Genomic DNA, 65,046 nt, shown 5'->3' on the forward strand with positions numbered 1-65,046 from the left:
AGCTTAACACCACTGACCTGCTTCTGGGCAGAAGAACCCACTTCAATCCAGCTTCTACTGATCCGCCGTCTTCATCCGACGAGATCACAAACCCACCGCCCTTCAGTCACACTTTCTATTGGACGTCTATTCTAAATGTTTCATGGACTGGAGCTTCCCAAACAGGTGGTGATGGGAACTGGGCAGGATATGAAAGGGTCTATTACAGCCAAAGAGCAGCTGGAGAGACAATTACCTACGCTAGCCTCTCCAGCGCTCAGGAGAGAGACCAGAGAGGCCAATCTGAAAGGCACTTACTTTGTGTGGGGATTTTTCTCTCCCATTCCTCAGAAAATGTTTGTGACTGAACCTCGATGAAGCCCCCAGCAGTGAGGGGACAGGGATGGTGGCGCACATGTTGGGACATAAAAGCCCCGTCCCCTCTAAAACCGTCAAAGGACCCGAGGTGGCCCGTGCGCCCCTTCAAGCTGACCACACATCTTCCGCCATCTGCTCTCTTGTGAACCACAGAGACGTTGAACAACCAATAATTCAACCAACTTCACTTTCAATGGGTGTGATGTCTGGCCTGAGAACAGAGAACAGAGGCACCCTCTTTGATATGCAACAATAATGGTCCTCTCTCTCTCTCTCTCTCTCTCTCTTTCACACACGCTCACCCCCTCTCTCTCTCTCTCTCTCTCTCACACACACGCTCACCCCCTCTCTCTCTCTCTCTTCCTCCCTTCTCTTTCTCCCTTTACCCTTCTCTCACCCCGTCTCTATCTTTCTCTCCGCCTCTGCCTCTCTCCCCCCTTCCCCCCTCTCTCTCCCCCCCTCTCTCTCCCCCATCTCTTTCTCTCTCTCTCCCTCTCCCCCCATCTCTCTCTCCCCCTCTCTCTCTCTCTCTCTCTTTCTGCCCCACAGAGACCATGAATGGACGGCTCACACTGAAAGGAAGGGGGTGGGTTGTTTTTCACTCTGAAAGATGAAGGACTCCCAATTAACTTTGTTCTCACAAAAGCGTTCTCCTACTCGCCCTGCCAAGGAGAGAGCCCCCCCCCCCCCCCCGGTCTACGTTCAGAACCACCAGCCTGGTACTGACCCGTGTTGGTCAATGTCCACTTCTTCTTCCAAGTACACAGTGCATTAAGCAAAAGTCCATCACTTAATCTGACTCTGCCTCCAGTGTATCAGTTAATCTGACTCTGCCTCCAGTGTATCAGTTAATCTGACTCTACCTCCAGTGTATCATCAGTTAATCTGACTCTGCCTCCAGTGTATCAATTAATCTGATTCTGCCTCCAGTGTATCATCAGTTAATCTGACTCTGCCTCCAGTGTATCATCAGTTAGTCTGACTCTGCCTCTTGTGTATCAGTTAATCTGACTCTGCCTCCAGTGTATCATCAGTTAGTCTGACTCTGCCTCCAGGGTATCATCAGTTAGTCTGACTCTGCCTCCAGTGTATCATCAGTTAATCTGACTCTGCCTCCAGGGTATCATCAATTAATCTGACTCTGCCTCTTGTGTATCAGTTAATCTGACTCTGCCTCCAGTGTATCAGTTAATCTGACTCTGCCTCCAGGGTATCAGTTAATCTGACTCTGCCTCCTGTGTATCATCAGTTAGTCTGACTCTGCCTCCAGGGTATCGGGTGTGCAGGTACAAGCCTCTCCCTGGCTTCTCGTGAGGTATGGATGTTGTTCTCATCAGAATGCATGATATTCAGAGGGGCCCTTTGATAGCAGCTGTGAAGTTAATTATTGAGAGAGCCTTGGAAAGCCGTTGGACAACACCCCAGTCCCCCTGCGAGCCAGAACTCTAGAGAATTCCCTTTGACCATAATGATTGTGTATGTGTTTACATGAGAAATGAACCTCTGCTCGTGTACCACTTAATCAGGCAGAAAATTCACAGTCCAGAATCCAAGATAGAAAGTTTAACAGTCACCTGATAGCCGGCCCCGAACCATTTCAAATTCTCATTTCTCTTTGAACATAATACAAATATTTGTCTTACTCACAGTAAAATATACGGTCAGCCCCGAATTTAAGATTCTTTACATAGAGGAGGTAGGAAACAGGAGAAAAAGTGAATGATATATTTATAACCTTTGATACGAGGACACAGCACTTGTTCCCGTGAAAAGTGCCTGAGCTTTCGTGTGGTGTTGCTAACATGTGGCTCTTCAGGGCAGGCGAGATCAGGCCTTTCATCTTCACACGCCCGTGTGTGAGAATGAGAAGAGACGAAGGGAAAACGAGAAAGTGTGTATGTGAGAGAGAGAGAGAGAGAGAGAGAGAGAGAGAGAGAGAAAGAGAGAGAGAGAGAGAGAGAGAGAGAGAAAGAGAGAGAGAGAGAGATGAGGTTTGTATTTGCCTGTCTATTGCTTTTTCTGTAATTCCCATACACCCATCTTCATGTGTTGACCTCTAGACCCGCCACTGTGATGAGGGGGAAGGCTATCATGGGTCTTGCTCAAGAAGACGCTTCGCTCACTCAAGTGCAGATTGATACCGAGGCCGGAAATCTCCTCGACACCACTCAGCGACGACAACAGCCCTCAGAGCTGTGTGAGCCTGGGCCCCGGGGTGATAGAGGGGTTCTTTAGCAGCCGCTGGCAGCCAACTGGTGCATCAGTCTCCGGTAAAGGGCTTCCCAAGTCATTTAGGACTCGCCAGCCTAGACGGCACCTCCCTGACTGCGCCTGTGCTCTTCACACCTCGTCTCAAAGCCAGTCCCTTTGTCCTCACTTCCCTCTGTCCTCACTTCCTTCCCTCTGTCCTCACGTCCCTCTGTCCTCACTTCCCTCTGTCCTCACTTCCTTCCCTCTGTCCTCACTTCCCTCTGTCCTCACTTCCTTCCCTTTGTCCTCACTTCCCTCTGTCCTCACTTCCTTCCCTCTGTCCTCACGTCCCTCTGTCCTCACTTCCCTCTGTCCTCACTTCCTTCCCTCTGTCCTCACTTCCCTCTGTCCTCACTTCCCTCTGTCCTCACTTCCTTCCCTCTGTCCTCACTTCCCTCTGTCCTCACTTCCCTCTGTCCTCACTTCCTTCCCTCTGTCCTCACTTCCCTTTGTCCTCACTTCCCTCTGTCCTCACTTCCTTCCCTCTGTCCTCACTTCCTTCCCTCTGTCCTCACTTCCTTCCCTCTGTCCTCACTTCCTTCCCTCTGTCCTCACTTCTGCCTGTCCTCACTTCCCTCTGTCCTCACTTCCTTCCCTCTGTCCTCACTTCCCTCTGTCCTCACGTCCCTCTGTCCTCACGTCTCTCTGTCCTCACACCCAGCACTCAACCCTCTCTCCATCCTCCCTGGCAGCCTCTCCAGTGAGGCTGCCACATCTGCCCAGTGTCACATCAACACTTAACTCCGCTGGGCTCGGCTCTGCTCACACACACACACATGCACGCACACACACACATATACGCACGCACACACACTCACGCACACACACACACACACACACACACACACACAGACACACACATCCTTCTCCAGGCAGCAGCAAGTGAAGGACTGATTAAGAGAGAACAGGACCATCTCCTGAGAGCAGATATCAGATCACAAGGACAGAGGTCTGTGCTAAAGTATTTCATCTTATTTCCTATTTGTCATAGGTGGTAGTAGTAGTACTTTTTTAGACAAACTTTACTTTCTGGCTCCATGATCCTACTTGTGTTTTATCTGAGGGATGAACTTTGAAAGCATTAAGGGCCTCGCAGGATACGGTGTGCGCTGAACAGCTGAAGTAGAGACGCAACGCCCACGACGGCCGGCTGAGTGGGTCTCAACGACCCGGCCTCCTTCTGTTCCCCACTGACACCACTCAGTTACATTACAATGCTCATTAAACCAGCACCTACATCCACAGCACTGCCCACACCCAACACCCCCAGCCTCACGCACACAGGCCTACACTGCCCCCTATAGGTGTAGAACATACCTCCTGTGAGGGGTCCACACACACACACACACACACACACACACTTCACAGGTAAGGAGACGCGCTTACCCGAGGAGACTCCAACAGAGAAATAAAGAGCAGGCTAATATAACCCAGAATAGGTGGTAGACGTGTGTTTGAGAGGGTTTATCAGCGGGTGCTGGGGAGCGTTAGCGGGGATGAAGGAAGGGGAGCTCCTTATCTCTGATAGAGGTCAAGCCTCAACAGGAACATGGCAGAAGGAAGGATTAGGCTGTCTTGCAATTATGGCTCTCGGGGAAAAAAAAAAAAGCAACACGCCCGCCAATCAATGCGCGAGGTCACGCCAATCGCTGGGCAGGGCGTGGCGGGACACGGAATGGAAATCAGACAATCAGCACCTCCCCCGGCGCCCATGGCGACAGCCACTATCAGGCGAGGCTACGTTCGCAGGATTGGGAAACGGGATTGATGGTTGCTCAGTTACTCCCCTCTGCTACTCACGGACCGACTCTAACCAAGCGCTTGGCCCCAGTGTGATCTAATGATGCAGACTGTTGTGTGTTTAAACAGTAATGATGATAGTAGTAGAGGAATATGCTGTGTTTATGACTCACTAGTCTGGAGTCAAGCGCCACCAAACATGTGCAGAGGGGAGGAGACAGCTTAGGTCGTTTCAAATGCAGCTGCATTTGCAAACGTTATTTCATCGGGACCGTATTGTCGGGACTAAATGAAAAACTCATTTAGGTAATACACTTTGCTGTTTGTGTAATAAAAACCGAGTTACCGTGGAAGAAAGTCCAAGTAAATCGCACCTTGTGCACCAGATATGCTAGTGGAAATCTGCAGCCATTGACAAATCAGAGGCCAAATCAGCCTATCAGCACAGCCCACTATCTGCACAGGCCAATCGGCATCCTTTTGAAAACCCGATGGGATTCTCATTGGTGTCCATGAATATCATGGCTTGTTCCCAGAAGTTCTGGGTACTCAGAGCGATGACTCACTAACTTGAGTGACGGGCGGAGGTGGAGGAGGTGGAGAGTGAAGAACAAGGTGAGTTGAGATGAGGTGCGGGCGCCCTAGCAGAGCTCTGCTAGCAGCTGCCAAACGGCTCAGACGTCTGATTAATGGTGTGAATAGAATCACCTCCCTCATCCCCAGAGCACTCACTTTAAAACGGCAAGAGTACAGAGGATTAGAACACTCTGTCATCATCGCTTATATTTCCACCACCAAATCTTTTCAGCCCAAGCCCTTGTGGGTAAAATAACTTGAAATATCAGGCTGGGGTTGTCACGAATCAGGGTGACGTGAGAGCAGAATGATTTTTTTCTTTCTTTCTTTTTTAATGATTTATATTTTTTAATGACGCGATAAACCTCCCTTTTCGTGCAAGGGGGAGTAGAGAGAGATACCGGACCTCCTCCCCGCTCTCCACGTCTGGGCCAGTCAGCCTGCGTGTGGCTGAGAGGATCCGCTAATCATCCCTGTTCATCACCGTCACTGGACAGCGGCCTTATCGGTCGTTCACATACGACGTACAGTCGTCGGCGAAGTGAGATGCATCTCATATACATCAGCGCGCCACTTCGCCAACGGCTGCGCGCCGTATCCGAAGACCGACGGGTCTTTCATACGGACTGCACACGACGACCGTAGCTCAGGGTAGCCGGAGTGAGAGTTAGCGTTGGATAGAAAAGGAGTATTGACGATACCTCACAGTGTAGCTCTGCCCTGTGGGCCGGGTCCTTCCTAGCCCGGAGCACAGCAGGGAGCCAGCGGGGGAGATGGAAACACTATGTTTTATTTATGCGGCCTTCACAACGGGTGTGAGCTGCCCAGATTGAAAATGCAGCTTGTCTGCTCCTCGGTCCGCATGTAGGAATCAATGGGAGAACGCTGCTAGCCTGCCACGAGCCACATGACTGATTGAATTCAGAGAGGAGGCAAGGCTTAACACACTTCTGGAGGGAGAAACTGCAGTCCATTGGAACTCAGTTGAATGAGTGTGTGTGTGTGTGTGTGTGTGTGTGTGTGTGTGTGTGTGTGTGTGTGCGTGCGTGTGTGCATGTGTGTGTGTGTGGCCATGGGTCAGCCCTTTAATAAACTATTACTAAGGATCTACAAATAAAAGCTTATGTTAGGCAAACCAGGTCTGTGGCCTCTCTCTCTCTCCTTCTCAAGCTGTTCAGTCGCGGGGTGTAAAAGGTCCACTTGGGCACAGTGGCCGACTGCCAACTCAGCTCAGCTGTGCCAAATCAGGTCGGGGACGGTCACCCAGCTCCGAACCCGCAGCCCAAGGGGTCCTGGGAGCTGTAGTTCAACGAGTGTGTACAGTATGTGTGTGTGTGTGTGTGTGTGTGGTGATCCCTTTCACTCTTCCACCTTTCACAGTTTATTAATGTCCCTGTTGTAGCGCTGCTCTTTTCTCCAATACATAGTCATCTATATTGTAGAACATGTGTCTCACAGACCAGACCAGGCTGCCTCCCTGAAACCAAGCTCCACTTCTTCGAAGCCACTGGGGAGGCCGTTCTCCTGTATGGCTGTGAGTGCTGGACGCTGAGCCACTTCCTGCAGAAGTCGCTGGACGGATGCTACACCAGAATGCCTCGTGCAGCACTGGACATAAGCTATAACGCAAACGTCAGTATTGAAGATCTGTATGGACATAGCCGCGGGAACGTATTTTGAACAGGGGGTGCTGAAAAAACTCTACATGGTGGCTGTGTGCAGTGCACCTATAGGCTCGTCAAAACGTCATCTGACGTCACGCATTAGTGATTCAGACCAGCACCGTTGTGTAAAATGTTAGGGAGCGATCACACCTGGAAGAGACGCTAGAAACGTGGACGCTTCAAAGACACTTGAACGCTTGAAACGCCTGGGCCAAATATGACGATGACGAAATGGCGCTTCTCGCGTCTGACGCTCAAAAGTTGAAAATAGTTAAACTTTTTTTTTTTATTCAGCGTCTACAAACGCGTGTCAAAACTGACGCGCCTGCAAGAACGCGCGTACAAAAAGACCCTTGAAAGACGCCCGTCGAAAAAGACGCCGGAACGCCAGTCAGATGCGGCGTTTCATAGGAAATCAATGGTTTTACTAGCGTCTCGTTTCTAGCGTCTTTCCCAGGTGTGATCGCTCCCTACGAAAACTAAGGTCAATCAACATGTCACAATCACATACAACATACCCCTCTGTCTCCCTCTAACAAACAGGGAACACAGACACGCATATATAGGGGGAAGGCCGCCTGCTGATTGGGCAGGAGATGATTGGGGGGGTTGATTGCTGATGGCAGCCAGGTGGTAGCAGTGGCAGCCAGGAGGATGGCAGGAGACAATGATTGACAGGACGAATGACAAGGGAGGGACACACAGCATGGACAGACCCCTGGGGGAGACAAACATGAACAGTAACAAAGCACAAGACGGACACAATCCGTAACAAGCACCTATGAGATGGCCAGGTGCATGCAGGACCGGGGTAAGTGGAGACTATGGGAGGCCCGTCTGTGGACGACCCGATGATGATGAGGCTGAGCTCCCACTGAGGTGTCTCCGGGGCCGGGGATGTTTCTCTCAGACTCCGCGTGACAGAGCCATCATCAGATGTGTTGCTAGGCCTATTTTACAGGGACTGAAGCCACCCTAAAATGTTATTCAACCCCCACCAGCACATCATTTGACATTACTGGCTTAAAATGGTCTTTCTTTAAATTGTATTTTCTTCTGCAGACCAGTGACAAACCCCCACCACTGCCAAGGACATTTCATGTAGGCTACAATGGATTCCATATCATTTTTGCTGGATTGGAAACATCATTGGTAAATCGTTTCATATTCATGATCTGTGATGACATTGGCTGTCCGGCGCTGTTCACACTGCAGGCCAAAGTGGTTCCAAACCCCATTTTATTTGCCCTTGTGACTCAGCTTTGTTTTTGTTCCTCATGACAGTGTGAACAGCACAGATCACATGGTATCTGACCTTTTTCTCTTTTTTATCAGATTGGTGACACTTCCAGTAGATGCTGGCTATCTGGCCTTTTTGGCCAGATCATACAGACTCCATTACCTATTCCATTTTTTAGAAAATGGATCGGCAGTGCCCCTGGTTATAGGCGACAGAAGACCTCAGCAGGAGCGGCGGTTCTGGCTTCAGGAAATCTCCCCCCCCTGCAGCGTTGATGCGTCTTAAAAGCCTCCATTACAGCAACTAGTTCAACAGAGGAGACATGAAAGAAGAGAATATGGCTGTGGCTTTTTGCTTGTTATCTTGGCTTCATCGCTGGTTGTTGACTTATGTTTAGTTATAATACTTATACTATATTTAAAAGAATTAGCGCGACAAACCTCCACTCCGCTCGGGGCTAAGCGCCCCTGTCTGTGAATCCTAGTGATGCCCCTGGCAACCAGGCAGGTGCTAATTAATTAACATCAAACAAGTAGAAAGTTACATCTGAAAACACCATTAACATCTACTGGCATGGCTTTACCATTACGTTAGACTCTCTCTCTCTCTCCCTTACTCTCTCTCCCTCACTCTCTATCTCTCTTTCTCTCTCTCACTATCTCTCACTCTCTCTCTCTCTCCCTCACTCGTTCTCTCTTACACTATCTCTCTCTCCCTCACTCTCTATCTCTCTTTCTCTCTCTCACTATCTCTCACTCTTTCTCTCTCCCTCACTCTTTCCCTCTTTCTTTCTCACACTCTCCCTCTCTTTCTCTCACACGTACTCTCTCCCTCTCTCACACACTCTCCCTCTCTTTCTCTCACACGTACTCTCTCACTCTCTCCCTCCCTCACTCTCTCCCTCTCTCTCTCTCCCTCTCTGAACTTAACCATGAATTTCCCTCTCATGAAGATCAAAGCCGGGCCTTGACTCACAGTACATCCGTCTTAATAGATGTCCACTGATGTAAATCTGAGTGGAAAATTATCATAAAAGGGTTTCCATTTAAAGCCTGCTGATAAGGGAGATGAAAATACAGGAACATGATGCTCAGAGTGGTTTTACAGTAACTAAAACGTTTTTCCAATGTTTTTTGTATATCTCTTTATAAAAAAATCTTTTGAATATAAAGTACCTGTATTTAAATTAAGGACATAAAGTTCCCTATTCCAAACCCCAGGAAGTGATGTAATGGTGCTATTCCAGACACGGAGCTGCGGTTTGCAGCAGAATTATGGGTATTTGTACTGTACATCTCCCAGAGAGAAAGTCCCCTAAGGAAGACCCTCCATAAAGTGAAACCTACCATGACCAGAGCTCACAAGGTGTGAGCCAAGAACACCTCTCTCCCCTTCACACCCTGACTCCCCACAAATCAGCCTGCCTTGCGATTTCCCCCCAAACAAAACTTTTCTTTTCCCTATATTCTCCCAAAATGGAAGTCTCTGTCTGTGTGGTGTTTGCGGAAAGCTTGTTGTACACAGGTAATGTAGTTCAAGATTTTGTAGTAATTTACAGTAAGCTATTACTTAATATCACTTAATAAACATAACTATATTTACGTAGAGTAACCTATCTGTTGATCGTCACCATAGTAAACAGAAGCATTAGCATGGCTCAGTGATGCCCATCAATCCAGTGAATGATCTCTCAAACCCAGTTCCCATTTGGATAAATGTTCTCCACTTAGAAAGCATGACATGAATAGTAATTTCCTGAATGCATATTTGATAGTCCTCAGAACTATGCCACATTGATCATAAACAGCGCTCAGGGTGACCTCTGCTGCAGTAGTCAGTGGTGGGAATCTGCCTGCTGGCATGTCTGTCTGCCTGTCTCCCTCTCTGCTTGCCTGTCTCTCTCTCTGCTTGCCTGTCTCTCTCTCTGCTTGCCTGTCTCTCTCTCTGCTTGCCTGTCTCCCTCTCTGCTTGCCTGTCTCTCTCTCTGCTTGCCTGTCTCCCTCTCTGCTTGCCTGTCTCCCTCTCTGCTTGCCTGTCTCCCTCTCTGCTTGCCTGTCTCCCTTTCTGCTTGCCTGTCTCCCTCTCTGCTTGCCTGTCTCTCTCTCTGCTTGCCTGTCTCCCTCTCTGCTTGCCTGTCTCTCTCTCTGCTTGCCTGTCTCCCTCTCTGCTTGCCTGTCTCCCTCTCTGCTTGCCTGTCTCTCTCTCTGCTTGCCTGTCTCCCTCTCTGCTTGCCTGTCTCCCTCTCTGCTTGCCTGTCTCTCTCTCTGCTTGCCTGTCTCCCTCTCTGCTTGCCTGTCTCTCTCTCTGCTTGCCTGTCTCCCTCTCTGCTTGCCTGTCTCCCTCTCTGCTTGCCTGTCTCTCTCTCTGCTTGCCTGTCTCTCTCTCTGCTTGCCTGTCTCCCTCTCTGCTTGCCTGTCTCCCTCTCTGCTTGCCTGTCTCCATGTCTCCCTGCTGGCCTGTCTCCATGTCTCTCTGCTGGCCTGTCTCCATGTCTTTCTGCTGGCCTGTCTCCATGTCTCCCTGCCGGCCTGTCTCCATGTCTCTCTCCTGGCCTGTCTCCATGTCTTTCTGCTGGCCTGTCTCCATGTCTTTCTGCTGGCCTGTCTCCATGTCTCCCTGCTGACCTGTCTCCATGTCTCCCTGCCGGCCTGTCTGTTTGTCCATCTTCCTCTCCCACCTGCCTGTCTGTCTCTCTGCCTGTCTTTATCTCCAAATTTATCCCTGCCTGTCTGTCCCCCCTCCTGTCTCTCCATCCTCCCTCCTGTCTCTCTATCTTCCTTCCTGTCTCTCCATCCTCCCTCTCCTGTCTCTCCATCCTCCCTTCTGTCTCTCCATCCTCCCTCCTGTCTCTCCATCCTCTTGTCTGTCTGTCTGCCTGAAACTGCCTCACGGCCCTCTGACACCACTCAGCTGTCTAACCCCCCCCCCCCCCGAGACGCAGCCCCCCTGCTTAATATTCACCAAACGTCAGGCCTAAATAGCAGCTGCAGTCCCACAATGCTCTGCATGTGTCAGACGTTAATAAATCTCTCATACCGTGTGTGCTAAATGTTATTGCTTGTACTCGGATGTATTACTGCTGCCGGGCTACCGAGGGACAATGGTGGCGGCGATAGTAATGACGAGTCCTGATTGGTGGATCTGCGCTTCATTGCGCCCTCGATGGCCATGGTGCTCGCAATCTTTAGGTCTCATTTTTTTACCTGTCAGCACTCTGGGGAGTGACGGGAACGAGCATGTTGAGACACTCTCACTTCTCCGAACAACACGGGACCTTCGCCGAGGTCCAAGATGTCAGAAAGCGAGTGTATTCATCGCACATAAAAGATAGACTTGCTAGAGCTTAGTGGAGGAAGAGATTTGTATTCCTCCCTCAATCATTTGACATGGACACCTATTGATTATAGAGCTGCCAAAATTGTAACACTCCCCTCAATCTTCAGAGCAAAGACAGAAAGTAGATAAAGATCCTGAGAAATAGTAGCCCCCTCAGACATAAATATTAGCGATAGCATCCATCAGGGTTCTAAAGACCAACAGCTAATTGATCAAAGCGTCACAGTGAAGTAGACAGTGCAAACAGAAAGTATTCATATCCCTTCAATGTTTCCACATTTTGTTGCGTTATAGCCTTATTACAAAATTGATTAAATTCTTTTTTTTTTCTCAAAATACCCCATAATGACAAAGTGAAAAAGGTTTATTTTAGAAATAATTGCAAATGTATTAAAATGATGGGGAATGGTACAAAAAAAACTGCAACATCGAAGGTCCTGAAGAGCACAGTGGCCTCCATCATTCATAAATGGAAGAAGTTTGGAACCAGCAGGACTAGGCTAGGGGAAGAGCTCTTCTTAAGGCTGGCCACCCGGCCAAACTTAGAGTTATTGGGGGAGAACGGCCTTGGTCAGGCCTTGGTCAGGGAGGTGAGCAGGTACCCGAGGGTCACTCTGACAGAGCTCCAGCGCTCCCCTGTGGAGATGGGAGAACCTTCCAGGACAACCTTCTCTGTAACACTCCACCAATCAGGCCTTTATGGTAGAGTGGCCAGACAGAGGAAACTCCTCAGTAAAAGGCACGACAGCCCGCTTGGCACCTAAAGGACTCTCAGACCTTGAGAAAAAAAATGTATCTGGTCTGATGAAACCCTGATTGAACTCTTTGGCCTGAATACCAAGCATCATGTCTGGAGGAAACCAGGCACCGTTCATCACCTGGCCAATACCATCCCTACAGTGACCTGGCTAATACCATCCCTACAGTCACCTGGTTAATACCATCCCTACAGTCACCTGACTAATACCATCCCTACAGTCACCTGACTAATACCATCCCTACAGTCACCTGACTAATACCATCCCTACAGTCACCTGACTAATACCATCCCTACAGTCACCTGACTAATACCATCCCTACAGTCACCTGGTTAATACCATCCCTACAGTCACCTGGCTAATACCATCCCTACAGTGAAGCATGGTGGTGGCAGCTGTGGATGTTTTTCAGCGGCAGGAACTGGGACACTAGTCAGGATCGAGGGAAGATGAATGTAGCAATGTACAGAAAGATCCTTGATGAAAACCTTATCTAGAGCGCTATGGAACTCAGACTGGGGCGAAGATTCATGTTCTAACAGAACAACGACCCTAAGCACACAGCCAAGATAACAAAGGACTGCCTTCGAGACAAGTCTGAAAATGTCCTCGAGTGGCCCAGCCAGAGCCCAGACTTGAACCCGATTGAACACCTCTGGAGAGATCTGAAAATGGCTTCCCATCCAACCTGATGGAGCTTGAGAGGATCTGCAAAGAAGAATGGGAGAAACTGCCCAAATACAGGTGTGCCAAGCTTGTATCATCATACTCAAGAAGACTTGAGGCTGTAATTACTGCTAAAGGTGCTTCAACAAAGTATTGAGTAAAGGGTGTGAATATAAATGCACATGTGATATGAGTGTATTATTTTTAATACATTTGCAAAAATGGATTACTTTTTTCACTTTGTCATTATGGGGTATTGTGTAGTTTTGAGAAAAAAATGAATTTAATCCATTTTTAAATAAGGCTTTAACAAAACAAAATGTGGAAACAAGTGAAGGAATATTAGTTTATTCATTTATTCGTACATCGATGTGTGTCCACAAAGATACCACAAAACAAATTTGACAGTTCAACATTCAGTTACACACCACCATGCCGGAAAATATGAATACTTTCCAGATGCACTACATGTATATATACTGCATAGTCTTTTTGGACAAGATACAGAGGTAACAACATTCAGAGAAGGCAAAACAGTAAAATTGATACATCATATTATAAGGAAAGATCCATAAACATTTGAAATCCTGCTCGAAGAATGTGGGAGAAGCAATATACACGGAACAGCAGGTTGTAATTCCTGTATTGATCACATTCCATTCCAGCAAGCTTAGGAATATAAAGTTTTCCTAGGTATCATATAAGAAGCCTAAGTGCTTGTCATGCAGGGTATAAATTTAATTTCAGTACGGATGCTGTCAGATGTTGTTTATGCACTCACTGAAACATGCAAGCAGTCAATTGTGCCACACTTAAAGCTATCTTTTTTGTACCTTAAGTGTTAGTTCCCACAAAGAAAGCAGCCCCAATCGATTGTCCAATTCTCTCCCTTCTCTAGCTCAGATCTCTCTCTGGTAAGCGTTCCAATATTGAACATCCAATTTGTTTATATTCATCCCCCAGAATGCATTGGCGTATGTTTCTCTCTGTGTGACAGTGCGTGAGAATCCTCTTAACAGCCTGGCTCTGCACGCTGCCAGCGTGTTGACATGACAAACTGACACGGCGGCGTCATGACAGACCGTGGATCATTTCAACCCAGAAACCTTGTGACAAGAGCCATCTCACTCTGTCAGCAGGGAACAGACGGGCTCCCTAAACGTCACGTGGTCAGGAATAAAGGTTAGAGCAGCGGCTTCTGGGACGTGTTTGGAATCCTTTCGGAGCAACGATGCGTAGTGTACATCCAGCAAGCATTCAGGACTATACAAGGAACTCATTTACAACACGAATACCATGAGTACACACGTAAACAAACATTTGGAATTAGCCTGCGTCTGAAAAATAAGTCTTAACTCCCATCCTCTGTGGAAACGTGGAGCCGAGGCAGGATATCTGGCAGACAGCTGACGCATTCCCACAGTATATTATTCTTGCACAAGTGCTTTCCCTAACAAACGTCTGTTAGAGACTGTGGCGTCGTCAGGAAGCCCATTATCGTCAGGCTCCTCTAGGACTGCTGGGTAAAGACCCCCCCCAGACCACATCAGATGGGATTACACTCTGGAGAGCACCGTCCTATCAGATTACAAAATGTTGGGGAATTAAAAACACACCTTTAAAGTGATGGCGCGATCGAGCTTGGAGTCACTGTAATGAAGTGTTAGTCGTGGTTGGGGAGCGTTGCTTTAAAGGGGTCCATGTTTGCAAAACGAACTTTTTCATTGTTTTTGCATGTATTTAAGTCTCTTAACACACAAAGTATGAAGTGAAACAACACAGTCATTTTGTTGTGGTCAGCCGAAATGAAAACATTGGAAAAAAGTCAGTCCCAGAAAGGCATTCAAATCTCCCGTGTCACTCTACGTCCCGTTCGGGACCCCGCTAGCTAGCATAATGTCTTTGCACGGAACATGCTCTGTTCTTGAATGTACTAAGCAGCGTAGATCGTCTCCCAAGCTCAAAGGAAAGCAGAGCCAAGTGGATTCATTATTTTTTTTTATGGCAACGTTCCCGCTGAAATTGGCAAAGCACTGGCAGTGTGTGCTAGCCATTTTTTGTCCCGATTGCTTTTCCAACCTGGGTCAGTACAATGCAGGATTTTCAGATAAACTCTTTCTGAATGATCAAGCAATACCAACTGTCCGTGGAAATTATTCAGGAACTGTAAGTAATTATGCTGTGTGTTTGTTTGCATATTACTAACGCTAGCTAGCTAACATAAACAAACTCTCCTTTTGCCTCAACCCAGATGCTCGTCTCATCATATGTAAGTGTAACATTAGGGGAATGAAATTGGTAGACTTCTAGTTCATAGAGCGGTCATTAAAAATGATAAAATGTTAAGAAGTGGACATCATTGGATTCCCCTCGGCCTACAGAATCTAGCTTTTATTGTTTGTAGTGGAATGGTGTCATATAGCCTGGTGGTGTCTAGCTAGCAAATGTAGCTAGAGGTAACAGCACCATAACCCTGGAGATAATAACATGGGCACTATTTAGTCAGGGAGAGAGGACAATGAAACTTGTCACAGTGGCATTGACTGTGGATGGTCCAGGCTAGCCAGCTATATTTGAGGTAGCATAGCGCCGTCAACAGCCCTCGTTCTCTAGCCTGCCCACTTGCTCTTAGCTGAGCTCATTTGCATATGAAAAAGTGCTCAATCCACTCAATCTGATCTCGTGGTCAACAGCAGGGCATAGAGGCATGCTAGAACGCTTATTCTGAGTGGTATTGTCAGCAAAAATACTCAACGACATGTTTTGGGGACCCCAACGACATATTAAATTATAGAAAATTTGCATAATAGGACACATTTAAACTTGCAAGCGCACACCATTTTACTGAATAAACAACCGATGCCCTTTCTTTTCACCCTTTTTCGTTTGACACTTGTCCACGGAGCGCAGGCAATTTGGCTGAGTCTGAGTTTCTATCTTACAGATGGCCTCCATTTTGCCCGTAACAGTAGCTCTGGAGTCAAGCAAACTACCGTCCTCAAGACCTTGTTATGTCTAAAAGGAGGAATATGGTCGTCTCGGAAGTTCACTCTGACGCAGACCTCTCTCTGTACCACTCTCCTCTCCTCACCCCTAAAACACGTCTCTCTCTCTCTCTCCTCACCCCTAAAACACGTCTCTCTCCCTCTCTCCTCACCCCTAAAACACATCTCTCTCTCTCCTCACCCCTAAAACACGTCTCTCTCCCTCTCTCCTCACACCTCAAACCTCTCCTCACCCCTCAAATCTCTCTCCTCACCCCTCAAACCTCTCTCCTCACCCCTCAAATCCCCCCTCAAACCTCTCCTCACGCCTCAAACCTCTTCTCACCCCTCAAACCTCTCCTCACCCCTCAAACCTCTCTCCTCACCCCTCAAACCTCTCCTCACCCCTCAAACCTCTCCTCACCCCTCAAATCTCTCTCCTCACCCCTCAAACCTCTCTCCTCACCCCTCAAATCCCCCCTCAAACCTCTCCTCACGCCTCAAACCTCTTCTCACCCCTCAAACCTCTCCTCACCCCTCAAACCTCTCTCCTCACCCCTCAAACCTCTCTCCTCACCCCTCAAACCTCTCTCCTCACCCCTCAAATCTCTCTTCACCCCTCAAACCTCTCTCCTCACCCCTCAAACCTCTCTCCTCACCCCTCAAACCTCTCCTCACCCCTCAAACCTCTCCTCACCCCTCAAACCTCTCTCCTCACCCCTCAAACCTCTCCTCACCCCTCAAACCTCTCTCCTCGCCCCCCAAACCTCTCTTCTCACCCCTCAAACCTCTCTCCTCACCCCTCAAACCTCTCTCCTCGCCCCCCAAACCTCTCTTCTCACCCCTCAAACCTCTCCTCACCCCTCAAACCTCTCTCCTCACCCCTCAAACCTCTCCTCACCCCTCAGATCTTTCTCTCCTCTTCCACTCTTCACAAACGTCTCTCCCTGTGTCCTCACCCCTCATACAGAGCTTTCTCCCTCTCTTCTCCAACAGACACCCTCTGACAAACTCCCCTCCCTCTCTCCTCCCCCCTCTGAGAGCAGACAAAATGCCAGCCAGAAAAGACAAGACGGAGAAAGCCAGGCTGTATTTTAGTCCCAGTAATGAGAGCATCTGCGGTGGTGTCCTGGAAGGTGTTGGTGTTGTGGGGTCGGGATGCGCGCAGCTGTTGTTGTAAAAGCATTGTTTACACAATGGCACAAGAGGGCACGCTGGCGGCGCAGAAATATCTCCGCGCGGTGACAAGGAACAGAACACTCACCCCTGCCAACTCCAAGAATATCACCTCAGACTCTCACACTAACTAGGCTCTGAAGTTGTCTTATTCGACAGAGTCTTTTATTCGTGATGAATGCCATCTCTTCCAGGAGAGGGGCACTGAGTGAGTTGTATGACAGGGTTGACGTAGCACCACATTGTAAATGGCCGTCTATAAGCCACCCAGCTCCAACTATGCTAGGTCTTACTGGACTGTTAGGGGATTGCGCCAGCACGCCACCCTTGAGGAAAGTCTTACCGGCTCCTGCTAATGTCAGCTTGTCCTAGATAAAGGCATCTACAGCATGGAGATACCAGAGGAAATCGACATGGAACACTACTGCCCCCTGCTGGACTGTCTCACAATCTTACACACCCGGAATGATTTGACAGAATTGGTTTTGTTGGGAGCATAGGCAGGGGCTTATGATTGGGCAATGTGACAACGAATGACGAGGTTTATCCACAAAACCTACATCTGTTGAGTCAGACTATAATCTCACCTGTAACCCTGATGCATCTCCTGTCTCTCCTGATCCTGCCTTTCTGCTGCTTTGACCGAAAAAATATCTAATGTCCACTTTTTTCTGGTGGCATTTTGCCCTCCACTCACCACCTATCATAAAAGGGAAATGATTGACAATATCAAACTACTTGCAGACATGCCTCTTTTCCGTGTAGCCTACAGCCTATTCTGTGTAGCATATGAAATATGAACATAATTACGCTGGACTTGGACTTTTGAACTGAATTGCATAAACAAACCCGACGTCTACGGTTTGTTTAGCCTACTATCCAATTCAGTGGGCGAGTGAACCTAGCTAGTCATTGCTCAAACCTAGGAGTTTGCAACGGTTATACCAAAACTGATTTATTACTAGCTAAAGACAACTGTTATGACAACATTACAACACCTTATCTCTGCCTCAGAAAACGTTACGAGACCTAACGTTATAGCTAATAGCTACAGTAGCTAGCTCTGACTAGCTGCACCACCAGATAGCACTAACATTACAGTTTACATAGGCATTTAGTAGGACGCAAACGAAACTATTATCATTAATACAACTCTGTACAGAAAAATAATTGTCGGTCAACATATTTTATTCCCTATTGTTCAATAACTTCAATCTTACCTGCTGCCAAATCAAAATTCCCGCCGTTGACGACAGTTGATGCTCGATGTGCTGTGAGCTGCTGAGCTCGCGAGGCAGGCACGCGCTGGGTCACAGAGGCGAGGGAGGCGGGAACGCGAGGCAGGCACGCGCTGGGTCACTGAGGCGAGGGAGGCGGGAACGCGAGGCAGGCACGCGCTGGGTCACTGAGGCGAGGGAGGCGGGAACGTGAGGCAGGCACGCGCTGGGTCACAGAGGCGAGGGAGGCGGGAAAAGTAGGCTACTGTAGGCGACGTTGTTGATTGGATAGCTTGCTGAACGCCGCTGTCAACCAGGCCTTAATTCCCAACCGTTTTACTTAAGCAAGTTGTTCATGGTAGACTAATTAAAAACTAGTTTTCACTCTGTATTATTTTTGGTAGGGACAGCGTGTTTCCGTGGCTTTCCGTGGCTAAAACTACGCCTATGAGCATAGCCTGCATTAACAATAAAGTAACAACAACCACGTCTTCCCTCATCGGTCATGACATCATTACGCTTGCCTCAGTTATTTTCTTTATATATGCCCATACAATATACAAGAACGCAGAGGCAGCATGGGAAATAGATTTTAATAGACAAAATGTGAGGTCAAGTACAAAGGTGTGGAATTCTCTTCGTGATCTTAGTTACATGGTGTTACAGTCTCTCTCCACGGTTACTGTGTTACTATGACAAAGAGACAGAGGGAGGAACATCTCTAAGAATGAGATGATCAGTCTCAGGTCTCTCTCTGTCACACAGACCCCCTCAACTGCCCTCACAGTCTCACAAAACCTCTCAACTGCCCTCACAGTCTCACGCACCCTCTCAACTGCCCTCACAGTCTCACAAAACCTCTCAACTGCCCTCACAGTCTCACAAAACCTCTCAACTGCCCTCACAGTCTCACAAAACCTCTCAACTGCCCTCACAGTCTCACACACCCTCTCAACTGCCCTCACAGTCTCACACACCCTCTCAACTGCCCTCACAGTCTCACAAAACCTCTCAACTGCCCTCACAGTCTCACATCCTCTCAACTGCCCTCACAGTCTCACAAAACCTCTCAACTGCCCTCACAGTCTCACACCCTCTCAACTGCCCTCACAGTCTCACAAAACCTCTCAACTGCCCTCACAGTCTCACAAAACCTCTCAACTGCCCTCACAGTCTCACGCACCCTCTCAACTGCCCTCACAGTCTCACAAAACCTCTCAACTGCCCTCAGTCTCACACACCCTCTCAACTGCCCTCACAGTCTCACACTCTCTCAACTGCCCTCACAGTCTCACAAAACCTCTCAACTGCCCTCACAGTCTCACAAAACCTCTCAACTGCCCTCACATTCCTTCCTGGTAGAGGTGCTTCCTGTTCAGCGTCCCCAGAGCAGACGTGGAGTTCACAGGGTTTGAGATGAGCTCCTCCACACAGAGACGCGTGATCCATGGCGTCAGAGCAGTGACCACACAAAGACAAGCAGGAAGCCGCGCGCGTCTGAGGAGAGTTCAAAGTTCAAACAGGGATTGAACCCCCCCCCTCCTCCGGCCAGGCCACGGAGATGTGATACGGCCTCAGCTCCTCCTCCGATACCAGGGCCGGCGCGCCGCTCATGAGGTCGCGACCCCGGAAGGACTTGGGGAAGGCGATGACGTCCCTGATGCTGGGAGCCCCGACCATGATGGACACCAGACGGTCCAGCCCTGGAGGGAAACAGGAAGTTGGAGTTCAGTTCCCATCCATTCTGTCCATTCTGCTTTGGGAATTCAAAGTTGTTGTTTTCGGTCGATTAACACAAAGAGTTTGGAAGTCAGGGAATGGATTACAGACCGTGCTACATACTGTACTTACTCTGGCTAGTATAGCATGCTACATACCGTACTTACTCTGGCTAGTATAGCATGCTACATACTGTACGAACTCTGGCTAGTATAGCATGCTTCATACCGTACTTACACTGGCTAGTATAGCATGCTACATACCGTACTTACTCTGGCTAGTATAGCATGCTACATACTGTACTTACTCTGGCTAGTATAGCATGCTACATACTGTACTTACTCTGGCTAGTATAGCATGCTACATACCGTACTTACACTGGCTAGATAGCATGCTACATACCGTACTTACTCTGGCTAGTATAGCATGCTACATACCGTACTTACACTGGCTAGTATAGCATGCTACATACCGTACTTACTCTGGCTAGTATAGCAACAATAGCAATAATAATAACAATAGCAATAGTTAAGCACTGTGCCTTCCTTGAATATATCACATGTAGAGATGTAATGGTATGAAAATTTAATATCCCGATTATAGTGACCAAAATTATCACGGTTATCAGTATTATCGCGGTATTATAAAATGCGCTGAAAATGTATAAAACTACCGATACACACACTCCAATCATTTCACCAAGTTTTATATTAAACCACAAATACAATTAGCAGCTCTACGCACTTTTTGTTTGCATAAACATTAAATGAATGTTGGAGACTAACTTTGGTTGATGCTGGACAGTATTTACGGTGAGTTTTTCAATGCGCGGAAATCAAACACGGTTTTAGTGATAATTTTATTGCGATAAATTTATTAACATTTTATCTTGGCTTATCATTATACCAGTTATCGTTACATCCCTAATTACATGAAAGCAATAGCATGTATATTTTGAGACATGTTATTTTTCCAGCGTGGTTAAGTCAGTTGTGATGGTTTCTTACCCAGCGCAATCCCTCCATGGGGGGGCGCCCCCGAGTCCAGCGCCTCCAGCAGGTGAGAGAGGAGAGACGGATCCTCCTGACGAAGGAAACCAAACCGTCAGACAGGAAACACACGGGCGAACTCTGACCTCACACTGTGGTGAAAAACCAAACTGCACCAGTGTGAGGTCTGGTTCTACCAGACAGGAAGTCTTATCTGGAGGACGTTCTACCAGACAGGAAGTCTCACCTGGAGGATGTTCTACCAGACAGGAAGTCTTATCTGGAGGATGTTCTACCAGACAGGAAGTCTTATCTGGAGGATGTTCTACCAGACAGGAAGTCTTATCTGGAGGACGTTCTACCAGACAGGAAGTCTCACCTGGAGGATGTTCTGGAGGACGTAGCGCTGCAGAGAGGCCTGGTGGATCCGGATGGAGCCTCCCCCCACCTCCGAACCGTTCAGAACCAGGTCGTAGTGCTGCCCTCGGACCTGGCAGACACAAGGACAGGTGAACGGAGGTTACATGACATTAGTCATTTAGCAGACACTTTTATCCAAAGCGACTTACAATAAGTGCATTCAACACAGGTAGTTGGCATACTACTGTACTACTCACCAGAACTCATAAGTGCATCTCCTTTCTAAACAAGCATCTAAGAGCCTAACCTAGTGCAAGTAAAAAGTGAAAGAACAGCCAAGTACAAATACAATACTGCCAGGAGGTTCTCCATCTAGATAGACCTTCACAGGACGACCTGTGGTTTCAACAGCCTTACACTGATAAGACTTCATGCTGATAACATCTTAGACCACATGTTCTGAGTTTCGACCGCAGACTAGTTTCAAATAGTAACAAAAACAACAGAGTGAATGCTGCACGTATTACACCATTTCGCTAGCGAGGTTTTCATCTGTGTAAATCCAGAGCTTTGCTGTGTTCTTCCGAGCGGGGAGCTGCTCACCTTGTGAGGGGCGGAATAGAGGAGGTGGGCGTCCTCGGGGACCGGCGCAGTGAAGGGGTGGTGGGCGGCCTCTAGCTGCCCGGGCTGCCCACCCTCCTTGGGTAGAAACAGCGGGAAGTCCACCACCCACAGGAAGTGGAGGGCGGAGGGGTCGCGGAGCACCCGGCCGTGCGCCTCCAGGAGCTCAGCGCACTGCACCCTCAGCCTCCCCAGCAGCGCCCTCTGGAGGAGGGAGGAGGGATATCAGACAGACAGGGCAGGGCTGGCAAGCTGAATTCACTGCAAAGGGTTACACTGTAAAACTAGAGTTCTCGAAAATGAGATGACATGTTTCTTTGTGAGAAACAAACATAAAATAAATAACTAACAGGTAATAAATGTGTCATAAACATTTACAATGAACGACCACTTCCTGGTAATTTTTGAACCGTAGAATAAAGAGTAACCTAAAGAGTCTGTACTGAGAGTAAGATCATTAAGATAATGACATGAGCTAGGAAGAGGTAGAGGTTGTCACTATACCTGGGTCAAAATGTACTAAAAATATACTCAAAAGAATTAAGGGAACACTTAGTCATCACATCCATCCAATGAGAATTTGGTTTCCATTAAAAACCTTTATTGATTACATTGTGTAATTTGTCAAGAACAAAATGACCAAAGAACGGTCAATGGAAAACAAAATGATTAACCCACTGAGGGCTGGATGTGATGATTAGGTGTTCCCTTAATTTTTTGGAGCAGTACTATCTGGAATAATTTACTTAAATTTACTGGAAATTAACTTTTCGGTGCTTGATTTTTCTTGTCTGACAAAATGGAACCATGTTCCCAGCCTGTTACCAGAAAATGTGTACCCTGCCCACCAGCAACTCAGACCCCGCCCACCAGCAACTCAGACCCCGCCCACCAGCAACTCAAACCCCGCCCACCAGCAACTCAAACCCCGCCCACCAGCAACTCAAACCCCGCCCACCAGCAACTCAAACCCCGCCCACCAGCATCTCAAACCACTCAGGCAAACCCAGAAGTAATTGCAAGCAGGTTTTTTGAAGCAGTATTTAGCGGTTCAGAGCGAGTGTCCCACCACGCTGTCCCTGGGCCCGGCAGAGAGGAGCAGCAGGTCTCCGGCGCCGGCGCCGCTCGTCTGCAGGAGCTGCTGCATAACCGGGTCGTCCAGCAGTCTGCTGAGAGGAGACTTCAACGAGCCGTCTGCCTTCACCACCACCACACTCACGTCCTGGGACAGCAGGGGACACACACACACACACACACGCACATGCGCACGCACACACACACGCAGACACACACACGCAGACACATACACACACATATTGTATTCTATAGCTGTTTTATTGCTTTTACTGATTATGCGAGAAGTATTTAATAGTACATGTAAGCACTTAATAGTACATGGTACCTGTATCATCACACAACAAATAAACCAAATTGAACTTGTACACACAGTCATAGGAATGTACACACAAACCCAACACACCAGAAGCACAGATGACTGTATTCATGAGCAGCAGTGGGCCTGAGGCTGAGTAACCCTGAATGCATATGAAGCCTCTGGTGCTCATAGCTCTCTGGGGCAACACCCAAACATATTTGTCTAGCGATTCTTTTTTCACTTAATCTAACAACTCACTTAACTTAATATATCGATTAATATAACTTATTAACCCCAAATAAATATCAAAACCAAATATTTTCAATATTTCAATATTTGATTAAATCGTCTTCTCTTAAAAACAAACAAATGTAACAAGAAACAAAGTATGAGATTATAAAAGTTGCAACATCTTTCAAATTGGTAGTCAAACAACTTGGCTGGCGACCTAAATGACCTATGACCTAAACGGTGGTAGAGCAATTATCAGACTTTCTCAAAAGTGCTAGTTTTGTCAACGTTTTGATCTGAACCATTGTATATGATCATAAGTAACCTTAAAACAGGGCTAAACATGCATTTTCCCTTTACTACTCCTTTAACCCAAGTTTGTATAATATCAGCTAACTCTGTGGGTAGGGTGACCAGATTTTCAAATGTTATTTGACACTGAAACAAAAGTTTTAACCACCCAAAAATAGGTCCGATTAAGCTCTGTGTTGAACGTGCCTTCTCGGTATGCTGCATGAGCACTCAGAGACTGAATGACAGAAATTACATGAACTCACAACAACGCACAGCGGCTCACAACAGCTGCTACGACGACGGATTGATTAACGCATTTAAGTCAAATCAATGTTTAATCCCCATGCAAACCGTAGTTTATATTGTTGATTTTCTGACTGGATTTGTTGTTTAATTAAATAATTATGAATATATATATATAATATAATATAATATATAATATTAATAAAACATTATGGGATAGAACGTCATTAACAGCTGATTGCGAGCATTCATACCTGAGGTGGCAGAGGGCAAAGGAGAGATGACTAGTGGTTCGGCAGGGAAAACAGTGCATTTGTCTGTGTGTGTGTGCGTGATGCACTTTGGCTAAATGTTTCAGAAGATTGCTCTTTCCTTCCACATGCAAAAGACCGTTGGTGATCTGACCTCAAATTCATTGTATATGATCACAAGTAACCTTAACACAGGGCTAAACATAATTTTTCCCTTTACTACTCCTTTAAGCGTTTCATTCTCTACACTCAGACCGCGGTCTCCTCTGTGTGTGTGTGTCTGTGTGTGTGTGTCTGTGTGTGTGTGTGCCGCGGGTGTGTGTGTGTGGCAGGCAGAGGGAGTCGTTATGGAGACGTTAACACAATCACTACTGTTATTTCTATCAATAAACAATATAATATTTGACAAATGATTTATATTATATTGTGAGATTTTTCATTTTGAATATTGTCAACAACGGGTCAGTCCTGTGATTTCAGACTGCTATCCCTGAATGTGTCCATCATTCTGTTACCCCGTTGTCAAAATATAAACAGAACTCAACGTGGACAGGGAGCTTGGCCCCGCCCCTCGTGCATAATCTCCAATGGAGGAGAGAGATCTCTCTTCTGATTATAAGGAATAACTAAAATGCTTCTTCAACAAATATCTAAGGTTATTAGTAGGTTGGAAACTGGGTAAGAGAGATAGAAGGCACAAAATAACGTTTATATAATCTAAATAAATAGAAAATAAATTTTAGAAACGGTCCAATACTGTTAGCAGCCATCTTACTTCGTTTTGCCGACCGACGTATTTCTGTCATCGATGACGTTGATGAGAGTCACCCCAGCTCTTAATCTCACTCACCATGAGTTAATAAACACAATAAATCTTTAGTTATAACAGAGTCACAAATCAGCACTGTCCGGATCCTGCCCTGGATACAGCATAGCGGGTGAGGGGGGCTCTACTTTCCCTGCCTCAGGGCAACTATGGTATCTATAGTGCATTTGTATATTCATTTACCTTGACTTGTCAATCACATTGAGGATGAAAGTGTACCTGGCAGAACTGGGTCTGGGCCGTGTGTTTGAGGATGAAAGTGTACCTGGCAGAACTGGGTCTGGGCCGTGTGTTTGAGGATGAAGGTGTACCTGGCAGAACTGGGTCTGGGCCGTGTGTTTGAGGGATTCCAGGTCCTTGCCCTTCAACAGTTTCTGTGAGGACACAACCAAAACACAAACATGTCGTTTAAATCTCATATGACAACGTCAGATAGTATCCAGAGCTGTATACGGTTCACTGCTCTTATTCTCACTACTCTCTCTATATAGTCAGTGACCATCACAGTGTATTGTGCCAACATCAATGTACAAAGCCTTTATGTTCACTTGAATGTATGATCTCACAGTCAAGAGGTTCTAGATGTATGATCTCACAGTAAAGAGGTTCTAGAATGTATGACCTCACAGTCAAGAGGTTCTAGAATGTATGATCTCACAGTCAAGAGGTTCTAGAATGTATGATCTCACAGTCAAGAGGTTCTAGAATGTATGATCTCACAGTCAAGAGGTTCTAGAATGTATGATCTCACAGTCAAGAGGTTCTAGAATGTATGATCTCACAGTCAAGAGGTTCTAGAATGTATGATCTCACAGTCAAGAGGTTCTAGAATGTATGATCTCACAGTCAAGAGGTTCTAGAAGGGCAGAGGCGAGAGGACGGGACTCACAGCTCCGTCTGGGACACAGATGGCCTGGACACGCCCGTCTGGCTGGTCCAGCGCGGCTCTGAGGAACTGGACCTCTGTGTTGTGGAACACGTCACTGATGTCCACCAGCTGTACAGGGACAACACACGCTTTTCAAATACTAGTAAAAAAAAACAGCCTATGAAACGCGCGCACACATGCGCACGCACACACACACACACACACACACACACACACACACACACACACACACACACACACACACACACACACACACACACACACACACACACACACACACACACACACACACACACACATTATAATGAGCAAGACCTTGAAGTGGAAGCGCGTGTCTGGCTTGTCCACGCCGTAGTCCCTCATGGCCTCCTCGTAAGTGATGCAGGGGAAGGGGGTTTTGACGGAGCCGTTCTCCACCGGCCAGCAGAACTGAAGCAGCCCCTCGACGAGGGCCTGGACCCCCGCCTGCTCCACGAAGGACATTTCTATGTCCACCTGCGAGAAGAGGACAGGAGAGCAGAGAGAAATTACTGAGGCTGCTACAGGCATGAGAGCAGAGATGAATATAAATTGTGTGTGTGTGTGATCTGGCAGCAGGCAGCTTTAACAGAGTGAGGTGTGTGTGTGTGTGTGTGTGTGTGTGCGTGTGTGTGTGTGTGTGTGTGTGTGCGTGTGTGCGTGTGTGTGTGTGTGTCAGACAAAAAACCCCATTAAAGTGAAGCAGCCAGACGCTCATCTGCGCCATCTTGCATTTCTCCTCAGAAGTGTAGTTCAGTGTCTGGCTCCTCTCCCGGTTAATCAGCACCTTACCTGTGTGAATTCTGGCTGTCTGTCCGGCTTGGAGCCTTCGTCTCGGTAGCAGCGAGCTAGCTGAAAGTACCTACAAGATAATAACCCACATGAGAGAGATGTGGAAATGCCAATTCTCTCGTTAAAAACATCCCCCCAAAAAGCTCTCCGAGCTGAGCACGTCATGCAGAGGTTTGAACACTGATGCACTCTGGTGTTGAGGTTCCAAGATCCCTGTCAGTCATACTGGTACCGTACATTTCACAGAGCAAACCAGGTTCTATAGATCTATAAGCAGAGCACCAGAAGCATCAACAATGCCTCATAGCTACTTTATTAAGGGTCAACTAACTATTAAAAATCATTCAACCGACCGTCCACTGAACCTAAAGCCCAGTTCACAGCAGCCCGTCTGTCTCAACGGGACAAACCTGGTTAAACAATGGTTATTGGTAAATTAAATAAATACAAAATTTGCACAAGAAACAGAATGTGAGCTGGTACAATCAGGATGGCCTAGCGAAGCTAACTATAACCCAGCGTCTGGCTTGGTGGTCAGCTGATTATTTGAACATCTGTAGATCATCTATGAAGGAAAACTTTGGTCTTTAGAGGCGTGATGGAGGGAACGTGCTCACCGGTCGATTCCAGCCACCATGAGGAGCTGTTTAAACTGCTGGGGGCTCTGAGGGAGAGAGTAGAACCGACCGGGTTCTCTGGACGGAACCACAAACTCCTTAGCACCCTGGGGAACACAGGAGATAAAGCGTACTCTTCAGACACTATTGAACCGTGTATATAAAGAACCTTTTAATTCTGGACCTTTACTGATTACGTCACATGACTACTAGTTCCCAAGGAAGGCGCCTACCCCTGGGGTCCTTTTGAACAGAGTAGGAGTCTCCACGTCCACAAACCCTGAAAATGACAAAAGATAAGACTTTATTTATAAAACAAAAAATCATTAGCACCAACACTACTAGTAAACTGTCTTCACGCTGTCTAATGTCGTCTCCATCAGTGTATACGCCAGCGACCTCACCCAGCTCCGAGTACTATGTGTAAACTACCCTGACTGACCCTAACCCAGCTCCGAGTACGATGTGTAAACTACCCTGACTGGGGAGGAAGGCCTGTGTGAGGAGCATACCCTGCATATTACACAGGAACTCCCTCATCTTCATCACCAGCTGGGACCTCATCCTCAGGTTCTTCTGCATCTGGGAGGAGCGCAGATCCAGGTAGCGGTACTGCATCCGCAGGCCCTCCGACTTCTGCCACACGGGAAGGAACCACACCTGGTGACTCTACCGTACCACCGTACCACCTACCGTACGTCTTCCTGGACCAGCAATAACTGAGTAGGCCGTGCATGAGGTTCATCTTAATACTGACACTGACTTTCACAAAATCTTTGATTTCAAAAGGCAGCTTCCGGCAGATGTTTAGAATCTCCACACACTCAGCACACACCTCGACCTCTCCTGTAGACATCTCCTAGGAGAGACAAAACACACACACACACACACACACACACACACAGAACAAAAGTACACACAGTCTCAGTACAGAAGGTTAGCAGCTCACTGGTCTTGTAGTTGTATGGAGTATCTGCCCTAAGATTGGGAGGTCGAGAGTTCGATCCCCGGCCGAGTCATAATAAAGACTATAAAAATGGTACCCAGTGCCTCCCTGCTTGGGGGGTTAGATCACCAAATGAATCCCGAGCGCAGCACCGCTGCTGCTCACCGCTCCCCCAGGGGATGGGTCAAACGCAGAGAACTAATTTCACACACTCAGGTGTGTGACAATCATTGGGAGTTTAACCTTTAACCTTTAAGGTTAGGGCACAGCCTGCCAGGCCTCTTGTCTGAGTCCTCACACCGACCTTGTTCTGCTGCCCGTCTGGCCGGAGGCCGACTCTGCCGGTCACCTTGATGACCGACTCAGCGGTCAGCTCACACAGGGCCTCCTTCACATGACTTCTGGACTGAACTCAACAGGTGAAAGACAGAGAAAGGTGTAGTTGCAGATAAGAGTCCAAACATTGCAGCATATACACATCAATCAATCAATCAATCAATCAAAGCTTTATTTGTATAGCGCATTTCATACCCAGAGGCAACACAATGCGCTTTACAGAGAACAAGGGAGGAGGGCATACGACCCACTCTCTACATATTCCAGAGGGAAGCAAAAAAACAGTAATCACCCGGGGGCCAGATAAGTGAGCTGTAAAAATTCTTCCCTGACCCCTCTCAACAAGGCGATCGAGCAAGCTCCTGGAGTATGTTTGTCTACCGGCTAAGAACATTTATAAAGCAGTACATTACATTAAATTACATTTCAGAGTGAGAGAGGCTAAAAACATCATAGGAGAGAGATCATTCTACAGACATGCTACGACATCCACAGCAGACACACATATGACGGGGGTTTGTATATCGGGCATGCAGCTCTACAGTGGGACTATGGCGCCTCTTGGATAGGTCATCATTGAAAATGAGAATTGGTTCTCAACTGATTTTACCTAGTAAAATAAAGGTCAAATAAAATAAAATAAATGTAAAAACGATCATCTTTCATACCTTGTCTTGCGGGATCAGGATCTGTATCAAACCACTGAAATCTCTCAGGATCACAAACATGTCTTGCCTGAATGAGACAGAATGAACATGCAGTTAGAAAATAACACTAGAAATGACTCTCTCGGGATAACTGACACTCATAGAGTAGTGAGGCTATAAGCGTGCAGTGTGGGCGTGGATGAAGAGCCATGACAAACCTAAGGTACTGAACCCAACCACACAGAGTGACCACCTCTCCGACATGACCACACCTCAACTCCCCACACGTGTGCGTCCTCTGAGACAGACTTCTGGAACCTGGAGAGAACATCACACTCACTTTACTCCATCACAACACTGTAATCATCACTTGATTCTGGGAAGACGCATGCTGAGCATATCACAAGTGAACAGAGCATACCTGTAGTGCTGTAAGAGCAGTGTGTGTCGCCATTAAATGGCCCCTGTGTCGTGGTGTTGCTCCTGGGTCCTAGGATGCAAGGAGCGGCGGTGTGGGGTTTGAGGCTGTGTCCTTGGATGGGGACAGGAGCGCTGCTCCCCCAGAGAGAACACGCCCTGGTGTCTCGGCTGTGTCCTTGGGTGGGGACAGGAGCGGGTCTCCCCCAGAGAGAGCACGCCCTGGTGTCTCGTCTGTGTCCCTGGGTCGGGACAGGAGCGGGGCTCCCCCAGAGAGAACACGCCCTGGTGTCTCGTCTGTGTCCCTGGGTCGGGACAGGAGCGGGGCTCCCCCAGAGAGAAGAGGCCCTGGTGTCTCGTCTGTGTCCCTGGGTCGGGACAGGAGCGGGGCTCCCCCAGAGAGAAGAGGCCCTGGTGTCTCGTCTGTGCCCCTGGGTCGGGACAGGAGCGGTGCCCCCCCAGAGAGAGCACGCCCTGGTGTCTCGTCTGTGTCCCTGGGTCGGGACAGGAGCGGGGCTCCCCCAGAGAGAGCACGCCCTGGTGTCTGGTCTGAAGGCGAGGAGCAGCCTCTGTACCACTAACCTGCTTTTACCGGCCATCTTCTAACCAAAACCCACCGACTTACCAGCATACCTGAACAGCATTCAATGTCATGTAACGTTAGCTAGCTCACCTACATGTAGTCTGCCTCTGGGAGAAGGTGGCACACTGGATTAAGAGCAAGTGGAGGTTCTACTAAGGTTCTACTAAGGTTCTAAGTTAGCTGCTACTAGTTTATTAGCTACCTTCATATCAAAGCTCCGACTGATGTTCGCCTGAATGATACCTCGGTGTGAAGTTGAGTGAACTGTCCAGGCTTCCGTATTCAGAATCCTCATTGCGCATGCGTTGCAGTATTCACTGAGTTTGAAACAAGCGGATGAGCCTAACTCCTCACAATGACGTAGTAGTACGCTCATCATTATGCTTAGAGATCAGATCTGGGGTCCGTTTGTGTAGATGGGACGCGCAGACAAAAGTAATAGAGCTTGATGATCTTCAAGGTTATATTTTAAAAGGACATTGTTTCTCGTGTATCAGAAGCGTATAGTAATATAGATGCAGAAGCATATAGTAATGTATTTACTCGGTTTTGTATCAGTTGAATCCGTTATGGAGGGTTTGATTGACGGGTGGATGGTGCGGTGATCGACTAGGCTACCTGAGGATAGAGGTGCATTCTGGGAAAGCGCGACGTTCAAATCCCTGTTCTGTTGCAGCTCAGTCAGACATGGAGAGACGGAGCAGGTTTGTGATTAAAACATCTCATCAGATCCTCAAACACACTCACATCATCACATACTGATCACTATTAGATCATTATTGTCTGGTTCTTATTAACTAACTCTGTCCACAGGGCCGACACACAGTAGCTAGGGCTAGCTAACAGGCTAGCTACATATGCTAACATGCTAGCACTATCTAGGCAAGGCAAGGCAAGGCAAGTTTATTTATATAGCACATTTCAGCCACAGGGCAATTCAAGGTGCTTTACATGAGACATTAAAAGCATTAAAACAAAAAGCAAGACATTATAGACATTTAAAACAAAAGGCAGGACATCTAAAGTGGGTTCTGACCAGTTAACCTACACGACTGGACTGACTGGCATCTCTTACAAGTGATCTACTGATTTGAGATATCTTTCTTCTTTCTTTCTTCTTCTATCTTTCTTTCTTCTTTCTTTCTTCTATCTTTCTTCTTCTATCTTCTATCTTTCTTCTATCTTTCTTCTTCTATCTTTCTTCTATCTTTCTTCTATCTTTCTTCTTCTATCTTTCTTCTATCTTTCTTCTATCTTTCTTCTATCTTTCTTCTATCTTTCTCCACAGCGTGGTAAAGACCCCCCTCAACAGAGTCCTGCAGAGGCGCAGTCGGAGTTACCGGGCGTCCTGGCCCAGCTGTGTGGGAACATCTCAACACCCAGGTCAGCTCACCGCCCTGAGGATACCGACCAGCAGGAGCGCTCCCAAGTCCCGGGCTGTCACGGTGAGTAACAGTGATAATATCTCTCTCTCTCCTCTTTCTCTCTCTTTCCCTCCTGTCTCTTTCTCTCTCACTCTCTCTCCCTCTCTCTCTCTCTCTCCCTCCCTCCCTCCCTCCCTCCTGTCTAAGTTGTTGTTTGGCTTTGCTCTTTTGTGCCAACAATAGCGTGGAGGTGTCATTTTCTAGGCCGAAAAGTTAGGGCATCATGTAGCTAGTCCAGTTTTAAAATGTTTAGCATAGTACTAGCCCAGGTCCAGGTTGGTGTACTAGTCTGGGCTATACTCCGGTATATTGCCCTGCCAAGAGCCATTCATTGCGCCAGTGACTTAATTCACTTGGTCTACGTTACCTCATCTACAGACTATTATTTTGTTACTCACCAAAGTGAAGACAGTTTTCGAAAGATGAAAGCATTTTCTCCGAAGTGGCTACAGTTGCAGCCCCCAACCTTTTATAGGAAGAGCAACTTTGTGCACTTAAATAGCACATATCCACCAATATCCACTCAGCTATTATGGTATCCACTAGCCTTTCTTCACAACCCTAAAGAATGTGAGCTTACGAAGTCAGGATGGTCCCATGAGGCTAAGGCCGGATCTAGAATGCAAAGCAAATGGCCCGGTTGCATAACCTTGTCATGTCATGCATAACCTCGTCACGTCACCGAGACTAGTTTAGGCTAACCTCTCCCTAGACCGAGACAAGATCTAAAAGGCGGAGCTTAGCTTAGTTCAAGGTTAGCTTTGACGTGTGCGTGCACCATTAGTCACGTGATGCTGAAGGTGACACCAATCTGTCGGCTGACCGACAGAAGTTTAGTTTTCTGGTTTCTGCACACAGGTTGACCCCGAGCAAGTGACCCTCCTGGTGAAGAAGGAATGGCATCTGTCCTACACCACGCCTCTGTACCGCTTCAGACACACGCTGCTGAAGTCCTACTCCAGGCAGCTGTCTGCGTTCATCATGTCGGAGCGCCAGCGAGGCCTGGCGGTGGAGGTGGGCCCAGAGTCCAGCTTCAAGGTCACCTTCTCTGTGATCGCTGGGCTGGCGGAGACCGACCAAGACGCAGAAACCGTTTTCATACAAGTAAGAGTCCCACTCCACAATCTAAAGGCTCTTATAGTGAAACTGTTCTTTTTTCACTTTTCTCTCTAACTAGTGAAGAGTCTTCTATACGTTGTGTTTGTGGGGGGGTGTGATGTGGACTTCTGTGTGTTTCCCAGATTCACTCGAAAGCACAGTTTGCTGGTGAAGACGACGCCCCGAAGGTGGCGTGGAGCGGGTGGCTGACCTGCGTCAGCGGAGACCCCGCCTACCTCGGCTCCCTCCCCGCGGACTTTGTCTGCCTGCCCCTGTTCTTCAGCAGCGGCGCGGAGGCCCTCACGGCGCTGGTCAAGTCCTGGTTCCAGAGGACGTTCGACTGCTGCTTCGGCCCCTTGAGCATCAACTCCACCAACCTGCGATGGCTGGCGGCTCTGTGGACCAGCTGCCACTCCGACGCCAACATCCAGTACCTCAAACTGGCGTGGACCCTCCCCTCGCAGCCCCGCCTGGAGGTGACGTGCACGGTGCACCCCCAGGACGCCTGGGCGCTCTGGAGCAGCGTGTGGCGGGGGGAGGAAGCCGCAGACGACGGCAGCGTGGACCTCCAGGAAGTGACCCGCTTCATGCAAGGTCTGGAGGTCCACTTCGACCGGCACTTCAAGGTGGACCTGTCGGCCGGGCAGCTGACGCAGGTGTCCACGGCGCTGGGGTCCGCTCGGCACAGCGGCAGGATCAAGGTACGCTAGCAGGACGGGCATGGCATCTACACAGGCCTGACACGCACGCACACACACACACACAGCGGCAGGATCAAGGTACGCTAGCAGGACGGGCATGCCGTCTACACAGGCCTGACACGCACACACACACACACACAGCGGCAGGATCAAGGTACGCTAGCAGGACGGGCATGGCGTCTACACAGGCCTGACACACACACACACACACACACACAGCGGCAGGGTCAAGGTACGCTAGCAGGACGGGCATGGCGTCTACACAGGCCTTCACCTGAAACACACACACACACACACACACACCATATACAGGACGGGCATGGCGTCTACACAGGCCTTCACCTGACACACACACACACACACACACACACACACACACACACACACACACACAGCGGCAGGATCAAGGTACGGTAGCAGGACGGGCATGGGGTCAACACAGGCCTGACACACACACACACCATATACAGCATGGCGTCTACGCAGGCCTTCACCTGACACACACACACACACACTTACGGTAGCAGGACGGGCATGGCGTCTACGCAGGCCTTCACCTGACACACACACACACACACACACATATACAGATGATAGGGATGTAACGGTAACCGGTATAAAGATAAACCGCAATGAAATTTGATTAAATTTATCGTGCTAAAATTATCATTAAAACCTTGTTTGATTACCTGCTGAATTCATTTGTGGTTTTCAATATAAAACTTGGTGAAATTATTTGTTAGTTATTTGTTATGTGTCTGTATCCGTTTTTGAACATTTCAGCACATTTTTACAATAAATACCGTGATAATACTGATAACCGTGATCATTTGGGTCAATATCATTTTGATGTGAAATTTTCATACCGTTACATCTCTAACAGACGGTTGCCTTTTCTGTGCACAAACACTCACACATTGTTACTTAATGATTTCCTGCTCCCAAGTGTTTTGTAGGAACGTCATGGTAGGCCTTGACCACTTCCTGGAGCCTTGACCACTTCCTGAAGCCATCTTGTGGGTTTTTGTTCTCAGATTTCCAGCAGCAGCTACATGACCACCGTCCTGGTTCTCCTGACGGAGTGTGCGCTCCTGAAGATGCCTTTATAACTCCTCTCATCTCCCACATCGTGTTTCAACAACGTGCTGCTCGTATGAAATACCACCGTACCATACTGTACATCACTATTTGAAATAACTTTTTGTAAATGTGTTTATATGTGTAAAAACTTTTTATTTTTTAGAAACCATGTTATTTAATATCTTTCACTCAATGCTCTCATTCTCTTCCCATCAACATTGATGGAAACTCTTGTCTGGTCATTTATTATGGTGATTTAATAAAGTTACTTTACATCATGTCTCAGTGAATTTAGTACTGTCATGAAACAGATTAGTAATGTTGTAGCCAAGATGAGTTTTAATGGTTTTTAATTTCGAATAAACATGTTCTAGGTGCCTTTAGAAATAAAATGGTAATTTTTCCATTAAACAGACAAATATGAGTAGACTGCCAGACATTTGTATCTAGGCTTACAGATCATAAATACAGGCTTGGGTCTCAAACCTTTTCAACAGCGGACGTGAAGCATCTTCCAACCCAGAACCCATTTCCACAACTCAAAGGGACACGTGTTGAGTAGCGTTTTATCCACAACTAGATAAACACAGCATCGTTAACATGGCTTCATATGAACGCAACATTAGCATAAAGATGAACATATCCTTAGTAGCTTGGCTCCAAAACCATGAGAGGATCAGTCCTGCCCCACGCGCTCGTCTCTGGGCGGTAGCATCAAAACCATGAGAGGATCAGTCTTGCCCCACGCTCGTCTCTGGGCGATAGCATCAAAACCATGAGAGGATCAGTCCTGCCCCACGCGCTCGTCTCTGGGCGATAGCATCAAAACCATGAGAGGATCAGTCTTGCCCCACGCTCGTCTCTGGGCGATAGCATCAAAACCATGAGAGGATCAGTCTTGCCCCACGCTCGTCTCTGGGCGATAGCATCAAAACCATGAGAGGATCAGTCCTGCCCCACGCTCGTCTCTGGGCGATAGCATCAAAACCATGAGAGGATCAGTCCTGCCCCACGCGTCTCTGGGCGGTAGCATCAAAACCATGAGAGGATCAGTCCTGCCCCACGCTCGTCTCTGGGCGATAGCATCAAAACCATGAGAGGATCAGTCCTGCCCCACGCGTCTCTGGGCGATAGCATCAAAACCATGAGAGGATCAGTCCTGCCCCACGCGTCTCTGGGCGATAGCATCAGAACCATGAGAGGATCAGTCCTGCCCCACCGTACGTCTCTGGGGTGAAGCATCAAAACCATGAGAGGATCAGTCCTGCCCCACCGTACGTCTCTGGGGTGAAGCATCAAAACCATGAGAGGATCAGTCTTGCCCCACCGTACGTCTCTGGGGTGAAGCATCAGAACCATGAGAGGATCAGTCCTGCCCCACGCGCTCGTCTCTGGGCGATAGCATCAGAACCATGAGAGGATCAGTCCTGCCCCACACGCTCGTCTCTGGGCGATAGCATCAAAACCATGAGAGGATCAGTCCTGCCACACGCTCGTCTCTGGGCGATAGCATCAGAACCATGAGAGGATCAGTCTTGCCTCACGCTCGTCTCTGGGCGATAGCATCAAAACCATGAGAGGATCAGTCCTGCCACACGCTCGTCTCTGGGCGATAGCATCAGGCACATTCATGGATGGGACAGTGAATATTCAAAGGGAGTGTTTCGTTCACCAGAATACATCAAATGGTTTTACCGTGGCAGTGACAGATGGTAACAACATAGATGTCATTGAAAGACCAGAACAAAGTACTGTTTCCATTAAACAGATGGCTTCCATTAAACATGCTCACCGATGTGTTCTGAATGCATACTTAAACGCTTGTTTCAGTCGTGGCTTCATAGCCGTGTCATATCCCCACAAGGACTTTCTCATATGTCAATAAAGTGCAGACCGTTCCTGTGATGCCATTCCTATGAAGTCAAAAATAAAAAGTGACTGGGATCATTTCCATCCAAAAATAACCACTTCCACACAGTTTGGGGACAGCAATCATGTGTGAAACGGTTGTATAATTGTAACATTGTTGAGCGCACCACGCACCAGCAGCTTAGCTCCCCCCTGATAAGAACCTAGACCCCCAGACGATGCTCAGCGTGGAACTCTGACCAGCGACAGAACGCCTCAGATCATATCCCAGTGTGTTCAGCTCAGGGGGGATCCAGAACAGCTGCTCCCCAGGGTCTCCAGGCCCGTCAGATTTGGTGTCCTCTCTCTCAGTCGAGAGTCCTTCTGTGGAAACGTCAGGGTTGTCGCTGGAGTTGGAGCAGTTCTCACATCACGACCGTCTCAGCGGTTCATCCTAAAGTGCAGCGACGTCTCAGTTCCCTCTCCGGAACAGGAAACGACGGGGGAGCGGGGGTACGTAGCTTCAAAAACAAACACACCCTTTCTCACGCATGGTTAGTGGATTCAGAGTCTGTGTCTCTGGGGATGGCTCGTGTGATCTGGCGGTGAAAGAGCCGTGACCCGATCGGCTCCTAGACGAGAGCCTTCCACACTGAATGAACAGGAAGTCCGACGAGTCACGGGCTTTTCCTTGGCTGGCCGACTGACCGGCGGTGGATGAGCTACAGTCTAAATGGCGGTTTGGCCCTCGCTCCGTCCTTACGTCTCATCGGGAGGCGCGGGTGACGAAGACGGCGCCGGCCTGGAGGCGTGTTACCAGATGTGAGACTCACAGTGGGTCATCTTGATGACCCCCACGCCCCCTCCCAGCCGGCGGTAGTTCATGCCTCCGTACAGCCTGGAGAGAGAGAGAGAGACCGGAGAGAGAGAGAGCAGACCGGAGAGAGAGAGCAGAGCACCGTTAGGGGAGGGGATACCCTCACACTGGGATTTAACATCAAATCAAATCTTAAATAAAAGATTGATTTTGGGATTCATGAATGGATTCAGAATCATTTGATTCAGAATGGATTAATCAGGTTTTTAACCCCAGCCCTAGTTATGCCAGGACAGGGCTGAGGTCACCAGCGGCGGCGTGCTCAGGGCCTACCTCCACGTGTTGGCGTCAGGGTCGTACACCTCTATTGTTTTGAGATAAGTGGTGCCGTCAAACCCTCCTACTGCCATCAGCTGTCCGTTCACTACCGCCAGTCCCACCTGCAGAGAGAGACAGGCATCCATTACAACCATTCAGCAAGGACACGATCAATAGGGCCTGACCTCTGAACCCTGGTCTCTCACTAGCCTAGAACATCCCAACACTGATTCCTCTGAAAATATCCCCAAACCAGCGGCACATCAATCAAGTCGTGATCTACCTCCATTTATGATCTTTTCCCAATGTACTTAGTCCAAATTAATACAAAATATACATAAATAAGCGATTAGAGGAATGCTAATCAAATCCTTGGAGGCGGATCTGCTCGTCAGGAAGTGGCCTGAGACTCACCCCGCTGCGTCTGGACGTCATGGCGACGACCGGGGACCACTGATTGGTCCGGGGGTTGTAGCGCTCGGCGCTGCTGAGCTCGGTGGTGTCGTCGCGGCCGCCCACGGAGTAGATCATGTCCTGGTAGACGGCGCAGCCCAGGTGCTTCCTCCGCGTGCCCATGGGCGACACCGTGTGCCAGCGGTTCTCCTGGGGGTTGTAGCGCTCCACTGAGACGCGCGCACACACACACACACACACACGCACGCGCGCACACACACACGCACACACACACGCGCACGCACACACGCGCACGCACACACGCGCACGCACACGCACGCACGCACACACACACACACGCACACACACGCACACACACACGCACAGAAACACACTTTAAGCTACAGGAGATCTCAGCACTTCGGCGCACACACACTCCCCTCTGGTCGTGATAAAATCGGCACTGTGTCTTAAGAACCACACTTCCCACAATGCCCCACTCACTCACTATAATGATGGGAAAAAGTATGATAAACGTGCGTGGAGCAGACTGGACTGGAAGATTGGAGCTACTTCAGTGAACTTCCTGGAAGGAAGGTAAATACCGCTCCTCTTTCTGGTGCATGTAGATGAATTTGCCGGGCGAATTGTTCGTCTTCCTGACTGTTGACTGATTGGTTGGGGCTAATAGAGTCAGTGTGTGATTGGTTGGGGCTACCTGTGTTGACCTGTTCTTAATAGAGTCAGTGTGTGATTGGTTGGGGCGTACCTGTGTTGACCTGTTCTTAATAGAGTCAGTGTGTGATTGGTTGGGGCGTACCTGTGTTGACCTGCTGTTCTTAATAGAGTCAGTGTGTGATTGGTTGAGGCGTACCTGTGTTGACCGGTCCTTAATAGAGTCAGTGTGTGATTGGTTGGGGCGTACCTGTGTTGACCGGTCCTTAATAGAGTCAGTGTGTGATTGGTTGGGGCGTACCTGTGTTGACCTGTCCTTAATAGTCAGTGTGTGATTGGTTGAGGCGTACCTGTGTTGACCTGTTCTTAATAGAGTCAGTGTGTGATTGGTTGAGGCGTACCTGTGTTGACCTGTCCTTAATAGAGTCAGTGTGTGATTGGTTGGGGCGTACCTGTGTTGACCTGTCCTTAATAGAGTCAGTGTGTGATTGGTTGAGGCGTACCTGTGTTGACCTGTTCTTAATAGAGTCAGTGTGTGATTGGTTGGGGCGTACCTGTGTTGAGGGGGGAGGTGCCGTCGGACCCCCCCACGGCGTAGAGGAAGCCCCCCAGCACGGCCACGGCCACGCCCAGCCTCCGGGTGCTCATGGACGCCACGCGGGTCCACTTGTTCTCCTTCGGGTCGTATCTGGACGAGGGATGTTAACAGTTAGTCGACTAATCGATTAATTGCCGATCGAGTAAGATTTGGTTACTCGATTAATTGCTTGTTAATGGAACAGAAGTTTATGAGCAGGAGTTGCGTGAAAGGTAATCATGATTTAGGGTTTGACTGCACATGAGGGCCACGCCATGTAGTGAACCATGTAGTGAAGGCTAATTGGGATGCCGGGAAATTTCAACGACACAACGGAAGAAGCAAAGCGCAGTCCAGCGTTGGACGCTGTTATCAATTAATCGACTATCGTTTGTTAAGGTTAACAGTTATCAATTAATGAAATTCCTTGAAATTTGCAACCCTAATCTGTAGCACAGATCCCAGAGAGTGTGGGGGGGGGGGGGGGTACAGCATGAGGCTAGGGTTAGGGCAGCAGACAGGTGGTACAGGCTGGCTACGGGGGGCGCGGACCTCTGGCTCGGGAGACACGTCTGGCTCTTCTTCACTACTCATCGCTGGCTCCCCCGCAACACATTTTAACAACAACCACATGTAATTAGCCTGTACGCTACAGCTACCAGGGGTGATCCTCAACGCATGAGACCCAGGCCACACTAGAAGACCACGTTCGGAAAATAAGTGCTGATTCAGGAACAAAATGGCCACCAGAAAGAGAAAAGGGACGAATTTGAAAGCAGAATGCACGTTTTCATCCATCGCTGCTCCCGAGTTGTTTTGCGGTCACAAAGGTCCCCGACGCCGAGGTGAACACCCACCGTCATCAGAACAAGCCACCGTGCCCAACTAGCCCGTATCAATAGGAGGTTACCTCTCGACAATGTTGAGACAGGAGACCCCGTCCTGGCCCCCCACGGCGTACAGGTAGCCCCCCAGCACGGCCACGCCCACGCTGGTCCTGCAGGTGCTGGTGGGGGCCACATCACTGCTCCACTGGTTGGTCTTGGGGTCGTACCTGCTCAGGGACACACGCTGACTAGTATCTCAACACAGGGCTGCGCTCACAATCACACACTTCCATACTATATAGTACGCCAAGAAAGGATGTAGTATGCCCCAATACATAGTATGCCACATGCAGTATGGCAAAAATACCAGGATGTACAACTACATCTGGTCGTATTTTGCAGTAGTCAAAGTAAACTTTATTTACAGTATATACATTAGCACTGTTCATACAAACAAATGTAGCATATAGTGATTTACAGAAAAATAAAAAACAGTTAAAATAGTAGATGAAAAATAAGAGAATAAAACACGACAAATCATATATGATACAAGAGAATAGAAAGTAATAGAATAAAAAGTAAGTAAAAATGTTTAAGTGAGTATGTTTAAAAAAAAAAAAGAAAAAAAGAATATAGGTTAAACTACATGATGAAAGCGAGATTAAAAAGGTATGATGTATGCAGCACGCAAGCCAGCGCACCTTTCTGGCTAATCTGACCCACAATCCTGTGCGCAACGTCAATTACGTCACGAGTCGCGACACCTGTGGACGAATGTCCCTTCACGAGCAGCGACAGATGTGGACGAATGTCCCTTCACGGACAGCGACGGACGTGGTCAAATTTAAAGCCGCAATGTTATCACAAAGTAGTATTTCGCAATTGGATGCGTAGTGCGTGCAAAGTATGTACTTTCTAGGGGCAGTGAAAAGTAGTATGCGAAGTAGAAGTATGCGCTTGGGAGCGCTGCCTGGGGGGAGCTGGGGAGAGAGGGGAGGAGCTTACCTCTCCACGCTGTTGAGGTAGGAGGATCCGTCATGGCCGCCCACGGCGTAGAGCAGGTCGTCGAGGACGCTGACGCCCACGCCGCAGCGTCGCTTGCTCATGGACGCCACCATGCGCCACTCGTTGGTCTGGGGGTCGTAGCGCTCCACGCTGGAGATGGCATCGCCACTGCACCAGCCCCCCACTGCAGGGGGGGAGAGAGAGAGAGAGAGAGAGAGAGAGAGAGAGAGAGAGAGGGAGACAGAGAGAGAGAGAGAGAGAGAGAGAGAGAGAGAGGGAGAGAGAGAGAGAGAGAGAGAGAGAGAGAGGGAGAGAGAGAGAGGGAGAGAGAGAGAGGGAGAGACAGAGAGGGAGAGAGAGAGAGGGAGAGACAGAGAGAGGGAGAGAGAGAGATAGAGACAGAGAGAGAGAGGGAGAGAGAGAGAGAGAGAGGGAGGGAGAGAGAGAGAGGGAGAGAGAGAGGGAGAGAGAGAGAGAGAGAGAGAGAGACAGAGAGGGAGACCAAGAGAGAGAGAGAGAGAGACAGAGAGGGAGACCAAGAGAGAGAGAGAGAGAGAGAGAGAGCTTTTAATACCTTTCTACTTCAGTAGGAACCGTTTGGGGAGTCATGTTTGAAGCACGTTGCTCCATCCACACCCCTCACACGTGGATAGTACATTGAGCAAAGACACAACCGCTGGCAATACTTCGGCAAACGTTTCGTGACCTCGTCAATGAAATGGGAAATGAAAAGGGAAATGTACATTGAAGTGGTTCAGAGTGACGCTGAGTGACGGACCTGCGAACAACACCTCCCCACAGCGGATGGGCTTCCGGGGCCGTGTCCGGGGGCCCTGCATCAGGGGCCGCTCCTGGGGCAGGAGGAGGTAGTTCTTGGCCTCGTCCACCAGGTCTCTGGGGAGAGGGAGGCAGAAACAGCAGTCAGCGCTCTGAGCTGTGAAGCTTCCCACAACATGGCATCGTTCACTTTATATCTGGACTTGGGAGTTACGAGAAATAATAATAATAATAATAATACATTTTATTTGTAACACTTTTCATTTAAAAACCCCAGAGTGCTACAGGTGGATGGACTAATGATTTCAATGTCGTCCTTAGAACTCAAAACCACAAGTTTTAAACTAGTCTAGTCCCAGAGTCTGGATGTGCCCTCACAAAGGTTCTAGGCTCTTGGTTATTTAACTCTATTACAAATAGCCTTATTGTTGGTGCCTCTTGCAGTACATTTTGCTGGTGCTGTATATGTGTTAAAGTTGGGAGCACCAGTGCTACCAAGTACAAAGGTTGATTTTGAGGCCTGTTAGGCCTGAACCAGGTCAGGTGACGGTCACCAGCTCAACCCACCTGCACTCCTCGTCACTCTTAATGAGGGGGTCCGACCCCACGGTCCCCACCAGGAACTTAGGGCTTAGGAGGGGCAGGCGCACGTGCTGGAGCACCTACAACCAAAACACAGTCAGTACCACCTACAACCAAAACACAGTCAGTACCACCTACAACCAAAACACAGTATCACCTACAACCAAAACACAGTATCACCTACAACCAAAACACAGTCAGTATCACCTACAACCAAAACAGTCAATATCAGATCTAACCTGGGGCAGCTGTGGTAATAATGCAGATCTAACCTGGGGCAGCTGTGGTAGTAAGTATATATACAGATCTAACCTGGGGCAGCTGTGGTAGTAATACAGATCTAACCTGGGTAGTTGTAGTAGTAAATGGTAAATGGTAAATGGACTGCACTTATATAGCGCTTTTCCACCTTAGCGGCACTCAGAGCGCTTTACAATGGCCTCTCATTCACCCATTCACACACACATTCACACACCAATGGCGGTAGCTGCCATGCAAGGTGCTAACCTGCTCATTGGGAGCAATTTGGGGTTAGGTGTCTTGCTCAAGGACACTTCGACATGTGGACAGTCGGAGCTGGGATTCGAACCGCTGACCCTTCGATCACTGAACGACCTGCTCTACCAACTGAGCTACAGCCGCCCCTAGTAGTATATACAGGTCTAACCTGGGTAGTTTATAGTATATACAGGTCTCACCTGGGGCAGCTGAGGGAGTCTCTCCTGGATGCTGTACTTGACCCAGGCCATGACGGCGTTGAACACCTGCTCTTCACTGCGCACGTTCAGCTCGTCACTGGAGATGATGTCTATCAGCTGATTGGCCGGGAGCAACATGAACTCCTCGCTCTCCATCACCTGACAGGGATGAACACATGAACCAGCCTATCAGTCAACAGCACGGGGGTGACAACATGAACCAGCCCATCAGTCAACAGCACGGGGGTGACAACATGAACCAGCCTATCAGTCAACAGCACGGGGGTGACAGCATGAACCAGCCCATCAGTCAACAGCACGGGGGTGACAACATGAACCAGCCCATCAGTCACCAGCACGGGGGTGACAACATGAACCAGCCTATCAGTCAACAGCACGGGGGTGACAGCATGAACCAGCCTATCAGTCAACAGCACGGGGGTGACAACATGAACCAGCCCATCAGTCAACAGCACGGGGGTGACAACATGAACCAGCCCATCAGTCACCAGCACGGGGGTGACAACATGAACCAGCCCATCAGTCACCAGCACGGGGGTGACAACATGAACCAGCCTATCAGTCAACAGCACGGGGGTGACAACATGAACCAGCCCATCAGTCAACAGCACGGGGGTGACAACATGAACCAGCCCATCAGTCACCAGCACGGGGGTGACAACATGAACCAGCCTATCAGTCAACAGCACGGGGGTGACAACATGAACCAGCCCATCAGTCAACAGCACGGGGGTGACAACATGAACCAGCCCATCAGTCACCAGCACGGGGGTGACAACATGAACCAGCCTATCAGTCAACAGCACGGGGGTGACAGCATGAACCAGCCTATCAGTCAACAGCACGGGCAGCGCTCTGCATACCGACCCGACCAGCCCTCGCACCAACGGTTACCTCTAGCTTAGCACTGGGTGACCCTGTCAGGGTGTGTGTTCAAGTGTAAACACACACACACACACACACACAAAGAGACACGCCCACCTCTACAAGAAAGCGAGCCCTGAACTTTTGGAAGCCGTGCTATGTGACCTTGTCGTTCGCGCGCACACACACACACGTTCATGCTCACACACACACGCTCCCGAGACGCGGCGCCGCCTCACCTCCTGGAAGTTGTGCTGGGTGAACTTGTCGGCGATCCTCAGCAGCTCTCGGCAGGAGTGCGTGTCTGCGAAGGCGCGGATGCCCAGGCAGTTGGAGGGGTCCAGCTGCCTCTTCAGGAACTCGCAGCACGCCTCCTGGATCTCAGCCAGCTGCAGGAGGCAGGCGGCGGGCAGGAGCGTCTGCACGTTCCCCTCCTCCACGGTCACCTGCCCAGGGAGGAGCAACACACCAGGGGATTTACCTGGGAGGGGTAGTAACTCACACAGGTGTTTTACCTGGGAGGTGTAGTAACTCACACAGGTGTTTTACCTGGGAGGGGTAGTAACTCACACAGGCGTTTTACCTGGGAGGGGTAGTAACTCACACAGGCGTTGTACCTGGGAGGGGTAGTAACTCACACAGGCGTTTTACCTGGGAGGGGTAGTAACTCACAGGTGTTTTACCTGGGAGGGGTAGTAACTCACAGGCCTTTTACCTGGGAGGGGTAGTAACTCACACAGGCGTTTTACCTGGGAGGTGTAGTAACTCACACAGGTGTTTTACCTGGGAGGTGTAGTAACACACAGGCGTTTTACCTGGGAGGTGTAGTAACTCACACAGGCGTTTTACCTGGGAGGTGTAGTAACACACAGGCGTTTTACCTGGGAGGTGTAGTAACTCACACAGGCGTTTTACCTGGGAGGGGTAGTAACTCACAGGTGTTTTACCTGGGAGGGGTAGTAACTCACAGGCCTTTTACCTGGGAGGGGTAGTAACTAACAGGTGTTTTACCTGGGAGGTGTAGTTTTACCTGGGAGGTGTAGTAACTCACACAGGTGTTTTACCTGGGAGGTGTAGTAACTCACACAGGTGTTTTACCTGGGAGGTGTAGTAACTCACACAGGCGTTTTACCTGGGAGGGGTAGTAACTCACACAGGCGTTTTACCTGGGAGGGGTAGTAACTCACACAGGCGTTTTACCTGGGAGGTGTAGTAACTCACACAGGCGTTTTACCTGGGAGGTGTAGTAACTCACAGGTGTTTTACCTGGGAGGTGTAGTAACACACACAGGCGTTTTACCTGGGAGGTGTAGTAACTCACACAGGCGTTTTACCTGGGAGGTGTAGTAACTCACACAGGCGTTTTACCTGGGAGGGGTAGTAACTCACAGGTGTTTTACCTGGGAGGGGTAGTAACTCACAGGCCTTTTACCTGGGAGGGGTAGTAACTAACAGGTGTTTTACCTGGGAGGTGTAGTTTTACCTGGGAGGTGTAGTAACTCACACAGGTGTTTTACCTGGGAGGTGTAGTAACTCACACAGGTGTTTTACCTGGGAGGTGTAGTAACTCACACAGGCGTTTTACCTGGGAGGGGTAGTAACTCACACAGGCGTTTTACCTGGGAGGGGTAGTAACTCACACAGGCGTTTTACCTGGGAGGTGTAGTAACTCACACAGGCGTTTTACCTGGGAGGTGTAGTAACTCACAGGTGTTTTACCTGGGAGGTGTAGTAACACACACAGGCGTTTTACCTGGGAGGTGTAGTAACGCACACAGGCGTTTTACCTGGGAGGTGTAGTAACGCACACAGGCGTTTTACCTGGGAGGTGTAGTAACTCACACAGGTGTTTTACCTGGGAGGTGTAGTAACACACACAGGCGTTTTACCTGGGAGGTGTAGTAACGCACACAGGCGTTTTACCTGGGAGGTGTAGTAACTCACACAGGCGTTGTACCTGGGAGGGGTAGTAACTCACACAGGCGTTTTACCTGGGAGGTGTAGTAACTCACACAGACGTTTTACCTGGGAGGTGTAGTAACTCACAGGCGTTTTACCTGGGAGGTGTAGTAACACACAGGCGTTTTACCTGGGAGGTGTAGTAACTCACACAGGCGTTTTACCTGGGAGGTGTAGTAACTCACAGGTGTTTTACCTGGGAGGTGTAGTAACACACAGGCGTTTTACCTGGGAGGTGTAGGCGAAGTCGATCAGCAGCTCCATGGCCCTCTCGTCGATGTCCCTGATCACCACCTCCGTCTGCCGGCTCTCCGCCAGCTCGCCCGTGAACATGGCCCTGAAGTAGGGGCTGCAGGCCGACAGGATGACCCGGTGGGCGTAGATCTTCTTGGCGCCCACCACCAGCACCACGTCACAGAGCTCGCGGTGCTTGCGCAGCAGGTTGATGACCTCCAGCGTCTGCCGAGGGTGCTTGTCCGACACGTAGGGCATGCGCGCCGGCTGGGGCACCCCCTCCGGAAGCTTGTTGGGGTCTCCCAGGGTGCAGCGGGCGGTGATGTCCATTCCCGTGTTGTCTTGGCGTGCGCTGACAGCCCTGTGGGGTGGGGTGGGGGGGTGTGGGGGGTCAGAGCTGGGTTTGCTTCTGCAGATCCTTTGCAGTCTGACTAAGGTTGACTGAATTGCAGAGCAGTAGGTGTGAATTAGATACAGCTACACTTGCTAGATGGAACTTAATCTCAACAAGTATTTGTCACGTCCAACGCAGTGCGTCACAGCGCAAGCCTTTTGGCAGAAACGCAAGTCTACAACAGTCCTAGGACACAGATTAGCTTACGGGTGGAAGGTGATACTGGCCAAGTACTTGGCCCTCCAACATTAACCGGCCCCAAGAGACCCCCTCTGAGGTCATGCTCCAGCAGATAGCCTAGAGAGCGTAACCCATACGTCTCTGCTCGCCCCAGGGAAGGACCTGAACCCGGCTCTCTCGCACTGCCAATAATAACTCTGTTACAAGAGCATGCAGAACTCAGCTGTTTCCACCACCATCACCCTTCTGAGAATCCGCCAGGCATAGGCTGTACTTACAATACTACAATGGACACAAGCTACAAGGTTTTTACAACAGTGAATTCAAAGTCCTCTGAGACAAACTTGAAGGGTAACTAGCTGGTACTAGCTTAAGTAGCTAGTAAGACACCTCCAATAGGCTCTGTGCACCAGCTCCACTACTTCCTGAAAGTCACTTGGCATCTTTATTTCCTGTCCTATATGATTGGATTAAGTGATTAATCAGGTGTGAGGCAGACCCAGCGCACACCTGATTAATCACTTAATCCAATCATATAGGACAGGAAATAAAGATGCCAAGTGACTTTCAGGAAGTAGTGGAGCTGGTGCACAGAGCCTATTCAAAGTCCTCTGAGACAAACTTGACGGGTAACTAGCTGCTACTAGCTTAAGAAGCCAGTAAGACACCTCCAACCCAAGACCCTCACATGAATCGTAGATCAAGAAAGCTAAGCATAGATCATTAGTCGAGAAAGCTTTGATCATTTACCCCCTGACCCTGCCTCTATCTGGGCCCAGGCACATTTATGCACACACAGACATACACCAATGTTTGCCATGTCTCTCCTATGATGTTATTAGCCTCTCTTACTCTGAAAATGTAATTTAATGTTATTTATTGCTCTATAAATGTTCTTAGCCGGTAGACAAACATACTCCTGGAGCTTGCTCCATCGCCTTGTTGAGAGGGGTCAGGGAAGAATTTTTACAGCTCACTTATCTGGCCCCCGGGTGATTACTGTTTTTTTGCTTCCCTCTGGAATATGTAGGGGTGGGTCGTATGCCCTCCTCCCTTGTTCTCTGTAAAGCGCATTGTGTTGCCTCTGGGTATGAAATGCGCTATATAAATAAAGTTTTGATTGATTGATTGATTGATTGATTTACGTACCTGCGCATTGGGTTTCCGTCCATGCACAGAAACACGGCCTCTTGTCCCACTAGGTCCCTGTCTGCCACCCTAATCACAGAGATAACAGGTTATTAATAGAGTCTAGGCTACTGCTCCTACGAGCCAGCTAGCTAGCTAGCATTAGCCAACTATGATTATGTCATATGAGTCAGGACGTGACCTTTGAACTGCTAGCCAGCTGCATCACTGATTAGCACTGTGTACACTAACCTAACGTTAGTCAGGTTAGCCAGTTCCACAACAAGTTAGCCGTTAGCAAGGTTAGCCGTTAGCCAGGTTAGCCAGTTCCACAACATGGAGACTAGCAGGCTATAGCTGGCTAGCAGGTACTAGTAAGAGTTAGCCCCCTGAGTTCCCATGAGCTGAGTTAGTCAGGAGACATTCACATGATTCACATATTTGTTATATGTTTCGATTGGACTGAGCGGCTAGCTAGTGAGCTAACGTTATATTCCAGCTAGCTAGCTAAACCAGGTAGCACTAGCTAGCTAAACCAGGTAGCACTAGCTAGCTAGCCAACGTTGGCTAGTAGCACTAACGTTACCCTGGCCCCTAGGTAGCTAACTAGCTAGCTAGCTAAGCTAGGCTAATCAGACTGGCTAGCGAACGTTTTAATCTGACACGCCAGTTTGAAAAGGAAGCTATTAGATACTAAACACACACAAATCGAGGAGTAATTATTACCTCAGTATATTTCCATTAAGAACAAGTGTTCAGCTCGACCGTTGGCTCGTCTAACGAACACCGCGTCATTAGCCGCGAAACTGGCAGAGCAGCTCGAGACATCCTTCACATTCCATCCGGCCACTTCCGGTGGCATATTTGTGTGATATTTCAAAATAAAAGTCTAACAGAATTACTACTTTTTTGGGGGGGGTTGTTTGCTTTTGTGGGGGGGTTGTTTTCGGATGTATATCTAAACTCTGTGGTACAATAGCAATATGGTTGACATCATAAAGAATAAAATATAGAATGGTAAAAGGATGGATTTAAAGGGTTATCATAATAATAATATTGATAAGATTGTATTATACAGTCAGTGCCTAATGCAGTATTGCCCCCCGACACTAGATGGCAGTATTTCATTATGTATGGAGCTGTATGAGTTGCTATAGCCACTGTGTAGGCTCTGTGCACCAGCTTCACTACTTCCTGAAAGTTACTTGGCTTCTTTATTTCCTGTCCAATATGATTGGATTAAGTGATTAATCAGGTGTGCGCTGGGTCTGCCGCACAACTGATTAATCACTTAATCCAATCATATAGGACAGGAAATAAAGAAGCCAAGTGACTTTCAGGAAGTAGTGGAGCTGGTGCACAGAGCCTATTGGGCCAGTGTAGATGGCAGCCTAAGTGGGCAGAGAAAAAATAGATGGATGACTGAATGTTCAAACAAACAACTTTTATCCAAAGCGACTTACAATATGTATATATTGCATTTAAGGTAGTTGTTTGTAGGTAGTCAGTGTATTACTACTTGCCACTGAGCTCACAAGTGCATGTCCTTTCTACAAGTGACTAAGAGGGATGGTTAGAAAAAAAAAGAATTAGAATTTTCTATGGTTTTTATGAATGAAACATGATTTTAAAGTTGTTTTTTTTTAATGGACAAATTTGGGGGGTTGGGGGGGCGCGGGTGTGTCACTGTTTGATTGATGGAGTTTGGGAACCCATGCTCTAGAGCAGGGGTGTCAAACTCTGGCCCGCGGGCCAAATTTGGCCCGCAGTGTAATTATATTTGGCCCGTGAGGCAATACCAAATGCCTACTAGAGCTGGCCCGCCAGTATTCGATTTTGCATGTCTCGACTATTAAGTTATATATTGTATGGTAATAAGCGTTGCTTGTTCCATATTCAATGTTAAAGCAAAACTTGTTTGGGTCCATATTAAAATTTTCATTTGTTCAATGTTGGCCCGCGACTTTGTTCACGTTTAAAATTTTGGCCCACTGTGTATTTGAGTTTGACACCCCTGCTCTAGAGGATCTGATATTGTTAACGTAATGGTGAGAGAGGAGGGAGGGAGTGGGACTAGGAGATGGGGGCCTGGAGGACTGAAGAGCAGTCTCAAAGAGGTGTTAGGACTGGAAGCAGAGGTTTTTAGAGCGGAAGAAATCAGCTTTAGCAGCTGGAGAAAGTGGAAAGAAGAGATAAGAAATTAAGAAGGTCCTCTGGGAGTCTGCCTTTTCTCCATTTACGCTCCGCTATTCTCAGACTCCATCTGTCAGTACGCACTCAGTCCGACAGCCATGGGGCAGGTGGAGTTGGGCGTGCTGGCGTGGAGGTGAGGGGGCAGAGATGGTCCAGAGAAGAGGACAGAGTAGAGAGGAGAAGATCAGTGGCAGTATCAGAGGGTAGGAGAGAGAAGGGTTCAGGGGCAGGGCCGGTGGTTACCAGCCTTGTGGGTAGGAGGAGAAGAGGAGAGGTGAAGGTCAAAGGAGGAGAGGTGTCACGGCCGTTCCTCTGCACATTCCTCGCATTCCTCCCAGCCCCGAGCAGCTGAGTCTCCAAGCACCTCTGCAATCAACGCACCTGCTGCAAACACTCTCCAGCATGAAGGCCAGCGCGCCCTACGCTCCAGTGCCAGAACGTATTCACCTGTATAGGTACCACTTCTAGCTTTTGTGAATCCTCAGAAGCCCGTTTAGATTCCTGTTTTTCTCCCCAGAACCCTGCCTCCCTTGAGACCCCAGCCTTGCCTCCAACGGACCTTCCCCGGACCCTCCTCCGAGCTCCCTGGACCCTTGCCTCCCATGGACCTTCCCCGGACCTTCCCCGGACCCTCCTCCGAGCTTCCTGGACCCTTGCCTCCCACGGACCTTCCCCGGACCTTCCCCGGACCTTCCCCGAACCCTCCTCCGAGCTCCCTGGACCCTTGCCTCCCCCTCCGCCTGCCTGCCTCCCTCCGAGCCCCTCTGAGCCCCTCCAAGCCCACTTACACTCTCACACACGCACTTACAAACACCCCCAGATCATATACCACATAATCGCACCACAGTCTCTGCATTACATACACATAGTATAGTTCCACACCCCACGCTCTCTAAATAAATCAAGAGGAAATCTCTCAGTCTGAATGTTAAAGTCGCTGAGAAGGATGAGCCATCCTCAGGGAGGCGCGAGAGCAGCTCCTCCAGGAGCTCACCAGGGGGGTCTGGAGGGAACAGCAATGGTGAGCTTGATTCTATCGGCCTACAAATGGCTCCCTAGAGCTCTCCAAGTTTTACTGCATAACAGATCGGAAAAAAAGAAAGAGCCGAAGAGCCTTTGAATGTGTGTGATCTGAGATGAGAGAGAGAGCCTGCAGCGCTGTGGTCTCTCTCCCCGGTCTCCCACCCCCTCTACCCACACGCGGATGCTTTGTGGACAGTGTGTGTCAGGAGTGGGGATTGAGCGGTGCAGGGTTTGCGCCGTGACTCAGAAGTAGATCGGCTCTGCAGTCCAAAATATCTGCAGGCTTTGTTGAGCTTAGCTGGGAGACGAGCGGGAGCTCCACCCTGGTGCCACAGGAACATCTGAGCCCAGAACAAAAGCTGCCTCCGTTAGCTCATTTATTCATCGTCTAACAATAAAGCTGAAATCACATGTGTGGCGTAGAGAGGATACATCTCGACATCTGTTTGCGTTGGCTGCCATCTTCTTTTTATATCGCATACAATAGCCTGCCCTCAGTCAGTGTGTGTGTGTGTGTGCGTGTGTGTGTGTGTGTGTGCGTGTGTGTGTGTGTGTGTGCGTGTTTGTGTTGGCCCATCTCTGCAGCCTGAATATCTCTGACTGAAAGTCTCTCTGTAGGGACAGTGGTATGCTGACAGAAGTCTCATTAAACAAACACGGATGACAGAAGTCTCATTAAACAAACACGGATGACAGAAGTCTCATTAAACAAACACGGATGACAGAAGTCTCATTAAACAAACACGGATGACCGTCGTAATCCCTCCATCACCCATGAAGTCAGCGAGTACAAACATGGAGTGGAGAGTGAGGTCCAAGCAGCGGACCACAGTATTCAGCTCGGACCCTTTGGCTGAAGAGGAGGCAGTGAACCCGACTGTACAATAGGAAGGGTTCTTGTAGACAGAACCACAGATTAGCCTGTCATACTCTGAGTTTAGGCTGGTGTTGAACGGGTCCAGTGATGTGATGAAGGCAGCGTGCTCTGAGATCCCCACACCCAGAGAGAGAGGGGTGCAGAGGCTGGACCGAGGCCCCAACTCGCTCCACCGTGGGCAGGGAGCGGGGCCGACCCCGTGGCCCACTGCGGGCCTCCTCCCTGGGGTGACCCGGGCTAGCAGGGCCCTGGAGGAGAAGCGCCTGGAGGATTTCCTCCAGGTCCATGAGCAGACGTCTCAGGGAGGCGTCCAGCGCCGGCATGGCCTACAGGTAGGGACAGCAGCGTGTCACATGGGATGACAGGACACAGCCTCTGTCATGGGCTGATTTCATCTATTAAGTACGATACGACACGATAGAACTTTATTGTCAGCAATGCTGAAATTAGTCTTGCAACACAGCTCATATATGCAACACATAACATAGTACACAGATTTTACAACATTTTTAAGAAAATAAAAGTACTACATCCATACACACACACACACACACACATACATAGGTGCATACATACATACATACATACATACATACATACATACATACATACATACATACATACATACATACATACATTCTAGCATCCATCCATACATGAGAAAGGTGAAAGACGAGGGCACAGATGACCGTAATTGTTTCCCTGACTATGGCTCAGAGCTGGATTTAATTGTAAGGTTGACTGATGAACTCTAAATGTGTTATTTGTTTGGCTGTTCTGTAGTGTACAAAACATGTCCAGTTTTCTCAAAGCTTGTGATGAAGTGTGATGACAGCAGGTTGTCTGAGCGCCGGTGCTGATCCTAGCAGATCTGAGCGGGCGGTTGTTGTTGGGTCTTATTTCCGCAGTGTTGTTCAGAGTCGTGTGATTGGCTTCTGTGCTGTTGTGTAGGTGGAGACTGGTGATGATGTCACAAACAAGGGACACCACATCAACTCAGTCATGGTGTTGACCCCGGGCGGTTTAACCCCCTGACCTGGTGACCCCTCAGAGATCCATGAACCATATTGTCTATTGTAGTCAGAGATATATTACTGAACGGGCCTGCCGGGCCCAGGGGCCCAAGAGCTCAGGGGCCCTTTGCATTTCTTGTCACATAGTCAAAAGGCTTAGTCATTCATTCAATAACAGAGCCTCAAAAATACTGCTGAAAAACTGAAGCAATCAATCAAGCAATCAATCAATCAAAGCTTTATTTGTGTAGCGCATTTCATACATAGAGGCAACACAATGCGCTTTACAGAGAACAAGGGAGGTGGGCATACGACCCACCCCTACATATTCCAGAGGGAAGCAAAAAGGTGATGAGATGATCGAGCAAGCTTCTGGAGTATGTTTGTCTAATGGCTAAGAACATTTATAGAGCAATCATTTACATTAAATTACATTTTCAGAGCAGAAAGGGCTAAAACATTATAGGAGGGACATGGCAAACACTGGTGTATGTCTGTGTGTGTGAGTGTGAATGTGCCTGGGTCCAGATAGAGGCAGGGGTTGGGGTAGGGAGGGGGTGGGAAAAGGATACGGACCCGGGTTAGGGAGAGGGGAAGGGGATCTGAGCCCAGGACTGGTGTATGTCTGTGTGTGTGTGAATGTGAGTGTGCAAGCAATAGCCTAAACATTCACTTTGAAGACGTCACAAGAAAGAAACCATCATGATACCTGTAGTTTTTAAGTGAGTGTTTATAGCACTTTAGAGGGGCTGAGTGAAAAAATAAAGCTTTGATTGATTGATTGAGTGATTGATTGAGTACCCCATGCAATATGGACCCTTCAACTCTTTTGGGGAGAAATCCCAAAACAGGTCCTCCTCACAGAGTTGAGCTCTTCATGTTTATTCATGTTTCTATCATTAGAGATGAGCTCTTCATGTTCATTCATGTTTCTATCATTAGAGATGAGCTCTTAGTTCATTCATGTTTCTATCATTAGAGATGAGCTCTTAGTTCATTCATGTTTCTATCATTAGAGATGAGCTCTTAGTTCATTCATGTTTCTATCATTAGAGATGAGCTCTTAGTTCATTCATGTTTCTATCATTAGAGATGAGCTCTTAGTTCATTCATGTTTCTATCATTAGAGATGAGCTCTTAGTTCATTCATGTATGTGTTTGTAAGTGTGTGTGTGTGTGTGTGTGTATTTATGTGTTTGTAAATGTGTGTGTGTGTGTGTATTTGTGTCTGCTTGTAAGTTTGTGTGTACGTGTGGTGTGTGTGTGTGTGTGTGTGTGTATGCGTACGCATGCCTGTGTGTGTGCGTGTGTGTATTTATGTGTTTGCAAGTGTGTGTGTGTGTGTATTTATGTGTTTGTAAGTGTGTGTGTATTTGTGTCTGCTTGTAAGTTTGTGTGTGTGTGTGTGTGTGTATTTATGTGTTTGTAAGTGTGTGTCTGTGTGTGTATTTATGTGTCCCATTTCCCCAGATGTCTTCATCAGTTCTCCCAGAAGCCTCTCTGTGACCCGGCCAATGCCAGTCAGCTGTCAGCTGATCACTCCGCCCTCTCACGTTCATCAGCAAACACAGCCCATGTTTACAATCACACATGGGAATCTTGACGAAGACCATATTACTGTAACATTCAACAACAAACAATTCCCTGGTAAAGATTAGCATATTTTAATACATCGGCCGTGTGTATGCGCCACAAAGCATGGAGATTATTCTGTCAGATCATAAATGTCTTCCTCGTTCAATGGCAGCTGAAAGCTTATACATAAATAATCCTCCCGCTGGTGGATCACTCAAGGTGGAATATCTCATTCCCCTCAGTCTCCTAAATCTCCCCCCCGCCGCCGCGCCGTCATATAACAGCTCTAATGTGGCTCCGGACGGCGGTTGGTTCTGTGGTTGATGGCCGGACCAGGATGTTCATCAGGCCTGGTTCTGGTTCTAGGACCAGGATGTTCATCAGGCCTGGTTCTAGGACCAGGATGTTCATCAGGCCTGATTCTGGTTCTAGGACCAGGATGTTCATCAGGCCTGATTCTGGTTCTAGGACCAGGATGTTCATCAGGCCTGGTTCTAGGACCAGGATGTTCATCAGGCCTGGTTCTGGTTCTAGTACCAGGATGTTCATCAGGCCTGATTCTAGGACCAGGATGTTCATCAGGCCTGATTCTAGGACCAGGATGTTCATCAGGCCTGATTCTAGGACCAGGATGTTCATCAGGCCTGGTTCTAGGACCAGGATGTTCATCAGGCCTGGTTCTAGGACCAGGATGTTCATCAGGCCTGATTCTAGGACCAGGATGTTCATCAGGCCTGGTTCTAGGACCAGGATGTTCATCAGGCCTGATTCTAGGACCAGGATGTTCATCAGGCCTGGTTCTAGTACCAGGATGTTCATCAGGCCTGGTTCTGGTTCTAGGACCAGACAGTTCATCAGGCCTGATTCTAGGACCAGGATGTTCATCAGGCCTGATTCTAGGACCAGGATGTTCATCAGGCCTGATTCTAGGACCAGGATGTTCATCAGGCCTGATTCTAGGACCAGGATGTTCATCAGGCCTGGTTCTAGGACCAGGATGTTCATCAGGCCTGGTTCTAGGACCAGGATGTTCATCAGGCCTGGTTCTGGTTCTAGGACCAGGATGTTCATCAGGCCTGGTTCTGGTTCTAGGACCAGGATGTTCATCAGGCCTGATTCTAGGACCAGGATGTTCATCAGGCCTGGTTCTAGGACCAGGATGTTCATCAGGCCTGGTTCTAGGACCAGGATGTTCATCAGGCCTGATTCTAGGACCAGGCTAAGATACATGGCTCAGTGTGGGATGGCTTTGTCCTCTCTGCCCAGTTGAGCTCTCTAGGACCAGGGGGCTACAATACTCTCTAGGACCAGGGGACTACAATACTCTCTAGGACCAGGGGGCTACAATACTCTCTAGGACCAGGGGGCTATAATACTCTCTAGGACCAGGGGGCTATAATACTCTCTAGGACCAGGGGACTACAATACTCTCTAGGACCAGGGGACTACAATACTCTCTAGGACCAGGGGACTACAATACTCTCTAGGACCAGGGGACTACAATACTCTCTAGGACCAGGATGTTCATCAGGCCTGGTTCTAGGACCAGGATGTTCATCAGGCCTGGTTCTAGGACCAGGATGTTCATCAGGCCTGGTTCTAGGACCAGGGGACTACAACACTCTCTAGGACCAGGGGGCTACAATACTCTCTCGGACCAGGGGACTACAATACTCTCTAGGACCAGGGGACTACAATACTCTCTAGGACCAGGGGACTACAATACTCTCTAGGACCAGGGGGCTACAACACTCTCTAGGACCAGGGGACTACAATACTCTCTAGGACCAGGGGACTACAATACTCTCTAGGACCAGGGGACTACAACACTCTCTAGGACCAGGGGACTACAATACTCTCTAGGACCAGGGGACTACAATACTCTCTAGGACCAGAGGGCTATAACACTCTCTAGGACCAGGGGACTACAATACTCTCTAGGACCAGGGGACTACAATACTCTCTAGGACCAGGGGACTACAATACTCTCTAGGACCAGGGGACTACAATACTCTCTAGGACCAGGGGGCTACAATACTCTCTAGGACCAGGGGACTACAATACTCTCTAGGACCAGGGGGCTACAATACTCTCTAGGACCAGGGGACTACAATACTCTCTAGGACCAGGGGGCTACAATACTCTCTAGGACCAGGGGGCTATAACACTCTCTAGGACCAGGGGGCTACAATACTCTCTAGGACCAGGGGACTACAACACTCTCTAGGACCAGGGGGCTATAATACTCTCTAGGACCAGGGGACTACAATACTCTCTAGGACCAGGGGACTATAACACTCTCTAGGACCAGGGGACTACAACACTCTCTAGGACCAGGGGACTATAATACTCTCTAGGACCAGGGGACTATAACACTCTCTAGGACCAGGGGACTATAATACTCTCTAGGACCAGGGGACTATAACACTCTCTAGGACCAGGGGACTACAATACTCTCTAGGACCACCTACTAGAACCGCCCCAGGGCCACGCCTCCTCGGTGTGACACTCTTACTAGAACCGCCCCAGGGCCACGCCTCCTCTGTGTGACACTCTTACTAGAACCGCCCCAGGGCCACGCCTCCTCGGTGTGACACTCTTACTAGAACCTCCCCAGGGCCACGCCTCCTCGGTGTGACACTCTCACTAGAACCGCCCCAGGGCCACGCCTCCTCGGTGTGACACTCTTACTAGAACCGCCCCAGGGTCACGCCTCCTCGGTGTGACACTCTTACTAGAACCTCCCCAGGGCCACGCCTCCTCGGTGTGACTCTCTTACTAGAACCGCCCCAGGGCCACGCCTCCTCGGTGTGACACTCTTACTAGAACCTCCCCAGGGCCACGCCTCCTCGGTGTGACACTCTCACTAGAACCGCCCCAGGGCCACGCCTCCTCGGTGTGACACTCTTACTAGAACCGCCCCAGGGCCACGCCTCCTCGGTGTGACACTCTTACTAGAACCGCCCCAGGGCCACGCCTCCTCGGTGTGACACTCTTACTAGAACCGCCCCAGGGCCACGCCTCCTCGGTGTGACTCTCTTACTAGAACCGCCCCAGGGCCACGCCTCCTCGGTGTGACTCTCTTACTAGAACCGCCCCAGGGTCACGCTCAAGGTACTCCATGCGGCAGGCCAGGACTGTGTCTACTTGGAGCCCCGCTGGCCTGTTAGGGCTGATTAAACACACCGTTCCGCCGCTGAGGTGCGGAGTAACGCTGTGAATGATAATGAGCACAGCTTCCTGGATCATCCCCCGGCATACGGGACTATTATGGTCTGGCACAGGAACGCAGAGAGACGAGCCAAATCCTGATTTAGTGATTTCCAAAGGTTTAGAGGAGGAAGAAAAGGGAGAAATAGAGGTATTTATATATATATATGAGAGATAGAGAGAAATAGAGACAGAGAGAGATAGAGAGAGAGAGAGAGACCGAGAGAGAGAGAGATAGGGAGAGAGAGACCGAGAGAGACAGAGAGAGAGAGAGAGACCGAGAGAGAGAAAGAGAGAGAGATAGAGAGAGAGATAGAGAGAGAGAGAGAGACAGAGAGAGAGAGAGACCGAGAGAGAGAAAGAGAGAAAGAGAGAGAGAGAGAGATAGAGAGATAGAGAGAGAGATGGATGGTGGGATGGGAAGGTAGAGGGGGGAAAGAAAGAAGGAGTGGGAGATAGAAGAGGAGGAAGAGAAGGAGAGAGAAGGAGAGAGAGAGAGAGAGAGAGAGAGAGACTACTGCGGCAGTGATGTCATTCTGTCTTTCTAAGGTATCCCCTGTTATTATTTAGTCTTGTTCACAAGGGGGGGTTGGTCAAATATACAGTATAATTACCTGCTGTGTTAATGAGACACACAGAACTACCAGAAATACCTTCAGTGCTGTCTAGTGTAAGAGCTATAATCACAAGCAAAGCCTAAAAACACACTTCTGTGTGCCTGTGCCCACACAACTCATAACACATTCCTCTTACAAGCTAATTGCATCATTACATTTTTCTTAAATGCACTAAATAAAATGAATTTACTCATATAATAGGTTATTTGAAACAACTCCCCTTCGTTAAAAGCCCTTTAAACAAATAACCTCAGATTAGAACGTTCCAGAACTCATTAGTGGATCTTTTACTGCAGCCATCCTGGGCCTGAGGGAGCAGGTGTTTGGGCCTGGGGGAGCAGGTGTTTGGGCCTGGGGGAGCAGGTGTTTGGGCCTGAGGGAGCAGGTGTTTGGGCCTGAGGGAGCAGGTGTTTGGGCCTGAGGGAGCAGGTGTTTGGGCCTGAGGGAGCAGGTGTTTGGGCCTGGGGGAGCAGGTGTTTGGGCCTGGGGGAGCAGGTGTTTGGGCCTGGGGGAGCAGGTGTGGGGGAGCAGGTGTTTGGGCCTGGGGGAGCAGGTGTGGGGGAGCAGGTGTTTGGGCCTGGGGGAGCAGGTGTTTGGGCCTGAGGGAGCAGGTGTTTGGGCCTGAGGGAGCAGGTGTTTGGGCCTGGGGGAGCAGGTGTTTGGGCCTGAGGGAGCAGGTGTTTGGGCCTGGGGGAGCAGGTGTTTGGGCCTGAGGGAGCAGGTGTTTGGGCCTGAGGGAGCAGGTGTTTGGGCCTGAGGGAGCAGGTGTTTGGGCCTGAGGGAGCAGGTGTTTGGGCCTGAGGGAGCAGGTGTTTGGGCCTGAGGGAGCCGGTGTTTGGGCCTGAGGGAGCAGGTGTTTGGGCCTGAGGGAGCCGGTGTTTGGGCCTGAGGGAGCAGGTGTTTGGGCCTGGGGGAGCAGGTGTTTGGGCCTGAGGGAGCAGGTGTTTGGGTCTGAGGGAGCAGGTGTTTGGGCCTGAGGGAGCAGGTGTTTGGGCCTGGGGGAGCAGGTGTTTGGGCCTGAGGGAGCAGGTGTTTGGGCCTGGGGGAGCAGGTGTTTGGACCTGGGGGAGCAGGTGTTTGGGCCTGAGGGAGCAGGTGTTGAGGGAGCAGGTGTTGGGGCCTGAGGGAGCAGGTGTTTGGGCCTGAGGGAGCAGGTGTTGGGGCCTGAGGGAGCAGGTGTTTGGGCCTGAGGGAGCAGGTGTTTGGGCCTGGGGGAGCAGGTGTTGGGGCCTGAGGGAGCAGGTGTTGGGGCCTGAGGGAGCAGGTGTTGGGGCCTGAGGGAGCAGGTGTTTGGGCCTGAGGGAGCAGGTGTTTGGGCCTGAGGGAGCAGGTGTTTGGGCCTGAGGGAGCAGGTGTTTGGGGGGAGCAGGTGTTTGGGCCTGGGGGAGCAGGTGTTTGGGCCTGAGGGAGCAGGTGTTTGGGCCTGAGGGAGCAGGTGTTTGGGTCTGAGGGAGCAGGTGTTTGGGTCTGAGGGAGCAGGTGTTTGGGCCTGAGGGAGCAGGTGTTTGGGTCTGAGGGAGCCGGTGTTTGGGTCTGGGGGAGCAGGTGTTTGGGCCTGAGGGAGCAGGTGTTTGGGCCTGAGGGAGCAGGTGTTTGGGCCTGGGGGAGCAGGTGTTTGGGCCTGAGGGAGCCGGTGTTTGGGTCTGAGGGAGCAGGTGTTTGGGCCTGAGGGAGCAGGTGTTTGGGCCTGAGGGAGCAGGTGTTTGGGCCTGAGGGAGCAGGTGTTTGGGCCTGAGGGAGCAGGTGTTTGGGGGGAGCAGGTGTTTGGGTCTGAGGGAGCAGGTGTTTGGGCCTGGGGGAGCAGGTGTTTGGGTCTGAGGGAGCAGGTGAGGGAGCAGGTGTTTGGGCCTGAGGGAGCAGGTGTTTGGGTCTGAGGGAGCAGGTGAGGGAGCAGGTGTTTGGGCCTGAGGGAGCAGGTGTTTGGGCCTGAGGGAGCAGGTGTTTGGGCCTGAGGGAGCAGGTGTTTGGGTCTGGGGGAGCAGGTGTTTGGGCCTGAGGGAGCAGGTGTTTGGGCCTGAGGGAGCAGGTGTTGGGGCCTGAGGGAGCAGGTGTTGGGGCCTGAGGGAGCAGGTGTTGGGGCCTGAGGGAGCAGGTGTTGGGGCCTGAGGGAGCAGGTGTTTGGGCCTGAGGGAGCAGGTGTTGGGGCCTGGGGGAGCAGGTGTTTGGGCCTGGGGGAGCAGGTGTTTGGGCCTGGGGGAGCAGGTGAGGGAGCAGGTGTTTGGGCCTGGGGGAGCCGGTGTTTGGGCCTGAGGGAGCAGGTGAGGGAGCAGGTGTTTGGGCCTGAGGGAGCAGGTGTTTGGGTCTGAGGGAGCAGGTGTTTGGGCCTGGGGGAGCAGGTGTTTGGGCCTGAGGGAGCAGGTGTTTGGGCCTGAGGGAGCAGGTGTTTGGGCCTGGGGGAGCAGGTGTTTGGGCCTGAGGGAGCAGGTGTTTGGGCCTGGGGGAGCAGGTGTTTGGGCCTGGGGGAGCAGGTGTTTGGGCCTGAGGGAGCAGGTGTTTGGGCCTGGGGGAGCAGGTGTTTGGGCCTGAGGGAGCAGGTGTTTGGGCCTGGGGGAGCAGGTGTTTGGGCCTGGGGGAGCCGGTGTTGGGGCCTGAGGGAGCAGGTGTTGGGGCCTGAGGGAGCAGGTGTTGGGGCCTGAGGGAGCAGGTGTTTGGGCCTGAGGGAGCCGGTGTTTGGGCCTGGGGGAGCAGGTGTTTGGGCCTGGGGGAGCCGGTGTTGGGGCCTGAGGGAGCAGGTGTTTGGGCCTGGGGGAGCCGGTGTTGGGGCCTGAGGGAGCAGGTGTTTGGGCCTGAGGGAGCAGGTGTTGGGGCCCGAGGGAGCAGGTGTTTGGGCCTGAGGGAGCAGGTGTTGGGGCCTGAGGGAGCAGGTGTTTGGGCCTGAGGGAGCAGGTGTTTGGGCCTGAGGGAGCAGGTGTTTGGGCCTGGGGGAGCAGGTGTTTGGGCCTGAGGGAGCAGGTGTTTGGGCCTGGGGGAGCAGGTGTTTGGGCCTGAGGGAGCAGGTGTTTGGGCCTGAGGGAGCAGGTGTTTGGGCCTGAGGGAGCAGGTGTTTGGGCCTGAGGGAGCAGGTGTTTGGGCCTGGGGGAGCAGGTGTTGGGGCCTGAGGGAGCAGGTGTTTGGGCCTGAGGGAGCAGGTGTTTGGGCCTGAGGGAGCAGGTGTTTGGGCCTGAGGGAGCAGGTGTTTGGGCCTGAGGGAGCAGGTGTTTGGGCCTGAGGGAGCAGGTGTTTGGGCCTGAGGGAGCAGGTGTTTGGGCCTGAGGGAGCAGGTGTTTGGGCCTGAGGGAGCCGGTGTTTGGGCCTGAGGGAGCAGGTGTTTGGGCCTGAAGGAGCAGGTGTTTGGGTCTGAGGGAGCAGGTGTTTGGGCCTGAGGGAGCAGGTGTTTGGGCCTGAGGGAGCAGGTGTTTGGGCCTGAGGGAGCAGGTGTTTGGGCCTGGGGGAGCAGGTGTTTGGGCCTGAGGGAGCCGGTGTTTGGGCCTGAGGGAGCAGGTGTTTGGGCCTGAGGGAGCAGGTGTTTGGGCCTGGGGGAGCAGGTGTTTGGGCCTGAGGGAGCAGGTGTTTGGGCCTGAGGGAGCAGGTGTTTGGGCCTGAGGGAGCAGGTGTTGGGGCCTGAGGGAGCAGGTGTTTGGGCCTGAGGGAGCAGGTGTTTGGGCCTGGGGGAGCAGGTGTTTGGGCCTGAGGGAGCAGGTGTTTGGGCCTGAGGGAGCAGGTGTTTGGGCCTGAGGGAGCAGGTGTTTGGGCCTGAGGGAGCAGGTGTTTGGGCCTGGGGGAGCAGGTGTTGGGGCCTGAGGGAGCAGGTGTTTGGGCCTGAGGGAGCAGGTGTTTGGGCCTGAGGGAGCAGGTGTTTGGGCCTGAGGGAGCAGGTGTTTGGGCCTGAGGGAGCAGGTGTTTGGGCCTGAGGGAGCAGGTGTTTGGGCCTGAGGGAGCAGGTGTTTGGGCCTGAGGGAGCAGGTGTTTGGGCCTGAGGGAGCCGGTGTTTGGGCCTGAGGGAGCAGGTGTTTGGGCCTGAAGGAGCAGGTGTTTGGGTCTGAGGGAGCAGGTGTTTGGGCCTGAGGGAGCAGGTGTTTGGGCCTGAGGGAGCAGGTGTTTGGGCCTGAGGGAGCAGGTGTTTGGGCCTGGGGGAGCAGGTGTTTGGGCCTGAGGGAGCCGGTGTTTGGGCCTGAGGGAGCAGGTGTTTGGGCCTGGGGGAGCAGGTGTTTGGGCCTGAGGGAGCAGGTGTTTGGGCCTGGGGGAGCAGGTGTTTGGGCCTGAGGGAGCAGGTGTTTGGGCCTGAGGGAGCAGGTGTTTGGGCCTGAGGGAGCAGGTGTTTGGGCCTGGGGGAGCAGGTGTTGGGGCCTGAGGGAGCAGGTGTTTGGGCCTGAGGGAGCAGGTGTTTGGGCCTGAGGGAGCAGGTGTTTGGGCCTGAGGGAGCAGGTGTTTGGGCCTGAGGGAGCAGGTGTTTGGGCCTGAGGGAGCAGGTGTTTGGGCCTGAGGGAGCAGGTGTTTGGGCCTGAGGGAGCAGGTGTTTGGGCCTGAGGGAGCCGGTGTTTGGGCCTGAGGGAGCAGGTGTTTGGGCCTGAAGGAGCAGGTGTTTGGGTCTGAGGGAGCAGGTGTTTGGGCCTGAGGGAGCAGGTGTTTGGGCCTGAGGGAGCAGGTGTTTGGGCCTGAGGGAGCAGGTGTTTGGGCCTGGGGGAGCAGGTGTTTGGGCCTGAGGGAGCCGGTGTTTGGGCCTGAGGGAGCAGGTGTTTGGGCCTGAGGGAGCAGGTGTTTGGGCCTGGGGGAGCAGGTGTTTGGGCCTGAGGGAGCAGGTGTTTGGGCCTGAGGGAGCAGGTGTTTGGGCCTGAGGGAGCAGGTGTTGGGGCCTGAGGGAGCAGGTGTTTGGGCCTGAGGGAGCAGGTGTTTGGGCCTGAGGGAGCAGGTGTTTGGGCCTGGGGGAGCAGGTGTTGGGGCCTGAGGGAGCAGGTGTTTGGGCCTGGGGGAGTAGGTGTTTGGGCCTGGGGGAGCCGGTGTTTGGGCCTGGGGGAGCCGGTGTTTGGGTCTGAGGGAGCAGGTGTTTGGGCCTGGGGGAGCAGGTGTTTGGGCCTGCTGGAGGATACTATCCCTCGATGCCTCAGTTCTGCTTCACACATTTGACTGACACACTTTTTAAGTGGGTTGGTCAGCGGGGAGGACCGGGCCTTTGGGCACACTGAGATTAGACCAGCACTCCCCCCCTCCCCCGGGGGCCCGGGATGTTGCCCCTGTCCGAGGGGTCACGGCGGGGACCGGCCTCCTGCCTGATGTTGTGGTACAAGCTGCCATTGGAAGGATGCTGCCACTGGAAGGACGCTGTGGGGCGGCTGTGGCTCAGGGGGTAGAGCGGGTCGTCCAATGATTGTGTAGGGTTGCCGGTTCGAATCCCAGCTCCCCCTGTCCACATGCCGAATTGTCTGCAAAGACACTGAACCCCAAATTGCTCCCAGTGAGCAGGCTAGCACCTTGCATGGCAGCTGGTCATCATTAGTGTGTGAATGTGTGTGTGAATGGGTGAATGAGAGGCCATTGAAAAGGGGGATCGGGTGGATCGAACCAACCCACCCCCCCCTCACGACCAAAGCTCCAGAATTAAGGGCAAAAGTCCCCCCCCCGTCAACAACGCGCGCAACAATCAAAATACTAAATATTCCCCCCCCACCCCACCCCCCCCCCCATCAACAAGTCGCGCGACTATAAAGTTAGCGTCAGAGTGGCCTGAGTGTGCCTGGTTGAATGCAGTGGACGGTAATTTGAGTGTCCCTCAGCATGTCACAATCTAAAGATATGGATGAATGGATGAATGAATGAATGAGGGGCAGTCGTTTCCACCCCCATTCACAGAAGTCACCAGACCCAGAATGGGACCCGGGTCAGCAGGAGGCGGGGTCTCTGGGTCGCTGGGTCGCGGGGTCGCTGGGTCCTGCTACGGCTGCAGCTCAATGCATTCACAGGGATATAAATAAGACAGGCTCGGCCCCGGGCAGCTCAATGGAGCGTGAAAGCATTCGTCATCACATCACGGCTCTCTGCGGAGGAGGACAGACTCCGCCCCCCAGGCCCGGGGCGCTCAAGACGCCGTCTTAAATGATCTTAGGTGGTTTCAAATGGGCTTACGTGATCTTACATGGCTTCACATGATCATGGTTTCAAATGGGCTTACGTGATCTTACATGGCTTCACATGATCATGGTTTCAAATAAGCTTACATGGGTTTACATGATCTTACATTAGTTTTATGATTATAATTACATCCTTCGCTTTAACCATAGTTATTGTTTTAGGACTAGCAAACCTGTACTCTAAAATGTACTTCAATTCAACCTGTGTTGCTTATGTACATTGCTGCCATGCTGAAATTATAAACCGTTTACTACTATAACATTAGTCATTTAGCAAACGCTTTTATCCAATAATTACATATTTCAAGTCGCTTTGGATAAAAGCATCAACAGACCATCATGGATAAACCATTAGCTGAGAATTGTGACTTTTGTTTATTTCAGTATGGAGGAATAAATCATCATGACTTTAATAGTTCATTGTGAAATGATGGACCTTGGTCACATTTATATTTCACACACACATTGTTCTGCAATCAACCATGCGATGACTGCAGCTTACAATCCCACTGAGCTTTGTCCTCAAGCGACTCTATCTCTCTCTCTCTCTCTCTATTATCTCTCTCTCTATTCTCTCTCTCTCTCTCTCTCTCTCTTCTCTTCTCTTCTCTCTCTCTCTCTCTCTCTCTCTCCCCCTCTCTCTCTCTCTCTTCTCTCTCTCTCTTCTCTCTCTCTCTTCTCTTCTCTCTTCTCTCTCTCTTCTCTTCTCTCTCTTC

General features: G+C 50.0%; 3 protein-coding genes across 5 annotated transcripts; 1 reads left to right on the top strand and 2 right to left on the bottom strand.

Moving 5' to 3' along the window:
• Window positions 1–18,538: 18,538 nt before the first annotated feature.
• dars2 (aspartyl-tRNA synthetase 2, mitochondrial) lies at window positions 18,539–30,350 on the bottom strand. Of its 2 annotated transcripts, none has more exons than XM_084457858.1 (17): window positions 29,540–30,350; window positions 29,337–29,436; window positions 29,140–29,206; window positions 28,440–28,541; window positions 28,025–28,048; window positions 27,702–27,825; window positions 27,423–27,469; window positions 27,190–27,296; window positions 26,573–26,642; window positions 26,078–26,257; window positions 25,763–25,870; window positions 25,185–25,247; window positions 22,723–22,875; window positions 21,636–21,857; window positions 21,052–21,162; window positions 20,691–20,766; window positions 18,539–19,667 (listed from the first exon to the last, which is right to left on the bottom strand). In XM_084457858.1, exons 1-17 carry the CDS (start codon window positions 30,132–30,134, stop codon window positions 19,480–19,482), a joined length of 2,337 nt encoding a protein of 778 aa, XP_084313984.1. In that variant the 5' UTR covers window positions 30,135–30,350; the 3' UTR covers window positions 18,539–19,479. The 2 variants fall into 2 exon arrangements, with proteins under 2 accessions (XP_084313984.1, XP_084313983.1); XM_084457857.1 differs by having other exon boundaries at window positions 27,953–28,048.
• Window positions 30,351–30,805: 455 nt separating this feature from the next.
• Window positions 30,806–34,450, top strand: cenpl (centromere protein L; the record flags this gene model as incomplete). The annotated part of the gene is made up of 5 exons (XM_084458340.1): window positions 30,806–30,822; window positions 31,407–31,563; window positions 32,395–32,646; window positions 32,784–33,341; window positions 34,376–34,450. The coding sequence occupies 5 exons, from the start codon at window positions 30,806–30,808 to the stop codon at window positions 34,448–34,450; spliced, it is 1,059 nt and encodes a 352-aa protein (XP_084314466.1).
• A 303-nt stretch (window positions 34,451–34,753) lies between these two features.
• klhl20 (kelch-like family member 20) lies at window positions 34,754–48,508 on the bottom strand. Of its 2 annotated transcripts, XR_014631015.1 has the most exons (14): window positions 48,445–48,508; window positions 47,740–47,808; window positions 46,011–46,377; window positions 44,063–44,269; window positions 42,939–43,097; window positions 42,226–42,320; window positions 41,660–41,775; window positions 40,882–41,065; window positions 39,960–40,103; window positions 39,027–39,160; window positions 37,819–38,027; window positions 37,420–37,526; window positions 35,749–37,167; window positions 34,754–35,329 (listed from the first exon to the last, which is right to left on the bottom strand). XR_014631015.1 is itself a non-coding variant. In XM_084458384.1 (13 exons), exons 2-13 carry the CDS (start codon window positions 47,760–47,762, stop codon window positions 37,083–37,085), a joined length of 1,830 nt encoding a protein of 609 aa, XP_084314510.1. In that variant the 5' UTR covers window positions 47,763–47,808; window positions 48,445–48,508; the 3' UTR covers window positions 34,754–37,082. The 2 variants fall into 2 exon arrangements, 1 of the variants encoding a protein (XP_084314510.1); XM_084458384.1 differs by having other exon boundaries at window positions 34,754–37,167.
• Window positions 48,509–65,046: the final 16,538 nt, after the last annotated feature.

Source organism: Borostomias antarcticus (assembly GCF_949987555.1).
Source record: "Borostomias antarcticus genome assembly, chromosome: 24".
Classification (NCBI taxonomy): Eukaryota; Metazoa; Chordata; class Actinopteri; order Stomiiformes; family Stomiidae; genus Borostomias; species Borostomias antarcticus.

Excerpts from the sequence above, each read along its gene's own strand:
- dars2 (XM_084457857.1), bottom strand. The coding sequence starts at position 30,134 with ATGGCCGGTAAAAGCAGGTTAGTGGTACAGAGGCTGCTCCTCGCCTTC. Across the intron at positions 28,049-28,439 it reads CAGACGGGCAGCAGAACAAG|GAGATGTCTACAGGAGAGGT; the intron begins GTCGGTGTGAGG and ends TGTCTCTCCTAG. Across the intron at positions 26,643-27,189 it reads ATGGTGGCTGGAATCGACCG|GTACTTTCAGCTAGCTCGCT; the intron begins GTGAGCACGTTC and ends ATTATCTTGTAG.
- klhl20 (XM_084458384.1), bottom strand. The coding sequence starts at position 47,762 with ATGGACGGAAACCCAATGCGCAG. Across the intron at positions 44,270-46,010 it reads ACTTCGCCTACACCTCCCAG|GTGACCGTGGAGGAGGGGAA; the intron begins GTAAAACGCCTG and ends CTCCCTGGGCAG. Across the intron at positions 41,066-41,659 it reads TGGGGAGGTGTTGTTCGCAG|TGGGGGGCTGGTGCAGTGGC; the intron begins GTCCGTCACTCA and ends CCCCCCCTGCAG.